At 35.8% G+C, this 72,089-nt stretch overlaps 2 long non-coding RNA genes across 3 annotated transcripts in view; one reads left to right on the forward strand and one right to left on the reverse strand.

The window, feature by feature from the left end:
• Positions 1–843, reverse strand: part of LOC137851696 (uncharacterized) — a 1,147-nt gene extending 304 nt beyond the window's left edge. The window contains exons 1-2 of the long non-coding RNA XR_011093368.1: positions 650–843; positions 382–476 (exon numbers count right to left, since the gene is read on the reverse strand). This is a non-coding gene — a long non-coding RNA (uncharacterized lncRNA). The remainder of the gene's footprint in view (positions 1–381; positions 477–649) is intronic.
• A 27,495-nt stretch (positions 844–28,338) lies between these two features.
• Positions 28,339–44,317, forward strand: LOC137852539 (uncharacterized). 2 transcript variants are annotated; one of them, XR_011093918.1, is made up of 5 exons: positions 28,339–28,562; positions 28,976–29,052; positions 29,517–29,597; positions 42,377–42,478; positions 43,144–44,317. It is a non-coding gene; the product is annotated as an uncharacterized lncRNA (long non-coding RNA). The 2 variants fall into 2 exon arrangements; XR_011093917.1 differs by having other exon boundaries at positions 28,343–28,548.
• Positions 44,318–72,089: the final 27,772 nt, after the last annotated feature.

A 72,089-nucleotide genomic window follows, 5' to 3' on the forward strand; every position in this document is an offset into this window, starting at 1 on the left:
AGGCATAGAGATTCTGGGCTTCATACTCAGTAAGGGATGCATGTAATTTTTGTTGGCAACCAAAGATCTCTTATGTAGTGTTTCTCTCATAGAGTCACTCTGTATAGATGTGTTCAGTTCAAGATGAAAGCCTCTGGGTGGAGTTAAGTTGTCCTAAACCCTTCTTCAGCATTTAAACCCTTTTCTCCACCTCACATAGACTAATATATAGCCATTTATGTGTTTAACTAAAATATCTACTGTAAACTGCAGCTGTCCTAAATATGCTCTGAGCAGAATTTGGAGCACACATAAACAGAAATCTCTGTCACAGCTAGTGAAGTCCTCCAAAGTCCTTAGGGAAAGGGGGCACACAGGTGTGAAATGATGAACCAGGTTTACCTTTCATGACCACTTCAGACCACGGTCTTTTTGACAGTCTCGGGGACTTCCATAGTGGGTTTGACTCATGGCTAAAAATATTTTCTCATCTGAAACTAAAGTTGAAAAAATTATCAGCTGACACTTGAGATCTCTTTTTTTTTTTTTTTTTCCCGTTGCCTAAGGTACTTCAGAAATTACATAAGCCATAAGAAAAATCATGTTGATAGCACTGCTGATGTGAAATTAAAATTTCTGAATATTTGAAAAAAAATAATGTGTGACTTACTGGTCTTTGGTTGGATCATTGTCATGTTGAGACAGATATGTGCAGAAATGTGCCCACAATGCCTCTAATTGCAACAGCTGTTATTGCCCCATTCTGTTTAACATCTGCTTCAAAGCAATAATCCCATTGATGGCTCTGATATATCTGCCAGCTGTTCCTAATAAAACAGGAGAGTTACAACCCTTTTAAGTGACAATCATTCAAGATGCTCCATAATTGCATAACTGCATAGAAGAATGAGTTTTTTTTCTGAAAATGATCAACTGAATATTTCAATTATTTCTGTAGAATGCTTTCTTTTCTGGATGACTGCTCTGATATGGAAAAAATAACCAATAAAACCCCCAAACCAACCAAACAACAACAACAACAAAACAATAACCACAAACAAAAAACAAGCAAACAAAAAAAGAACAAAACAAAACAAACAAACAAACAAAAAACCACATTGTTCACCAAAGTTTACTTAGTTACTTTCTAAAGTAAATCATGAGGGGGACTTAAAGATATCTGTACTATAAAACCAGAAATTTCAAAGACTCATAAACATTGTAGCTCAACTGGGCATTCATCTGGCAATTTATTCTAAACTCCTGAAGGAATTTTTGCTGTTCTTCAGCAGAAATGATGAGTTAAATATATTGTACATAAAAATAAAATTAAAAATAAAATAAAATAAAAATAGAAGAATAAGAAAACAGAGGAGATAATCTCATTGCTTCTTTTAAGAAAAATGTGTCCCTAGAAAATCTGTGCACCCAGGTATTTTTACTCTGAACTGGTAACTGGACATTTCTGGAACACTGAAGGAAGGCCCCTCCATCATACAATAGTTCTCTCTTTATGGTAGTAGTGTTTACAAGAATGTTATGGTTGCCTTCCCATGAGACCAGAAGATCTGGATAATTGTCTCACAAGTGAAAAATTTTTGCCTCTTTGGCTATCAAACTGTAGTCTGTGGACTAAAGGCAGCATGGGAAAGATGATAGAAAGAAGTCTATTGGTAGCAGCTGTCTATATTTTTAGATGGTAACCTGTATCTCAGATTTAAATGTGTGCAAAGTAAAAAAGTGTTTGAAGATATTGCTGTATTATCTTCTTACAATTGCCTATGTGCAGTCAAAGGACAGCTGACTTTTGGAAGAGGTCTCCAACTTGGCACAAATACTTTATTGAAATGTCAAATATATCAAACTTTTCCATAAGAGCCACTTGTCTTGTGTGTCTGAAAGAATTCTGCTTCAGTGTTTTCATGTTTGGTATTGTTCTTGTTTCCCAACAACCCAAAAGTACAATGTAGACAACATAAAATGTTGTGTGTATCCACAGTCTATGTGAAATAAGATGGTTGCAAGCAAGGTGTTTTTTCTCTGAGATAAAAATACATGAATTACATGAAAATGAGGCCAATGAAAAGCAGCCAGGAAAGAGAATTTTTTTTCTTATGTACGGAGGTCTGCAACCCAATCTCATTTTTTCTCAACAATACTGCTGAGAACTGATAGTGGGAGAAACACTTCCACAGTTAAAGAGTCTTAGGGATTGATTAAAAAAAAAAAAAAGACTCAAAATAGCGATCTACACATGGTGTGAAAGGAGGTTATGGAATATTTGCAGTGAGAATTGCAACTGAAAATGAGTTGTCTTAACAATGTTTAGGAAATAATATAATGCTAAAAAATATTTTATTTGAATGCTATCCATTCTGCTTTCATCTATATGTAGACAGAAAATGAGCATTTTACAGATCTAAGGCAAAAATAAATAAATAAATGCATCCAGCATTTCTTATAATAATGAGGAAAAAAAAAAAAAAACAACACAGAGACAAACTGTATTTAATTTTGGTGATACATGAATAATAATAATAATAATAATTAATAATTATAATTAATAATAATAATAATAATAATAATAATAATAATAATAATAATAATAATAATAATAAAAAAAAGCTGCTGAGTGATATTGACTTGAAGGAAAACAAAAGACATTTGCTTTCCAAGCAGATAGTCTTTTTTCCATAAAATACAAGTTCATAGAAGGCAAAAAAAGCATGACAACAGCTTAGCCAAAAAGACTGTCCATACCTGTTCTGTGACAGTGCACTCTCACCTAAGGTCTGCCAGTTTTGAGGATAGTGTCAGAGATGCAGAAAATTAAAATAGTATCATTCCATGTACAAAGTGAACAAATCTACCCACCAAAACAAAAAAGTCATAAACTCCTTATTGAATCAACACATGAGTGATTTGGGCAGTATTGAAAGATAACAGAAATTACCCACCACACTTCTCAGTCTTCACTGTCTGTATTCTATCAAGAAGTTCAAACTTGAAGCTGGCATAAAAGCGAATATATTATCACATATTTCAGTTCTGAAACAAAAATTTAAATTCCATCCAGCTAATGTTCAGATGTTGTACTTATAGGATATGGAGCTCCAGAATAAATCTGAAAATATCACCTGATGGAGTTAGCTTACATATCTATTTGCTTCCATAAAACCATTTGTAATTTTATTGTCAGACAGAAGAATTATGTATAGAAATATTCCAACATGTGGAAGAGCCACTTTACATGACTAAATGCATTGTACTGAAACAGCGTTAGTGGCAAAAGATTTGGAACCACCTACAGAGCCAGAGAATTTCCAGGTAAAATACTGTCTCAACCATCTATCATCTTAGGTACAGTGACTGCTAGAACTGGAACTAGCCTTGAACTTCCTTGAAGTTGTGTACTACTTAGACAAATCATTTGGTCAAATCTGAAAAGATAAGTGACAGATTTAGACTCATCTAGATTAGCAGAAGTATTTAGAAGACTAACAAATACTGAAATGTGACTAGCTAACAAAAACATGTTGACTGTTTTAGATGAGAAGAAAATCACTGGAGATAAGGAGGGGAGGACATAGTGAGAGAGTGGATAATTCCCTGAAGGTGGGAAAAAAAAAAAAAGCCAATAAAATTTCCCACTTTTTAATTATGCCAACTAGTAAAGTACTTCAACTAAAGAACACTAAAATTTGGAAAAGATTGTCCAGATAGCAGCTTGTAATACAATAAAAAAGCATTAGTTTGGAAAGGATTAGATGGCAAGAACTTAAGCAAAATTATCAAGTTCAAGCACAGAAAAATTATATTTGTTGTTAGAAGTAATAAAATACACAGAATCCATATTTCTATTAAAATTTTGGTAAATGACAGAATGACACCAAATGACAAGTCACAGGCAAAAGACCACAAGAGGTGTTTTAGTCCATAAAATGATTTTAGTCCATAAGAGGATTCTTGGAAATGCTTGGGTGCAAAAGGTGTGCTATTGTCTGCTTCTGCAGGAAAAATTATATGCCTTACTGAGTTATGCCCAAGGAAAAGGTCTTCATGTTTGGCACAAGGCTCTTGCAATGGGAACATATATCCTGAAAGAGGGCAAAGGAGCATGAATAAGAACAGCAACAAATAAATACATTCCAGTACTAGGATCCTACTTGTTCATAGGTCAGTCATCTCTCAAGGCAGTGGTGCCAGACTCTGTAGGGGTTTGTCTGGTGCAAGGCCATATCTAATTAGTGCTGTGAGATCTGACAAAAGATGGCATCTGGAAGAGAAAATTGCTTCAAGCTTTCTGTACCAAGCCACACTGCAGGTTTCTGATGTACTGAAGCTGAAGAACAAGAGGGGAAAAAAAGGTCTATCCCTAGGATGAGCCTAGGATGAGACCTAATGGAAGAACCAGATGTTTAAATAAGATAGAAATGTTGACCTAGCTAACTTTGATTTATTTCATAATGATCTGCTGAAGTATATAAGCATAATGTAATTACATGGGGAGTTTCTGAAGTTCCAGGGGCATTTCATTTTCCCCCAGAGGCTGGCAACATCACACCTCCTTCTCAGAAAATAGCCATGTCTACTCATCACTTGGTGGAAAACATCAGCCATAACATAAAGTCACAAGGAAGAAAGGAAGAAAAACATTGAACGGTGAATACTTTGTTTTGAAGTTTTCTTCTATTAACCGTGTCTTAGCATACCATTATTTTTAGTACTTCTTGAGCTTCTTATCCCAAAATATGGCACAAATTTCCAAAAAGTATATTTGGTGTGGATTCTAAGCTTAAATATGTCTCATTTTCTGTGTCACTTGACAGTGTAGTCACTAGACTACATCAAAAAAAGAAAATGGTACATCAATTCCTTTAGCAAACAGCCTTCCAGGGTCAGCCTCACCATTCACATCCCTAGGGCATTTTCTCTCTTTCTTTCCTGTTCCCAGAGAATCCTCATCTCATCTTTCAACCTGGCTAGTAGTTTTAAACTAAGAGCAATACAAAGTAGCAGATGTGGATCTATATTTCCTGATGATTTTAAGAGTATAATATCCTTTTTCCATGCCCAAAATTAACATTATTGAATAAGAACCTCAATTTCAAGATTGATAATACAGGCTGCGATCTAGGAAAATTAAACATTACAGGCAATTGGCCTTTCTTTCCTTTTATATCATCCTTAAATAATAAAAATAATAATATTCATTTCATAAGGATGAATAAAAGACAAATGTATTATACCCGTATTCCAGGATTATATCCAAAATAATATATCTGGCTCCATTTCTAAGTTCTAAAACACACTTCCAGAGCACCCATGGTCTCTGGACCATGAGTCTCACTGTAAAATTAGTATGAATGTATACACTGTCATCAGTCCTTCCTTAACTACATACAGTAAGAGAAACCTTAAGGTTCAGAAGAAAAATATCTGCTGAGCAATTTAAATGCATTATTCTCAACTATTTAGAAAGTGAAGTTGTGTTGATTTCTTGTCTGGGAATGACAGTCTAACAAACCTACAAGATCTTAAAGCTGGAAGCCTTGGGTGCAGATTCCAATTGCAAATCATCATGCCTCATTCTCAGCACAAGCAGGTTGAAAGCAAAATACAGATCACCTCTGTCAAATTTGTCTCAGCAGCCACTTTATCATATTGGCAGCCTTCTTCCTTACTATTGACTGTCTACAGTAACACATTAGTCCAATGTACTGGTTTTTGCTTGTGAAACAAAAAGTGAAATGATTGATATAAAGCAACTTTTATGTTGTGGTGGTGAAAACAAAATAATAAGATTTTAGAAGATGGAAAATTATTAGTGATGAGAGACTCTGTGTGTTTCTGAAAAGGTACAAGTAAATTGCCTATTTATTTTATTTAAAAACAATGAATCTAGTTAAATGTACCCAATTGTAACAAAAATAGACTAACCTGGAAGCTACAGAACATTAAAAATTCAACTAACATGATTGTTGAAAAGTACAAGTATAAATCAACATGTGAATAGTATTCCTAGTCCCCAAGCAAGGAGATACAAATTCAAAATTAATTTTATATTTTTGCATTGTAATTTCTCCCTTGTGAGTTCAGTTTGCATCCACACTTGAGCTGCAAGTGTGAATCCAGAATCTAAATACTTGATTGCATTAAAGAAGCTGGTTTTTAGAGATTTGAGTGATCAGCTGTTCACCTAAATCATACTTCAAACACAGAGGATTTCAAGACCCAGCCTCCTCAAACATTTAACCTTACATGTGATTTTTCATAAAAGCAGATGCCAACTAAGAGTTATTCTTCTTCATATATGGTTAGTCTGAACTCCCACTAGCATCAGATCTCTTGATCTCCCAGGAGTTTTATGGATGTACTCCAGCTGAAATTTTTCCCAGTGATAAGTTATGCAAAGCTTCACATTATATGTAATAAGAGAGCTCTTTCTTCAGCATTGTATATCATCCCTGTACCATTCCACATGTACATTAAAGACTGCTTTATGACTGCAGTGTTCAGTAGATATGGCCAAAATACTAGCTAAAATAGAAAAAGAATGTAGGATATCATTTTGGTGCAATCAGTGTTGTAGCAAATCCTTGTCTCAACAGTTTTCAGTACAGAGAGAAGATGAACAGTGGATGCACCTGCAATGACTGCACATCAAATGCTTTTACTGTACTTTTAAGGTTTGCTCAGCCTGCAAATTTCCCTTAGAAGTGCAGTCAGTGTTTGGTGCTGAAAATGATTACCTGGCTTGAGACAAGTCTTGCTCATCAGCATTCTGCACCATTGCTACAGTTAAAGGAGTTGAAGGAGAAATAGATAAGTGAGGTGGGGAGGAACAACCAAAAAAACAAACAAGAAAAAAAACAAACAAACAAACAAACAAAAAAACCACCCAGAACAAACAAACAAACAAACAGACAAAAAAACACCAACTCAAAAACTAGATACACAAATAGAAGTGCTTAAAGAAGATCACTGAAGTGGGAAATAAGGTCAATGCCAAGTTGTTTAGAAACAAAATTTCACATACTCAAAAAGTAGTGCATTCTAGTAGAGACTTGTCTTGTTAGTGCTTTGTACATGTATGTTTCCCTTAGAAAGGATCTTTGTAGCAATAAATAATTTGGTGAGGCTGAAAACAGTGGAGTAGAAGATGCAGCAGAAATTGAAGGAGGGACAATGTATAAACTTGGTCCTGATGAAAAAGAAGATAATTGTATGTCCACACAGCTAAGTGAAGGAATAGGATGAACAGGTACAGTGTAAAAAAAGAAAGTGGCTTTATACCTCTTGTTCTATACAGAATTATAAGATTCTTGACAATTCGCTGTTCTCATTTACTTTCTTCAAAATCTACTATTTCTCAATGTCCATTTTGAATTTTGGTCTTTGGCCTTTTGGTGGCATTGTTAGCAGTTGCAAGCCTCTCTGTGTGTGGAAAAGAGAGTTAAAAAATCATTTTCTATATTCATGTTATTATCACAACTTAGGAGTGATCATGACGGGTTTAGATATTGGTGTTCATCAAAACAAACCAACCAACATACAAAGATTTCTCATTAGGCATCCATTTGAAATAATCTTAGTTACTCCTAGATGCTCCTACAAATTTACTTTGATGAAATGGGAGACAAGGGTCCTAAAGGTTAATCTCAATTGCAGTTGTCAAATTCCCAGAGCAGTTAAAAGAACTCAGGATGAAGAATTGAAAAAGCCAAGCTTTTTATTTATTTTTCTAAGGAAACTTTCAATCAGATCAGTTGAACAATGGTCAATTGTATTTGAATGGAGCAACTACAGAAACAGTGAAAATAGATCACAGGTCTTTTCCCTCACCTCCAGATGTCCTGTCCAGCATATCAGACAAGTCAATAATATGATCTTGGGCTGTGAAAACAGTAGTTATGGTTTCTGTAAGATATATCACCCCTCTGATACTGAATATCATCAGTTCCATGCCCTAAGTCTGAAGATTAATGAAGACTAACTCAGATCAGAAATTATTTTTTGAAGCAGTTCTCCCATTTGCCCCCAATTGCCACATTCAGTTTGCATCTCAGAGCACACAAGTTGTTTTCTTTTAAATGAAAATAAACCAAAGATACACTTGAAGAGCCCACCTAACACTGAGCATTCAATCCATATAGCCAGAAAAGTCTGGGAAACACTTCCTCACACTCTGCCTTCCATAAAGGAATGGTATCCAGTTGTTTATTTAATTAGTTATCCCCCCCGTACCGTCCTGATCTGCCGCTATTGCATTACTCTTATAAATGTAGACATGGCCTGAAAACCTCCACTTTAATCTAGGTAGATGAATACCTTGAAAGGACAGTGGCTACCTAATCCTGGGGCCTCATATGATGAGGGGGGAGAACACACTACTGATCTCAGCATTACCCAGAATCAGTCCTATGGTTGGATAAAAAGTCACAAGTTAAAACAAACTACTCAGAACTTCTCAAATATGGAGCAAAAACAGAATGCAAAATTTATCACACAAAATTACAAATGGAAAAAAAAAATGTCTTGCCTACATTGGTGCAGATTTTTAGTCTCTAAATTCCCTATCTTGCAAGTGCTTTTTTTCTAAACCCCTCCAGAAAGGTGCACTGATTGTAGGCTGCAGAGGTGTCTCCAATGTTTCAGAGACATCACATTTATGTTCTGTAATAACCCAAATCAAAGTGTGCCACCAGTGGCAACAGGCCAAATCCCAGATAATCCCATTCTCCCCAGCAGTTGTTTTCTCAGAACAGATGCTCTGAGTTTACATTAGATTCCCTTGAGTGAAACCACCTGTATAGCCTGTTGTAGGATTTACCTCCTGAGTTTATGTGTGTCTTCTCAAGGCAGTATTTTTCACATCAATACCAGGAGATATCCTGGTGAGTATGTCAGCAAAAATAATGATCCCTCTCCTAATGTAGAGGAAGCGTGAGTGAGTTTTGATACCTCATTTTCTAGTGCATGCATAGACAACTTCGGTGGAATCATTTTTTTTTTTTTTTTGTCACTTTCTATGTTAAGCTTGTCAGACACAGTATCTCATTTACTTTTGTAGCATGAAAAAACAAATACTACTGATATGACCAGATGACCTTTCCACTTGCTGCTTCACAGTCTACAATACACAAAATACAAGCATAAAAGAGCAACAAACAGCTTTATGGGAAGCCCCTCAGGATCACATTTCAGTGCCAATTTCAGGCACTATCAGCTTTGTCACATCTTCATTTTGTTCAGAGAGAATAAGAGCAGGTTTTTATTTGTGTTGTCATAAAAGTGAAGAGAAGAAGACCTAGCAAAACCAGATTCAAAACATGTTGATTATTTCTAGTTGGTTCTATTATTGTTTGTTTCAACATTTAATTCATGTTAGAGAGGATGATATGTGTTTCTGTCCCCAACTAACAACCCTGACAAACACGAGCTTTGGTATTTGACACCATTTGGTTTGATGTCATTCTCTTATATGACTATTCCTATTTCTACTTGTCTGTAAAATACAAATACACAGATGAAGTATGTATAATTCCACTGTTTTTTAATTTATTTAATTTGATGTTTTTATTTTGTTTTATGTGTGTTTTTTTCTTTTCCCTTTGAAGTTAGCAAACTGATACAGCTAGTGGTATACTAGTACAAAATTTCGCTCTTTGATGTTTTATGTCTCTGGCTCTTATTTTTGGATGATGTTGGACAGATAATTCTATCATATTCCTTCAAATGATAGAAAGCTCTTTAGGGTCCCATGTAAGTCCCACACAGCAAAGAGGTAACTATTCAGCCAACTTCAAGCATGAAAGCATAGCAGAACAGTTTATATGTTTAAAATTAAAAACATTTACGAGCATGTGAAGGACCTAGATTCTAGCTGATATAACAGCTGTATGTGAAGATCCTTTGCCCATCTTTGGTAATCCTTTCCAAAGTGAAACATGGCTACAATTAGTATAGAGACGAATTAAGTCCTTTCCAAGGAATAATTTTAAAGACATTATAAAATAAAAATAATAAAAGTATATTATCTAACAGTGTGCTCAGACTATCTGTATTCAATTTACTGTGAAAAAATACTTAATTAAGAAACGCAGGAAAGCTTTAGTTTCATCCATCATTCATTAAATGGAAGAAATCACACTGTCCCAAATGCTAGTATCTCTTCTGATTTGAGAATGATGCTTCCTAAATAATCTTCAGAGCTGCATTTTGCAGTACATACCAGATTTTGGGAAAAGACAACCCAGATTTTAAACCAGGTCTATATATTCTAGTTCATCAGAGGTGGTTGACATCCATCTGAAGATGGCTTGACAAGAGATTGCACCTGAAAAAATAACTCTTAATTTCAAGAGTAAAAACAATTTATTATATAAACAAATATCTTTATAAGTATCTTGCTATTTATAAAGGCTTGTATAATTCTCCAGTAAAAAAAGTACGGGCTTTAAATATTGCAATTTATATAGGAAATATATATCACACTCTCCAACACCCACCCAGAAACTTTTATGACAGAGCTTTGGTAGTGACTTAATTTCTACTTACTTTCTTTTTAGTTCAGTCTGACAAGGATGTAAATAAATATATATATATAATATTAAAATGTACATGAGAGGTTAAAAAAATGTCATAAATGATGAGCCATAATGTGGAATGTGGATCACCAAAAAAAAAAAAAAAGAAAAAAAGACAAAAAAAAAACAACTATGGTCTGAGTCTTCAAAATACCTTGCCTAAGTGCTTTGTTCTCCTGCCTTCTTTCTGGCTTAGTACAAGTCCTCTGACCTTGGAAAGGAGACTTTAACATTGGTTTAAAAAGTTTCCTGTTTTAATGGACTATGATGTCATGTGCAACAAAAAGCTTATGTTGAGAGAAAAATCAACAATAAAAAACTAAAAACTTATGTAACTGAATATAGATTTCACTTGTACTCAGCAATACATATTAATATGGCAGTGAATCACTGCAGCCTACTACTGTAAGCAATACCATTTTAATGGGAGGTAGTTGGAATGAATCTTGACAGCATATGAGAAGTGTTTCCATTTTGCTTTGCTTTAAATTGCTAATCAACTTCTTTCTCTTGATTGCTGTTTCCCAGTTATTTCAAGAAATAACTACATGTTCAAATATACAGGCATCGTTCAAATCAAAATAAACAGAATCAATGTGCTTTTAAAGCTGTTTATGATTGTATATGAATGACACATTAGCTATGCTTCACAATGGATGCATTGTAGGGGGCTTTCTTTATAACTGAAATGTACTCTTCACAGAACAGATTACATGCTGGGAACTGAGCAGGCTGCATATATCCTAACCTATGTGCAGGTGGCTTCCAATTTAAGTCATTTAATCTTATTAAAGGCAGAGTTGTGCCCTGGCTGACATAACATTTTCTGTGTGTTAAAATGCAACAATTCTTGTCCTGTACATGCTGTCATTGCTCCCCTAGCTGAGACAAGAATGTGTATATCTCAGCAGAGATGCTGCCTCCAGCCATTATCATTCCGTTTGTTTTATCATTATGCCTATTGTTCTTAGACCATGACATCCTCCCATACAATAGGTTTTAATCTACCCAAAGAAACTAATTTTTCTAGTTTGCCCCTTGCATTTCTATAGGTCAAAAAATGAATTATTCACAACTGTTGCTGAGATAACTGAATTCTTTATTCTTCCAGTGATTCCCAAACAACAGCCAATAGTATAACACTGAAAAGCAACAAGCCATGGTACAGTTGTGTGTTTTTAATGCATATTAGAAAAAAAAAAGTTATTAACCTTAAGCTTAAGAACTTCCTGGCATATTTTCTAATATAGGCAGCTGGGACTTTACTAAGAAATTGCATAAAAAGAGCTCTGTATTTTACAGATAAAGCATCACTCTACCTTGAATTTCTGGAGAAATAGGACAAGGAGATTTTGTTCAGTATTCTGGCCAACACAGAAAGAACATAGGAGGGACATCAGTATAGTATCAAGGATAGCTCTGTTAAAATTTATCAAGGATAGCTCTGAGAAGAGGTTGGCTACATCCTTCTATCCCCCACCCCTCAGATATTTATATACATTGAGGAGATCCACTCTCAGTCTTCTCTTCTCCAGGCTGAACAGACCCAGGTCTCTCAGCCTTTCTTCATAGGGAAGATGCTCCAGGCCCCGTATCATCTTTGTGGCCCTCTGCTGGACTCTTTCCAGGAGATCCCTGTCTTTCTTGTACCGGGGAGCCCAGAACTGGACACAGTACTCCAGGTGAGGCCTGACCAGGGCAGAGTAGAGGGGGAGGATCACCTCCCTTGACCTGCTGGCCACTTTCCTTTTAACGCACGCCAGGATCCCATTAGCCCTCTTGGCCACAAGGGCACAGTGCTGGCTCATGGTCAACCTGTCGTCCACCAGGACGCCCAGGTCCTTCTCCTCAGAGCTTCTCTCCAGCAGGTCATCCCCAAGCCCGTACTGATACTTCGTGTTGTTCCTTCCCAGGTGCAGGACTTGACACTTGCTCTTATTAAATCTCATTTGGTTTCTTCCTGCCCATCTCTCCAGCCAGTCCAGGTCTCGCTGAATGGCAGCACAGCCTTCTGGCATGTCAGCCACTCCTCCCAGCTTTGTGTCATCAGAGTACTTGCTGAGGGCAGACACTATTCCCTCATCAAGTTGTCGATGAAGATGTTGAACAAGATTGGACCTTTACTCACAGAAAGGGAGGATCTCCAGAGATCTTTTCCTCCCAGAAACTCACCAAGGAGAAACTTAGGTAGGACTGTATATAGTGTTGTGTGGGAATAGTCTGCGTCATGTTTGGGAAGTTGTGGCATTTTGATGAAGTTCCCACTGACTGGGAGAGGGAATACATAACCCCAATTTTTATAAAAGGAAAAAAAGGAAGACCCGTGGAACTACAGACCAGTCAGTCTCATCTCTGTGCCCAGCAAGATTATGGAGCAGATTTTCCTTGTAACAATGTTAAGGCACATAGAAAATAAGGAAGTGATAGGTGACAGCCAACATGGCTTCACTAAGGGCAGATCATGTCTGACAAATCTGGTGGCTTTCTACGATGGGGTTCCAGCATTGGTGGATAGGGGAAGAGCAATTGACATCATCTACCTGGACTTGTGCAAAGCATTTGGCACTGTCCCACATGATACCCTTGTTTCTCAATTGGAAAGACAATGATTTGATGGATGGACCATTTGGTGGGTAAGGAATTGGCTGGATGGTTGCACTCAAAGAGTTGCTGTCAACAACTCAATATCCAAGTGGCGATTTGTAACAAATGGTGCTCCTCAGGATTCAGTATAGAAAACAGCACTGTTTAACATCTTTATCAGTGACATGGACAGTGAGATTGAGGGCACTGTCAGCAAGTTTACCATTGACACCAAGCCGTGTGGTGCAGTCAACATGCTGGAGGGAAGGGATGCCATCCAGAGGGACCTTGACAGGCATGAGAGGTGGGCCTGTGCAAACCTCACAAGTCAAGTTCAACAAAGTCAAATGCAAGGTCCTGCACCTGGGCTGGGGCAATCTTAAGCACAAATACAGGCTGGGAATAGAATGGTTAGAGAGTTGCCCTGTTGCGAAGGAGCTGGGGGTGAGAAGCTGATGAGAAGCTCAACATGAGCTGGCAAAAGAAGTCTCTGTGGAGAACTTATAGGGGTTTTCCAGTACTTAAAGAGGGCCTACAGAAAAGCTGGGGAAGGACTCTTTGTCAGGGAGTGTAGTGATAGGACAAGGAGTAATAGCTTTAAACTAAAAGAGGGTAGATTTAGATGTGCCATAAGGAAGGGTATGAGGATTCTTTACTTTGAGAGCCGTGAAGCACTTAAACAAGTTATCCAGAGAACTTGTGGATGCCCCATCCCTGAAAGTGAAAGTCCAGGTTGGATGGAACAACTGGTCTAGTGGAAGGTGTCCCTGCCCATGGTGGGGTGGGGGGGAGATGGAATTAGATGATCCTTAAGGTTCCTTCCAACTCAAAACATTCTATGATTCTATGGTTCCACATGTGCCTTCCAACAACCACAAAAGGCCCTAATTTGTTCAGTATGCCATTTCAAACAACTGTGGCAAAGGCAGCATGCTTGAAAAATTACACATCATTCTGCTTTTCCACATTATGGAATAAAATGAATTGAGACAAGTTCTAAAAAAAAATAAAAAAATAAAAAAAAAATAAATTAAAAAGCAAAGGACATTTTCTTTTATTTTATAAGGAACTACTCCTAAACTTGTTAGAGTGTTTAAGTGCTAAAGTAGATAGGAATGAAAAAAAAAAAACAACTTGCAAAAGATGTAGAAAGTGTTTTAAAGTTCTTAAAAAAACTTAATATTACATTTTCATCATGCAAATGTACTTTGCAAATGAAGACTAAATTACTTGCAAGATGACCCTTCAATTTAAACCCTGAAAATGAGAGGACACAATTAGAGAAAATGCCATCCAATAATTTGGGATCTTATAAGAACAGCAATTTTATACTCTTTGCAGGCATTTTAGGTGAAGATACTAGCAAAAAAATGATATGAAGTTAAAATTGCTACCTGATGTCTTTTTATTTAACCCATTTTAAATCTCAATAAAGATTCAATTCTTACATACCAGGTAGACATCTTTGATAGAAAGCCTGTAACATTTATTGTTTGTACACAGCAGTAGATTTTTTACTCAGAGGCAGTTGTAGATTGACTAATTCCTCTAGTGGTATTCAGATGATTTAGTTGCTTATAAAATTAATTTTTTTTTTTTTTTTAATTCCAAAGAAAACATCCTAAAATAGTGTATTTTGAAATTAATGAGTGGGATGAATTCAGATATATCCAGGATTCTTTCTGAAGAACATGTCATTTATAATGTTTAGCCTGCTTTTATTTCTTGCTGTTTATTCAGGGTGTAATTCAAAGAAGTTAATGAGAATAATCTGTAAGACTATTAGTTCAGTAGCCTCAGAGAAATTACCAAAAAAACAAAATCAGATGAGAAAAAAAAAGGATACCGACCTTGCCTAGAAAATATTATTCTTCTTTTGAGTCTTGCAATATTTTTGCAAGGTATTTTACTAAGTGTTTCCTTATTCAAGTTAAACCTTCTCTGAATTGTTATCATTAAAATAAAAGCATCAAATACATCATATATCTGAATCAATGGGTCTTGTTGTTTTGGCACCCATTTTTGGAACATCCAGAGCTGTTTTGTGTCCATAACAGATGCAAAATCATCTTGCCCTAGCCATGGAAATGCCATGGTCTGAATCTTGCAGAACAGCCCATAAGAATTTTCTCAGTCCTGGTTATGCAAAGCCTGATCAATCCTCTCCCACCATTTGGAATAAATCCAAAAAAGCACCAAACATTGTTATATTATAGATATTACTGTTGACTTTTAAGTTGTTGCTGTAGCTAGAAGTCCTGAAACATCTCTGAAATCCGTTTAAGGCTAAATTATCTTCTGACCTCTCCCTGGAAAAGGAAAATATATGCCTCATATAACAGGGACCATGATAAGATAGGAAAGGAAGGAGAGAATACAAACATCAGCCACACAGATTCAGCACCAAGGTCAACCCAGATTTCTTCAGCTTTCAGGTCTACAACTACCAGTAAAATTGCTGGAGGAACTGATTCTCTTTAAATAAAAAAACTCAGCTGAATAGCAACCAGAGATTTCTTTCATTATTCTTAAATAAAAGATGTCACAAAAGAAGTAAGCAAAGGCAATATCACAAACTCTTTGACATTGTAACTGAAGAAAACAAAATGTTGTTTATTTTCCTTTTTCCAATAATCTGTTAATCTGCTCCTTTTAGGAAGCAATAGAAATTGGATATTATCCATTGAAATAAGGTCTCTCTCTCATTAGAATTAATTGCCTAAAAGTCAGCTAATTATGTGTCAGACGTTGACAGATGTACAGGGCTTGACTGTGAGTGATGCATTTACCTCTCACCTACAAAAGAGCTTCTTATCTTTTAAGAGATTTTTCACAGATTTTAAACACCTATTAACTGTGGAATTGTTCTTATTGCTTACAGCATTTATTTTATTTTTTTTACAAGCATTTTTTAAAATTCCCATATTAACCTGAATTATTATATGCAAATTTCTGACTTGCTCAGGCCCTTGGAATTTTTTTAGCTGTGGAGCAGTGGTGCAGAAAAGTTTTGAAACCCAGGTGTGGTCTGTCCTATTTCACTGGTGATAAGCAGTCTTGCCCCAAGCAAAGACTGCGATTAATTTCATTAGTATACCTCTCTTTTCATTTTACTTCCTACAGTAAGTTTGCAATTGTGTCTGAGCACTAGTTTTAGTATTCAACATACTAAAGGACAGAAGAGGGGTGTAATTTATATGAACTTTTAAGCATGTTTTGCAAACATGGGCTTAGAGCTTTCATGTGGCTGTTAATTGTGCTTGCACAGGTAGAAGAAAATGATTTCATTCACATTTAACTGTTTGGTTTCACTTTTTCTTAATTTTCTTTTACAGTATGTGTACCTAAGAGTTGATCTGTAAAGCACAAAAACTTTGAATCTGAAGAAGTGCTCCTGAGCCATTAATTTAAATGGATATGCATTTATCATAACTGTAATAGTTAGCACAACTGACACCATTTAGCCAAAAAAAAAGCCCACCCTGTCTTATCTGGAAATGGTCTGCTCACATTGTAGCGGTCCCAATGATCTTACCTGGTAATAGTAAGTTCTATTCAAATCAAGAGCTTTTTTGATGATTTTTTTCCTTCCATCATGTTTATTTGTACTGTTTTTGTGATACAGCAAACATCTGAAAATTTTGAGTATTTTTGATTATTTCAATTCATTTTTCTTATTTTCTGTGTAAAACAGACACTTATCCACTAAAAATCTAAATTGCTTTATATTAACGGATGTAAATTTATTAAAATACTCAAAACACATCAAATAAACTAGAATATAATTCTCCATTGTTTTAAGACTGCATAATTTCACTGTAATCACTTAGCGTATCAAAAAGATATTTTCTGTGCATAGTTTGTTAGAAAAGAGACTTTACAAACAGGGTTCTGTGTTAGAATAAAAGAATGATGAGTTCATCTTACTCTGAAACTTCATTTTACAAGTCCGTACAAAGTATCAGTGGAAGGAGGAAGTCAAATAGAATAAAAATATTTAAATATTAAGAAATACATAGAAAGAGGCCAAGAAAGAGCTGCTACATAGTCAGAATAATAGAAATGATTTTTGCTGTAGTAAACCGGAAAAAGAAAAGGAAATTTAATTTTATTTAAACTCATATATATCAAATCCTGTATTAAGAGAAATCATGCTGTTAGAGGATTGAATATAGATTTTCCCCTTTACCACCGTATTGATCTGCATCCAACCTAGATAATGAGAAGACATTGTCATCTGAAGGATTTCTGAGATAAATGGATGGCCTTCTCATGTGAATAAATAGTTTTTCATGATTCTCAGTGATTGAAGGGGTTAAGCTGGCACCAAGAATTTACTATCTCTGTTACAAGCAAAGCCACAAGGCACGTTGGAAAAACAGATTATGAGAGTTTGTACTGCAGTTTTGTTTTGCAGCTATTATTGAGGGAAAAAAAAAAAAAAAAAAAAAAAGACTAAATGTTTCAGCTATTGTTAACAGTGTATGAATATCTGAAACATGGGTCGCCGGGCTCCAATGCATAGCCACATTATGATACTTTAGCTGAACTTTAGTCTTTTGTTCATGAATCCAGTGGCTTTTTAGGTAATGCAACAGCTTAACTTTGTCATAGTGCAGTACATTAAGCCACGTGGTCTTAAGTATTTAGGATTCTGGAAGGCATTCATGCACAGCTACTGTGTCTCAGCATGGAGGGGATAAAATGTTAAATGATGCTAATTGTGGTTATGTGTCTGAGGCCCCAGCTTTTTCTTTGGATAGTTCATTTTTTCATTTTCAAATTTGCCAAAAGCATGCTACCCTTCCCCTCATAGTATTAACAACAGACATATCAAAAACAGTTATCAATTAACTTCTTCAGTAACTGGTGAATATTTAACTGTGACTTGAGCTGAGTTTCCCTCCTTTTAAAAGTAAAAATAGTACTTTTTTTTTTTTTTTAAATTTGTCTCCATTTTTCCCGTTCTTTGACTCATATAATTAAAGCCAATATTGAGGTCCTCACCTCAATCCTCACCTGCATATCAAGTGCATCATAACCATTTTATCTCAGTGAAAATAAAATTACTTAGCACTTTGATTCCCAGCCTAACGACTGAAGTCTAGAGGCAATAGATTAGTGACATTTTCATCCACTACAACATTTTGCTAAAATCTGCTAAGGCAAAGGGATAGAGAACTTCGTGATGCTTGTTGCATATAAATTTAATATTCTCCCTCATTCTGCACAGTCTATGACACCCAAACACACACTCCTATAGTAAGCTGGTTTGATATTAAGAGTCAAAGATATTAAGATATTTAATATTAAGCACTCTTAGCTCTGACGCTTCAAGCAGCTTTTCATTGATGATAGGAAGGGAAGCCATTAAGGAAATGTTTGCATTCTTTTCCTTTCTGAAAAAAATATACATACAAATGTTCTAGGCTAAAATGTCATGCATCATACCTCATTATATCGTTGACATGCTCCTGAACTAAAACATGAAAAGATAATTTCTGAAGGAATTTTCCTTTTAAAGATTACACTATATTTAAAATTACTGAGGTGGTAAAGCTATTAAACTCCAACTTATGCCTCAGGTCAGGAGCCATGTTCACACAGTGGCAACCAAATCTCTGTTGAATTGGCTCTCTTGTTTTTCTGAGAAAAAGCAATATAAACAGAAGATCAAATGTTTGTTGCTTGCTTCTTTAATATGTCATCACCTTCTGTCTAGAGGGAATGTTGTGCCAGACAGAATGCTGCATAAATAGTGTAGCAGACAAATTATATTACATCTCGTGTAGTATAGACTGACACAGAAGTGCCTTGAAATAAATAAGTTATATCTTTTGTCTAAATCTCAGACACAACATTGAAAACCAGGAGAAAGAGATAGTATTTGTCTGTTTGCTTGTGTAACAAAAAAAAAGCTCCAGCCCTGTGTATTATAAAGCAACTGCTTTCTATTAATTAACTTTACCTAAATATTTATGTCAATATACTCACAAGTTCAAAAAGGATATAAATAAGATGATATGACTTCCAATGTTACTGTCCTTTTCATGGGTTCTTTGAAAGGGCTGAATATGTAAGTGCACAGATAACCAGAATACAATGACATAGGCTTTTTTTTTTTTTCAGATATACACTAAGATTTTATTATTAGTGTATATTATATATTTGCATATTGTAATGGAAATATATATATATATATATATGCATATTATAATGCAAATTTTGGGGAAAAGCCAAAAATTTCTTTCCAATAATATGCACATTAATAATGAATCAAATAGTATGGAAAATTCATTCAATGTACAATGGTTGTCATCAGAGATAGCTGAGACAGAGAATTTTACATATTTTATATATAAATCACTATATCTTAAGCAGGTCAGTAAAATCTAACCTGTTTCTTCCTACCATAATAGGTCCTCTTGTCTTATATATATCCATGTGATTTTTGCAAGTTATGGAAAGTCTTGACATTGAATTTGTCATATCTATCTTCTAAGGTTGGATTTAATATTTTTGATTAAATAATAAAAAGAAGCTGGTAGTTGATATTAACTGGTATAAGGATCACATTCTGTTTGTTCTATTCATATTTTCAGTGTCAGCATGGAGTGATTGGGGAAGTGTTAAGGTGGCTGCTTCATCAACTTTTTTTCTTCTACTAGTGTTTTATGATAAATTTATCCACTGAATAAGAACACTGTAAGGGAAAAATATTGTGGTCAGCATAACTTATTCCTCTGACAATGTTTCTGATCATTACCATGTTTTTAACACAATTTACGAAGAAAATAAAACAAAGACTTATAGAATACATTGTGACTTCAAGGATTAAATTCATCTTCTTAATTGCACAATTCTTAATCTTTTTGAATAGACAATGAAGCTCACAGTTCCATGACTAAGTGCAAGATTTGACAACTTTTTCAATTTAGCACACTAAATTAGAATTTCATTGAAGCACTGATTCTAGGTTAATTAAAATGCAAGTTGCCAGTAAATGAATTATGTAAATAAGATATTGTACAAGTCATGCAGTAATTACCAATCCTACATATATAACCTTATTGATTTTCAATATCTTGCACTAAACCTTAAATGTATAATGTGTAATTATAGAAAAGATTAAGCACAGAGTGATATGCAAGAGGTTTTGAAAATAAATTGATACGAAATCATTACTTTTCATTCTACTTCCAATAAATGATTTGGGAGATTTAAATTTTGTTATGGGATATTTTGACCGTAGCTTGGCCAATCCCAGCTTTAGAAAATTTAGTCTGTTTGCTGTAGACAAGGTAAAATCATTCATTTTTTACTTTATGCAGCTTCAGAAGATGTTAGAATGTAAGTTTTCCATATTAATCACATTATTGTCAGGCTCTGGAAGGAATAAAAGATTAAGTTCATCTTATTTTTCTTGGGGGGGGAGAGGGGGTTGGGAGGGGTAATATGTACGTTTGAAGTTGTCCTAGGGATTTTCATATGAGAGGCATTCCCTCTAAATACATAAATAAAAGATTTTTTCATTTCCATCTGCTGTTAGTTCAATGGACATTTCCTTGTAAACTTCACAATAGTTTCTCTGTGATGTACATTTTCAATTCTAGAAACGGGGCATCTCTGCTGCAGCCCAGACTAAGTTCTGAAAGTTCTGCACCAGTGTCAGGTGTAGGAGCAAGCCACACAGCTCTCTCTAACCCTCTCACCAGCCAAAGACTTGGCTACATTATTGTTAGAAAGCCTGGGCAAAATCTAATGTGCAACACTGATGATGTTCAATCATCATTAATCAAATTATTTATTTTTTTTCTTATATATATATAAAATTAGCTCTGAAGTACCAGATTGTTACTAACTCTTCAATGCTCAGAAGTTGTTTCAAAGATTAATTGCTATTTTCCCACAAAAATCCTCCAATTTTTTCTCAATAATGTGATTTCCTTAAGATATATAATGATGTCATGCTGGAAGTGGCATTACTGAAACTCTTAGAACTAGGAGCAACAGCACAACATATACTTCTGCATATGGAACTGAGAAATAGCCATCCCTTTTGTTAATTAGAATTTAATTACTGTGTCACTTCATTAAAGACTTTTTAAATAGTTTAATTTTCTTTTTATTGTAACTTCAAGGCATTTAGAAGGTATTACAGTTAAGTGGTTCGTATTCCTCAGCTTCCCCAAAGAAACTACAGCAGAACATACACAATGGCATGAGAGGCCAAAAGGATGCTGGACTTCTCACACTTTACATCACACAGCAATAGGTAATTGAAAGCTGTAAGTAAGATTTCAGCTGCTGCTGGCTAGTAGCTAAGGTTCAAGCAACCAGCTGTGCCTGAGAAGTATAATCCAGCCCTCAAAATACTCGGAGATAAGCAGGGAAGGTGCTGGCTGATCCTGCTCCCACCATGCAATAGCACTTCCTCCCCAGCAAATTCCCAGGGGCACTGTTGGTAACAGGAGCCGGGGGTTGCCTCTAATGCCCTCATTTTAGCATGGGCAAAGCTGCCAGAAGAGGCATTCATTGGTAGTCTATATGCTCCCTGGAGAAATAAGGCAGCGCTACACTTTGCTGCTATGTGGTGGTGTAGTAAGAGGGAGAGGAAGAGGATGACTCTACTTTGCCCTTATATACAGACATAACATTCAAAGGCAATATACAGGTGGGATTAGAATATTGGTTACTTCATTTCTTGTTGGTAATAGCTTTTAGTCTGAAATGCGTACTTGTAGATCTGCTTTAAAATAAATATCTATTACATCCACTTATAGAAGTCCTTTGATGCATATAAAATCAACTATGTTCAGTCACATTTAATGCATTCTCTCAAAGTGTTCACAGAGAATGTTCACTGAAATACCAGTAAATGCATACCTAGTTTGCAACACATAAACTGAACAATTTAGGTTGTTTGTCTGCAATAGTAAGTTCAAAAGGGAAGATCCTGGCTGAGAATTGTTATTGTTTCTCCTCATGGTGACAAAGATTTGTCAAGAAAATGACCCAAACAAAACTTCAGAAATCCAGAGAATCTAAAATCTTGCCTGTTAATTTGGCCACTTCAGTGTGGGGAGACAAATTTACAAAGTGTTGGAGGAAATCCTTCTTTGCTCAGATCTCCCAGGACTTTGGAGTTCTCTTTTTCAAATAGTCTGTAGATGCTTCAGTCTTGTGTGATAACTTCTTTACCATGGTATCTCAGACAGAAAACATCAAGGTCAGCGCAAGTTTCAGTCATATACAGGAAGTCTTTTCAGGGCCAAGATATGAAAATATTTCTGTTTTAGAATTGCTTGAAGGGTAGCAGCAAACAAAATGTGAGACAAGGTGGAAAAGGAAATTTGAATTGAAGACCTTAATAGCACAACAGGAACTGAAGGTCTGTGAAGACTCTTCACATTACTGTGCTATGTGGAGGCTTCAGAAGAAGGTCAGGCATATGCACTACCTTGACAGATCTTGGTGGCAAAACTGGTTTGTGTGCACGAAGTGAATATTTAGAATAACCTGAACAATTACTTTGAAGAAGTTTCAGACCTAATGAAAATATTCAACAGATTCTTCTGGATGTTCCACTTACAGAAGACATGCAAGCAAGTAGTCCAGTTTTACCATAAGGGAAAGAACAATTGCAGGAAAAATCTAGACCCAGTGTTTCAGAGAATCAAACATTTAAGTGACTTTCTAGAAAACAAAACTAAAGCCTAATATTTGTAAAGCTTTAACTAAAGATTATAACAGTTACTTCTTCATAACTGTGTTTTTATCTCTCATTCAAGTGACTATTACAAGGTGATTGTCGATTATAAGTTTAGAAATAAATCTTTCTTTCATTGTCTTAAAACAAATAAACAAAACCAAACAAAAACAAACAAACAGAAGATATTAAAAAATCCCATGAAGGGTCTAGATTTCATTGGTTTTAAAAAGTACCTTAGTGCCACAAGTGAACTCTGATGATCCAGTGTAAGGATATTTGACAAACATTCGGCAAAATTTTTCTAACAATAAAATCTAAGAGTCTGTGGAATAGTCATCCAAGGAAAAGAGCAATGATTGATGGTAAAACTAGATAAAGCAACAGGAAACAGCAGGAACATGCTGTTGTGCACAACACAGTAATACAGTACAGCAAAGAAGTAACTCACTTGTTATTTCTTTCCTCCCCTAAAATCTATAATTCTGTGATATTGTTGTGATTTACAGGTAGCATAATAGCTCTGCTGATGATATCAATAGCGTAACACCAGTGACTGTGTGGAAAATGGATACAGAAGTTTTGTCCCATTTAAGGTCAGAATGGAAGGCTTATGTCAGACTGGAGTGGGGTGAGGATTTTCATCCAAATTCATTTTGGGAGCTAAGGAAATTCTGAATAAACAGGCCATCACTAGGTGCTAAAAACCTGAGTTGGAAAAGAAAAGGGTCTCCAATGCATGTCAAATGCTCAGAAGAGCACTAGGCTATGCACTAGGGCACTAGAGTCATGCCCAAGTGTTAGAGGTATCAGAAGTTATTGTTCCTGTTTTGGTTCAATTGCAGAAAAGTTCTCTGCTGCTTCTCATGTATCTTTGTGCTTGCATATTCCTGCTAATCTTCTCTTCTGCTGAAAATAGAATATTTCTATCTCCTTTTGCTATTCTATAGAACTGAAACAATAACATCAGCAAAAATATATATAATAAAGATAAAAAGAAATTTATTGCTTTGGAAATAGGGAGAAAAGAGACCATGGAAAGAAATAAACTTACAATGCAGAATGGCTAGAAGTGTCAATTTACTTTTAACTGAACAGTAAAAGGTGTTTCGTTGCAGGAACAAGAAAATTGCATTGGGACTAAAATAGTACCAGTTGGTTTAAGTCTGTTGTTAATGGCTAGAAGGGTAGCTACAAAGAAACTGTGGTGACAAAGGCACACTTGTTCTGTTGAATGTTGCAGCTGTCTGTATGACAATGTACTTTCCATATTAGTCCAAATGAATAGAAATCTATTTTCTAAGCAAATGGAAATTGAAAGTGAGAAAAAAAGAGAAACAGTATCTGATCTTGATGCCATTGAGCTTTACAAAAATTAATTTATCCTTTGTTGTAAATTCTTTTATCGTGGGAATCTTTATCAACTGTAACACTATGTTTGCAGCAATGTCCTGAGGCAATAGCATAAGAAATTCACTCAGTGCCACAGCAAATGCTCAGCTCAGATTGTAGAAGGGCAATCAATTCAAAGCACAAACAATAACATTTAAACAAAGAATAAAAAATGAACGAAAACAAAGTAACTATTTAATTAAAAGGCAACCTCCTGAGAGATGAAGCACGTAAGGAGGGAGGGAGAGCCCCACAGCAAATCTTCAGCAGGAAGACTTGTGTAAGGAAAAACAGATAAAGAGAAAATTTGCTTTTGGAGGAAAATGGATTTTTTTTTTAACATGATGTGTTGAATCAAGTTTTAAAAGCTACTGATCAAATAAAAGAGATGGTAAAAACTGATTTGATAGATTATCTGCAAAGGATCATTCAGCTCAGATTACTGTTCTTGAAACCAATGCAGAATTGGTTACCAGTGCAATCAAATCTACCTTCTCCCTACAGTAAATGTCCTTTTAGGAAAAGCGTATTAATTTTAATGAATAGATATTTTTGTCTTTGAATGGTTGCAAAATAAAGCCCTAAATTTGTGTTCTTGGCAGGGAGAATGGGAGAAGGGCTGCATAATGAATGAAATTCTTATCTCTAGGGATGATTCCAGCAGCTCAGCCTCGATTTGTCAAAAGAAAAATGTCTCTGATCTTTTACCATCCTCAGTCAGAAAGATATTGTTGCAGCTTACTCAGTATTTTTTACTGCTCTTTTGTTGGGTAGCAATTTTTGGGCGCCAAGGCTAGTTGATCTAATATTTTCTCCATGCTCCAAACCCATTCCTACAATGTACAAGTAAATAATGAAGATCATAAGTCATGGACTTCTCTGGAGAGGCCACTCAGCCAGGCTGATCTGACCGCTCTGGGCTGAAAGTCCCATTAAGAGTGAATTAGATACCACTCCTACATGCATTTAATTTTAATTAGGTCCAGGGGAAAGGTGCTTATCACTTCAGATCAGATAACCCTAAGGACAGTGCCCAACCTTGTGGGGGATTTCAACTACCTGCTGTGAAAGCTATGCAGCAGGCTGTAAGCAATGCAGGAAACTCCTGGAGAGTGTAAAGGATAACTTCCTGGTCTAGGTACCAGACAAGCCAACTGAAGGAAAAGCATTACTGGACCTGGTGCTCACCAGTCTGGATGAACTCATAAAGAGACGAAGATTGCAGACTGTCTGGGCTGCAGTTACCACACGCTGGCTCAGTTCATGTTCTTGAGCCTGGCAAAGAACAAAGTCAGGACCCTGAAATTTAAAGCAGGTGTTTAAAGACCTAGTGGATTAGATCCCCTGGGATGCTGTAGGGAAAGAGGAACTGATCAGAGCTGTCAACTCTTTAAGGACACTTTTCTTAAAGCATGAGAGCTTTTTGTCCCTATGTGTAAGAAATCAAGCATGCAATGTAGGAAACCAATATGGCTGAGCAAGGACTTGCTGGTCAAACTGAGGAGTAAAAATCTCCATTTTTAGGATGGTTTAAGATACACATTATTATAGTGTTTGATAGCCTAGGGCATAGTGTATTTTGCAGAAGGTATTTTTTTTCTTTTTTTTTTTTCCTTTTTTTTTAAATTTATTTTTTTCTGACAGAACAAAAGTACAGAACTTGAATTTACAGCAGTTTTTACCCGCAGGCAAAGAGTATGGTTTTCTTCAGCCCATTGTTTGGAGCTACAATGACTCAATTATTTTTCCTGTGCTGCTACTGGGCTTAGATCTCTCCACAGCACTGTTAACTAATTCTTGAGCTATACTTCAGCAGTTTTACTTCTTGTGAAATAGATGAATAATAACTGTAATTATGTGGTATGAAGTAACTTGAGAGTAAGCTTCTTCCTGGCCCATGGCACATGAATCTTAACTTGGATCGTAGATTTTTTTTTTTTATGGTTTCCTATCCCAGAAACAAGTGCACTGTTGTCAAGTTTTTAGAAGGAAACAGTCCTGTTTAGAAGTACCCAGAATCATGAGCGGTGGTCTTACTATATCAATGTTAGTTACAGTACAATAAAGCACCTGTGTGGTTTTTGTTTGTTTGTTTGTTTGTTTGTTTTTTAATTGTATGTTTTGTTGATCTGTATGTCTTTGGCAAATATTTTCAGATAAGGACACTTAATGAGCTGTAAACCATGATACACTGGGTAAAAAAACAAAGCCAGAGAAGGAAGCGTGAGACTTTCCACATCTCATTGTCCATTTGTCTTCTTCTAAAATATTTTTTTACCCTAACATTAATAAGGTTTTTGGTAAATTCTAATTACAAACTAAGAGATTAAGTTCAAGCACTATACTTAAAAAATAAAAACAGGAAGACCATAAATCCCATTCTGTTGTATCCTATGGTATCTGAATTAGTACTGCAAGTTTTCATTACTGACTAAAAGAGAAGAGAGGAGAAGAATCTTACTGAAACTGTCATTGACCAACATTTTAGGGAGAAAAAAAAAAAGATTACTTGAATGTCACAAATCTAGTATAACAAAAGCCTTTAAACAATGGGCTTTATTGCTCTAGCTATTTTTGATCTTGCTTGAGAATACAACACATCTGTCACTAGTCAACATGAAAATACTGTGCTGAGATAGAGTCCAACAAGGGAACACACCATTTTGTTACATTTTACCTTACTCTGACTACTCTCCAGATTTATGTCCCAATTACCAGAGCTGCAAATGAGAACATAGAAGCATTTTATGACCGATTCAGGGAGTGATTGACAAAAGCATTGGAATGGTGCAGGCATAGTTACAAGTGACCTTAATATAAACTTTGGTACTTGATGTATTATTAAAAGCTGTTCCACCAATATATCTTGATTTTATATAAGGTCAGGGATTTTGGGTGCTTTCTAATTACAATGGATTGATCATGATGGGTAATCCATTTAACTTTAAGACTTCTCATTCAAAACACAATCTGAACCTAATAACCTCCATTTAATCCAGAAGTTCTGTCCTAACTTTCCTGTCTTTAATGTTTTCAGCTCTTTTCATCCATCGTAGAGTCATCTGTGTGTACTAAGGGAAATGTAATTAATGCATTGATGCAGCCTTCTGATTTTGGGACTACACCATAGCTAAGCTCTTGCTGTACAGGATATTCAGCATGATTATAAGCTAAGGATGAAATGGAATATGAGTAATTTGAATACAGAGCAATGTGTTCCTACAGCAAATGTGTCCCTTCAGATTAGTACACGCAGCTTCTAACAACCTATGCAAATATCTCAGAATCTTCATATGCCTGGCCTCTGGCAACCTATGCTTTTCTGTTTCATTTTGCATTGTGCTGATCTGGTAACACTGCCCAGCAGCATATCAGAATAGATACACCTTTTGAATCCGAAAACAAAGTCAGGATCATGTATGTTCCTAAAACATCTTTGGATCTAAGAAATACATTTCTAATTTAATATCACCACTAGGTTTATAATTTAATCAGTACATAATTCATAATTTTATATTTCAAATTTATGATTTAAAGATCATTTTCCCTTCAAACCATAGACTGTAATCTTTATCCATAGTTTATTTTCTGGACTTTTTACTACATTCTCTGTCTACACAAGGTTTCATTTCATGTTCGTGTCACTAAAGTATCAAAAACCCATTAAGATTTGTTGTAATTCTCCCCACCCCCGTTCATAAAATTCTTGGAATCATTTGGTAACCTATCCTAGAATAAACAGAGCATTTCAGCCTTCTTATCATCACCTGTAAGCTTTCAGGTCTCATGTGTATATGTAGAATGGAAAATTACGGTCAATTACATACACAAAAATGAGACTGAAAATCCCTAACACTTAAAAAGGCTGAGAGATATACAGTCCTGTATTCCATTGAATTATTTACACCAACATAATTAGCTGATGTAATTACATCAACTATGAATGGAATCAAAGTCCAGAGGATTCTTATTTTCAGTCCATCTGAGGATTTTCAGTGACAAAGAGCAATCACCTAGCTTTGGTGACTTTAGGACTGCAGTGTTCCACTATCAGCTTGACCCATCAACACTGTCTGTTTACATGAACCCTGGCCGAGGACAATATATTACCTGAATCACCAGTATTCCTGACAGTGAAAAAGAGAAAGTCCTTGAGTACTTTGTCTTACCATCTGGGCTGTTTTCTTCAGATGCAGTCAAAACTGGAAGAACATTGATTACAAGCTGAATTAACTCCCTAAAACTGCTCTTCAAAAAGTACTCTCTGGTCTATTTCTGAGCTGATATAAAGATGAGGTAATCCTTTTTATGTAAGTAGTGCTAAATCTGTATACAGACCTGAATCTAAGAGTTCTGGCTTAGTCTATAACCTTTCTATATTTACCACTTCTAAAAAATAATTCTACAATCATTATACCTGATTAGTGTGTGGTATCTTTCCTATAGTACAGAACTCTAAGAGTTAGCATTAATTCTTATGGAAAGTAATTTTTATCAAGAAGACAAAACATATTTGAATGTTTATATTTCTTGTATTTTTAAGAAGTTACATTGTAATTGCAAAATTTTCATTGATGACTAGAAGAGTCAGGCATGCACTGACATGTCATCTTGCTGCCTTTCTGAAGTCTCACTTTCTTCAGATTCTAATTATCGGAACCATTATTCACTTCTCTTATTTTAAGATTGCTTTTATCTTTTTTTTTTTTTTTTTTTTTTAAAGTTTATATAGGTATGCAAGATAAAAAGAAGGAGAACTTAACTTAACAATATTCATGACTGGATGACCCTTGGAGCAAGGTTTTTTCATTTTCATTAAGCATATTCTGTCAACTAACATGTCTGAAGATTTCTAATTTCTAATGTTGAATTAACAGTCAAATGGCATTGTTTGTTCATTGAAATTAAAGGGTCCACTTTTATTTAAATGATTAATGATGCATATTAATCAAGAACTGAGTTTTTGCAGCAAACTACCGGCTTGGGAAATAAAGACATAAATTGAATTACTTCTTTGGAGATGTGACTGATTTAAATTTTTATTTTATTTTATTTGCTTCCTAATTTTTCACTTTCCAGTTGCAGATAAATGAAAAAATGAAAATATAATTTCTTTGGTTTCAGTTTACAATGTGAAAATCTAAGGCTTCAAAATAAATTCAGACTTGAAATGGTTCTATTGGTTATATAATAAAAGATATTACCAAATACATGCATTAAGCATATGAGAACATAACTAAATATGTGGTTGTTTGCCTTTGCAGGAAAGGGTGAAGCCATGGGTCTGTACCATCTGTAAGACTGGCAGTGTACCTCTCTAGGAGAAAGAAACTCTTCCCACCCAGGTGGGTGAATGATTCATCTCCTTTAAAGGCAATGTGAATCCCAGTTTTTTGCTTTCTCCCTTTTGCAGTTTTATGATCAATGTGAGATTCCTCACTGCAGCAAAGAACAGGGGCTCACTCATGTGGTTTGTAGGCATCAATAAGCACTAACAACATCCAGTTTTCCAGGTTGTGTGCTGTAAGCATTTAAATGATCCCCCACACCCACACTTACTTTGTTTTCACAGTTACTTAACTGTCCCTGTTTGTAGCTGGTATTGGCTGTAAAAGAGTTGCTCAGGGCAGCAGACTATCCAGAACAGCCAAATAACCTTGTTTTCATTGACTTTTGGCTGTGCCAAAACTTTGGTTAATCTCACTGGCTGCTGCTCCACCTCTAGCATTGACAGGGACACTGTGTAGACCATAATTACCAGAGGGGTATAGGAACAGGCTCCATCAAAGCTAGCTACCACAAAACATTCCCATTCCTCTGGCAGTGGCCACCTGAGCAGTAAATTTGAGTTTCTGGTGTTTTCTATGAGATCTCTTTTCACTTGTATTCTTCAAGAGTCTTTGTTCAAGCCTGTGCTCATATAACAAAACTCAATTTTTGTCTACACCTAGTTAGCTCTGAAACCTGGACATTGGTAGAGGCAAAAATCAGTTAGCTGATTTAGCTTTGAGAAGAGTGGGGCTGACTAAGCAATCTCCAGAGGTCCCAGCAAACCTTAACTGTTCTGCGGTTCTATAAAAGAGTAAATTTCAATCTTCAGCACTTGGAGAAGAGCTTAAAAGCATGAAATTAGAAACCTATGAATGTCTCATAGATCAAAGTGCATCAGTATTTATTGATTTGTTTTACCACATCTTTGCTCCTGTGGAAAAGCTGTGGATGCCCCATGCCTGGAAGGGGCCAGGTTGGATAAGGGCTTTGAGCAACCTGGTCTACTGGAAGTTGTCCCTGCCTATGGCAGGGGGGTTGGAATTATATGGTCTTTAAGGCTTCTTCCAACCTGAACCATTCTATGATTCTGTGATCTCATGCCCACCATGTCTTGCACTATTCTAGCCTAGTTCTTTCCACCTTTCTGGTAGTTATCACAAAATGTGAAGACAATTGCCTTACTAGGGCTTGAAGGATTTTAGGAACAGTACAGTTAGCCTTGACCTATATCAAAAATCAGTTGCTAGCAACATGTTCTTACCTTTGCAGTATAATAACTTAAAGAATGGCACAACATAACCCTTTTATAAATAGGAGTAGTGCAGTAGAGTAGAACAATTTCAAATTCTCTGTTTATTTCCACACCGTACCTAAGTTTTCAAAAGATGAAAAGGTCCATTCTCAGAAGATTATAGGTATTTCCCTTCAAAATTAAAGTTAAGAATTCAGACATTTGATCCATAGCTTCCTTGCTTAGAAGAGGCACCTAAGTAACCCCATATGCAGCCAAAAAATAAAAGATTCAGAAATGAAATACAAGATAGGAATGTGTCCCCTTGTGAAAGGAGACCTTTCTACTTGTTTCCAAAGGTAACTGGGTTGAGGCAGGTTCAGCCTAGTGACGGAGCTCTCTTTCAGGATTTACATGTGCTGATTCAGTGTACAGCACTTTACTCTCTAGTAGAATAAGAAAAAGATTCCCTGTCAAGCTCTTGGGACCCTCTAAAGATGGAAGCCCTTAAATGAGAAGTGCATTTTAGCTGTTTACTGTAATTAAATAATTCATACCATTTACATCCTCATGTCCTAGTCAAATTCCAACTTAGCTCATTAATTTTTGGCTCTAACAGTCTCCAGTTTCTATTCATAAATTTATTTTCCACTTTACTGTCTTAATTATGGTGTAACAACATTACTATGTAATCTTATCACAGTTCGGTTTTAACACAGGACGATTCAGCTTCAGAGTTGGAAATTAAAAGTCATTCTGTGCAGTAAATATGTTAGTAAATATGTTGAACTGCTTTTGAGACCAAAATTTACTCAACACTAGTGAGTCTTAATTGGTTTTCCGCTAGGGCTCACGTAGGTCTCCATGTGCAAATGGCAGAAGTATCTTTTCAAGATGGTTTGTCTATCCTTAAACATTTAAACTTCCTCTTTTGCCTTTAGAAGAACACACACACACTCACAAACACGTTATTTCTCCCCTCTAATGCTGCCCAACACACCAATCTGTATCTTCTTGCACTGTGAAAAAATATACATGAAAGAAATATTTTTTCTTTCCTCCAAATTTTGTGAATGGAAATCAAGAATTACTTTCTTAGGAAAGGTCAAGATGTAGGTATATTTTTCATTCAATTAAGATAGCCTTTTTGTATTCATAAAGCAAAATGGGAAAACATAAGAGATGAATGCAATAACATTCTTCTCAGTTTTATTAAACCTGAGTTGTCAGCATGACTCAGTGTATCTATGTACTAGTAAAAATCTTGGGTTAACTTTGCTTCCTGCACTGGGCATCTATCTGGGCATGTAAGTATGGATATTGCCAAAGAGGTGGCTTCCTATTGTAGAGCTGGGTTCTCAGATGGCTTAACAAAGCTCAGTGAAATTTATGAATATTCTTCAGTAGTGCATTTAAACAAAGTACAGGAATAATTCTCATGATTCCTCTATATTCCCATGATCATAATTCTCATGATTCCTCCATAGCAACCCTTTTTTGAAAAAAAGAGTTCTCCTTTCTGTCTCATTTCTAAGAGAAAGGAGTGCCTCCATTGGAGTGCCTCCATATGGAGTGTCTCTGTTGCAATCAGTGTCTCTGCTTCTCAGTTCAGCTGGTTTACTATTTTCTATCATTGGAAAAATGTCCAAGCTGAATCTCAGTTCTTTGATAATTTTAAAAGACCTTCACTCTGGACAACTCTTAGCGTTACATTCTCACTATCTTTAACCATAGATTCTATATTTAGAAGTCACTTTCATTCCTCATCTTGCCACATCACCATCTTTCTATTGATAAAACAATCTCAACATAATACTAGGCAGGTCTTGCTGTCATTATTTTCCCCTTTTAATTACTGAAATGTTTGAAATCTTTTTTTTTTCTCTTCGAAGTATAGCCTAATTAAAATGGTTTCTTTTTTTTTTTCATGTGAACCTTGCTAATAAATGTACAATTGAATTTTTGCTAAAGAACTTAAGACTAATACTATCTTATTTTTTTGAAATTGTATTTGTTAAATTAAATTTCATTTTGAGTTAGTTTGAATTTGACATTTATCTTCTTAAACTGCTATGTTGTATCAAACCCTTTTTCTACAGCCAGCTTCTCCTAGACTACATTGTCTGTGTCACAATGTGTTTTCCCTTCTGGTTTAGGAGTTTGTGGTGGCTAGAGGATATGGTCATATCTGTGACACAAAATTACATTTCCTAGGAAACATGAAGACAGAAAGACATCTCAGACTTTAGCTGACTTCTTGAAATTAAGCAATGTGGAAAATAAATGTTACATCAATCATTATTTTTCTTGGTGAAAATTATAAATTGCAACTGACTTTTGGATATGTTTTTATATAAAGCACACAATGAGGAATGCTATACCACATGAAGGAATGTACATTCCTCCTTTGTCCACAAGCTAATCATTGTTTCACTGTTGTTTTTTCAACATACTCAATTAACATACCAGTCTCTTTCTAGTATATTTGACTTCTGGAAATTTTGGACAACCTAGTTTTATAACAAAACAGAGGAGTTAAGTTTAGTGTGTGCTACGTCTAAATTCTTCAATGACTGGAAGGTCAGTAAGCAAACCTTCATGAATTTATATGACCAGAAAAGGAAATTTAGAAAAATTCAAGTCAATGGAAAATTGAGCTGGACAGACATGGATGTACTGATGATAAAGACAGATGCACCAGCCTCCTAAAATCTGATTGGCTTTGTGTATTAAAAATGAAGAAAAAAAAGAAAAAAAAAAAAAAGAGAAGGACTTAAAACCTGTGATAAATAATAATTTTATTTTTAAAATATGATTTCTCTTTTGAAGAAGCCATAGAACTATTGTCCTTAGAAATTGTTATGACAGATTTCAGACTCAGTTTGCCTATGAATTTTAATTTGATTAATTCACATGAGGCACAGAGATCTGTGATTTCCCACCACATTTCCTAGTATAGAAGAAAGACCTACCACATTTGTCTCATAAACATTCATGAATGTTGAATAGGGTTATTTTACTATTAATAAATAATATACAAGTGAGATTTTGGATTGAAAACATTTCGTCACCTCACATGTGCTCATAAATGTACTTCTCCTGCAGACAATTTTAGTGCTAAATAAATATTGGGGGTGGGGAGGTACTTACACTGTCAAATATAGCTATCTAAATTAATAAATGATGTTATATATGTTTGCTTTATAATCACTGGAGAAAAAGATGATTTAATGACTCTGAATTGTGCTTTGGACAAACTTGAGTGTACGTATGTACATTTTGGTATATATATGATGCATACACACAACACAGTAAGAGAGAGAGAGATCATATGTTATTGTGTATACATAGGCTATATAGACATGGACAATACCCATTGGGTGCAAGGGTAGGGTGAAAGGAGATTAAATTCCCTAAACAACCAAAGTTCAAAGCCCTAGGTGGTTTCATTATCCTCCTTGAGGAAAACTTTGCTTAAGATAGACATTTTAGAGAAACATTGGGAAACATAAGTCTTTGGCTTATACCTATCACTGCTTTGAGTCCAGACCTGAGGCTTTAGAAGCTCCAGTTTTCCTCATATCTTGTTCCAACAGAGTCAATGTAAAATATGGAATATTCATAATGATTTGCCTACAGGGAAATTGCAGAGGAAAGTGAAGGAAGCTCAAGAGAGCAACCAGTCCATATGCTGGTAGATAGGTCATTCCTTACAGGAATTTGTCTACCCAGTTCTCAAAGAACTTCAGCAATGGAACACCCCAGGCCCTTCAGCAATCTATTTCAACTCTCTCACTACCCTCACTGTAGTGATGTTTCCTACTATTTGGCTTTGTCTTTTATGTTGCCATTTAAGTCCATTATTTCTTGTTCTATTCACAAGGGTTGTTGAAAACAGATGTTGCTTTCTTCTTTTTAGTAGCTCTTTATACACTTGAAATTATAGTATCATTTGTGTCATTACTTCTTCCTATCTTTCAAATACATTACTCAAGTATTTTCCCAACAGATCATATTTTTTGATATCTGAACATTTCTACTGCTCTCTGGTTTCCTTGTCCTTAATGGTGAACATCTTTTGGAAATGGAATGCCCTAAATTGCATATCCCTATAGCTGAAGCTTCCCTAAACCAAAATAAAAGGATAGGCTTTGTCCAGGTTTCTTGCAGATAAATTCTTTAATATATATATATATATATATATATATATATATATATATATATATACACATAGATTTGTTTATTTTATAGCAGCAATAGCTTCTTGATTCAGCTTGTGCTCTTCTCTAAATCTAGACCATTTTCAGAAATGATCCTTAACTGGTTGTTCCCATGTCTTTTATTATTCAATTGATTTTCATTGCACACTTCATTATTGATTTTCAGCCTGTATTTTAAGCTTATTTCTTGAATTTATCATGAATTGCCCTTTCGTATTCTAATCTTGTCTTCCAATACACTTACTGTCCCGGTCTGATGTCATCTTGGAACTTAACAAACCTATTTTCTGTTACATCATGCACTTCATTAGTGAAAGTATTGGATAGAAGTAGATGCAGTAGATTCTACAGAGCCCCGTCTGATACCTTCTTTTCATTTTCACAGAGAATTGGTAGATAACTACTCCTTGCATATCGCTATCCAACTTGTTTTGCACAAATTCCAAAAGCTTTTTTAAATCTTTTTTTTAAAGCTTTTTTCTATCTTGTTGAGATAGCATCAAAGCCTTGCTGCTGGCAACAAACCCCAAGAAATCTCCTGCTCCTTTACTATCAGCAGGATCTATTAATCTGACAAAGCAAATTACATTATTTGACATGATTTTTCATAACAAATCAATCCTGGTTGTTATTTGTCTGTTATTTTCCAGGCTTACAAATAGCTCAGTTCTTTGCTTCAAATTTGCTCTGGGAAATGGATTTAAATCTGACTAATCTGTAATTGCCTTGCTCCTCTGCTTTCTGCTCCAAAGGAAACTGTCTCTCCCCTCCCCTCCATTTTTTCATTTTTTTTTTTTTTTTTTTTAATACAATGGTGAACAGACTGGGCTGGGGACAGCCCCAAGTCCTTTTTCCTGTGGGGAAGGGGTTGTTCTCAGAGATCTGACAACCCCCTGACTATTCCAATACTCTTTACGTTTTGTCTTCCCTGTTCTACTTGAAGATCTTGCTTGTTTTTCCCTCCTATCAGCTACAGTAATCATCTAGTGAGAAATTGACCTTTCCAGTGAAGATTGTCTCAGAAAAGACTGTGACATTTTGTTCTTCTCAATATCACCTGCAATTACCTTCCTTTTTTTCACAGAGAAAGTAGGCCAACACTTTCCTTGGTCTTCTTGCTTCTTATTATTAATGCATTTCTACAGTGGTCCTTGTTACTCCTATCTTGCTAAATGCGTCTATTTTGGAATTTGGCCTTTTTGATTTTGTCTCTACTAGTTTGAACTATTCTTTTATTATCCTCTTAACAATGTGACCTAATTACTACTGTTTGGTTCCACCTTGTTCTGTGGCCAGTGAAGAACTCACAGATGAAACAATCTGAACTCCCATTGCATTTCTGTCTTCCTCTGCACTGTAATATTTTGTGTTTATGTGATCTGTATGCTTTTTTATGTATCAGCATTTTTTTTTCCTTTTAGACTTGAATCTTTTCTCAGATTGAGCTCTCTTCACAGTGATTATTTAATAAATAATTATAAAGATGATTTTTTACCTTAAAGGACCTATACATATTATTCATGGCATTTTAACTCATTATCTTTGACAGTTATAATTGCTAGGGTAGAAATTTTAGAATGTTCAAAAATTAAACCTTGGAGATGAGTTCCAAAGAAACAGGCAGGCTAGTTGCTTTTCAGATTGTCATGTATGTTATCATGTACCCAATAGTTAGTTTCATCATCAGACTAGTTAAATTAATTGGGCTTCTTACAGAAGTGGGAAGCATGGGAAGGATAGATTCTAGCTGAGATTGAAAATATGTGTGAGCTCATGATATCTTTAGGATAAGACACTTATCCCTTCATTCATACCAAATAGTATGTCTACTACATACATTATGATTAGGTAGAGAAACATGTAAAGAGTAAATTTCTTGAAAAGGTAGAGGAGTATTTAATCTCTAAAGAACAATTTACTCTGGAGTATTTAATCTCTAAAGAACTATTTACTCCCGTTTATTTTCTCTAAGGTTATGTGGACCAGAGATAGGGCAGCCCTTTTTGTTTTGTTTTAACACATTTTATTTTGAAAACACATTTTATGACCAGCACATGTTTTGGATGAAAAAGTGAACATATGAAGATTATTCACAAAAGCAGCTGCTTTTTTCCTTCCTTAATCTGGGGGTATTGGTTGATACTTGCCTGAACATGAGCCAGTAGTGTGCCCGTGTGGCTAAGAAGGCCAACGGCATCCTGGCTTGTATCAGGAATAGTGTAGCCAGTAGGACCAGGGAGGTGATTTTCTTCCTGTACGCAGCTCTGGTGAAGCTACACCTCCTGTACTGTGTTTAGTTTGGGACCCCTCACTGCATGATCAATGGCACATCAAGGCCATCAAGCATGTTTAGAGAAGGGATACGAAGCTGATGAAGGGTCTGGAACAGTCTTATGAGTAGTGGCTGAGGGAGCTGGTGTTTAGTCTGGAGAAAAGGTTCAGAGGAGACCTTATTGCTTTCTACAACTCCCTCAAAGGAAGTTGTGGGGAGCTGGGTGTTGACCTCTTCTCACAGATAACTAGTGATAAGACAAGAGGGAATGGCCTCAAGTTGTGCCAGGGGAGGTTCAGGATAAAAATGAGGATAAATTTATTTTCAATAAGAGCAGTTAGGCAATGGAATGGGTTGCCCAGGAAGGTGGTGGAGTCACTGTATTTAAGGAAACAAGTGTTTCCTTAAACTGGTGTTTAAGGAAAGGTTGGACGTAGTACTTAGGGACATGAAAGTAGTGGGTAGTATTGGTGGTAGGGGGATGGTTGGACTAGATAATCTTGGAAGTCTTTTCTAACCTTAATGATTTTATGTTTCTATGATTAATCAGATGGGATTTCGATTGGTGGAAAGCTCACACCTTATTATTATTATTATTTTATTCTTTTTCCTTTCTAAAACTAATCCTGAAAATCTGTTTTATGATAAAAGTAAGTACTTGCTGCATCCTGAAGTACTTTGATTACATGATTACTTCGAGACATTCAAAACCTGCCTGGATGCCTTCCTGTGTGACCTGATCTAGGTGTTCCTTCTCTAGCAGGGGAATTGGACTAGATGATCTTTCAAGGTCCTTTTCAATCCCTAACATTCTGTGATTCTGTGATAATCTCCAGAAAATAACAAAACAAGTTTATTTTAGTTTGTGGACTCGAAAAAAAAAAAAAGAGTAAAGAATGAAAAACTTGACATGTCCCATAAGACAGATGTAAATGGTGAAAGGCTGACTAAAAACAGATGGGCAAAGTTAAATTTCATATCATTTATAACTATTTGGTTCTCTAATTTAAGTGACATACAATGAAGTGTTTTTTATGTTATCACTGAAATAGTCTTTCATCCCAGCAAATTCATGCTCACAGGGTGTAGTCTCTAATTATTCAATATGAAGTACATGTCCATTCTTTCAGCATAACAAGGGCCAAATTTCTTTGGCCTTAAAATTCCTACATTAGTTCATTATTTTTGGTTCTGAAACATATCTGTTCCTCTGCAGTACTAATTTATTTAATTGACATATCTTTCAGGAGTTATAATGAAACACACTAATAGAGCTCAGAGCACACATTAAGATTGTAACACATTGAGTTAATTGTGTTCACCTGCAGTACAAAGTCAGAGATCAACTGGCTACACACCACTAAATGAAATGAAGCCAGAGGAAATTACATGTTGCTGATCTGAACAGAAACCTAAGCTTCCTTTTGGCTCATTGAGGACTGGTAGTGTCTTCAGTGCCCAAGCTTGATTCCCTACTGCAACTTCTTGCATATTCTGAGCTGTCTCTGAGCTCTCTTGCATATTCTGAGCTGTCTCCACTTCATGCCTTCTTCTGCTTGGTATGTCTGGCCTTTACAGATGCAAAAAGTATTGAAATAAAGAAATCTCTGTAAATATAACACATCAATATTGTCCATGTGAAGTAACCCACACTTTTGGGATGGAATGAAGATTGTTTTGGTCCAAGATTTATCATATTGTTGGCTACCTCTATCTCCACTTTTTATTTACTTAGTTATTTTCTGCATGACATTTGTTTACCACTGTGGAAGGAACACATTGATACTCATGCTCAATGTATATGAATCAGGAGTTATGGTCTGTGATCTACTTACTGAGGGATATGTCCTTTCAGCTCCCATTGTTATTAAATGCAGAGAATAAACCCTTAGAGCTCACCATCTTTGTCTTTACGGGATAAAAGATCCATCCATCATACAGCCACATGACCTGTCTGCACAAAATTATGGCAATGGCACAGTCAACCAATACCCATTTCTTTCTTCATGGAAATCAGTGCTACAGAGGAATTTAGGTAATGCATTCTCATGTAATCCCATAGAATTTTAGGCATCATACTTTTCCTTCTCTAGGATATTTTAATCAAGTTTTCTAGATGAACTGCACAAGAATTATGTATAGCATTTTTATTATGCAGTAATATCAAAAAAATATTGTTTATGAGCTTATATTTATCTTGTTCCTCACAAGTCACAGTTACTTATATGCAAGAACTGAAAGTAAAATTTAAGAATAACATTATTCTTTATGTGTTTGTCTGGTTTTCTTAAAAGATACAGAAATGTTTGAGATTGATTCTGAAAATAGAAAATAATCATCCTCAGGAATTTCAGAAAGTAGATAATTTCTAATGGAAAATTCCTTCAGCTTTAAATGGTTATTTTTATTAAACAGTTGCTTGAGGATCATCCTTCATAAAGCTGTAAAAGGTTTCTTGGTACAGAACTAAAAATGACATTTAAAATTAAATTTATGGGATAGTTTTCCTGTTTTTTCACTTATTTCTTGTTCATGCACAGAGTCACATTTGCTAACATTTGATGGAGTTACATTTTTAAGCAAGTATCTCTACATGTACATTTTGTGTGTGTAATTGAGGACAAAACCATCATCCAAAGTAAAAAATTTGAAAAATTATTAGTTAATTATCCATGAAGCACATTGGCAGAGCTGTACTGAGATGAAAGAAACCATGTAAGCCAGGTTCACCTGTTACAAAATAATAGATGGTTATACATGTAGTACTCACTAAAAAGATCCTCTCATCTCTTGAGGAAAACTTAGCACAGCTCCATTAACTAAAAAAGATAAGTTTTTGTATGTTTCTTTTGTTCTTGTTCACTGAAAGTGGTTAGGGGCTATGGAATAAATGTTCTAGACTATATCTTTATCTGTAGTAATGTTCAGGATGTCCCTGAAAAAATTAATTGCAGAAACGTGAGAAGTACCTTCTACTATTTGAATTCCAAGGAAAGATTAAATTATGATTTATGAGGTTTAACATTTCTAGTCTTGGAGCTACGTGAAACCTGTTAAGTTTCAGTGAGACTGCAGAGGATCCCTTGTAATCAGTCTCAAAGGGAGGAGGAAGAGAATATAATCACCTTAGTACAATGCTCGCTCATTTAATTTAACTCTTTAAAATGATGATAACATTTTAAAAATGTGAAGGTCACTCATATGCTTCTTCACTATTTCATATTCACATATCTCAAATGGAGACCCCAGGTGTTCACACCAGAATTTATTTAATGTCTTAAAAAATATTTCATCTGCCCAGTAAACATAATACAATTATGCTCAGTGATTCTTACAGGGAAAAAAAAAATCTGGGAGTAAGACTCATAATGATTGTTTGTGCTTTCTTGGCATTAAAGAAACTAATACTTCCAGACTTTCCTTCATAATGAGAGATTCACTTCACCTGTAGGTTCAGATTCAGCTGTCACAAAATGTGACAGTAAATTTCTTACTTAATTTTTACTCCAAGAAAGGAAAGGTAACCAAATGTCCCCTCTTCCTCAACCAACTCATTTCTTCCTTTTTTTGAAACACATCTAGAAGATATTTAAAAGTCTTTATACACTGTGACAGTAAAATATGAAATGAACATTAAGTCTAAAAGTACTTAATAATGAATTTGGAATTAATAAATCTGATTATGTCAGTGATCAAATGATTTGCTAAAGCAGAGCTTATTGAATTGATGTTTAATGCTCATCTAAGGATAAACTAAGTTTTGGAATATAATTAAATGAGCAGAAATGCATAACCACAATCTTATTAATATGTTAACCTTGTAAAAAATATTTTAGTATTGCAGCCATTTAACAAGATAGCCAAGGCAAGTTAATTAGATTTCAAGTGAGTTGCTAACCATGCTAATTTATATTTTATAAGATTATTAATTAAAAATCAACATACTATAACTTCAATGCAGTATCTTACTATATTTTATTACCAGTTTTCACTTACAAGTAAATTAAACAATGCAAGTATAAAGGATTAGAAGAGTGCAACTAACCATTTATTGTTAATATACTAAAAAATTATGGTTTATCTTTTATATACTTATTACATCTTATGACGTGCTCTTTTTAGCAATCACTTAATCCAATATGTGAATTTTCTGTGCAAATGAAAATATAGGTTTAATAAAACAAGCATGTATATTATGGCACTTCCTATGTTCTCATTTCATTCATGGGAGAAAATTAAATTATGAAAGGCAAGAGATACAGAATATCAAATGTTAAGAAATAGTGCACTGACAGGTATTCTTCCATTAGGCCCATGACACAAGACACCAAATAAATGAATCTTTTTAACCTATCATTTAACATTTGTTATTGAATTTAATTCAATACATTTAATTGAAGAGACCAAGAGCATGGGACTGCTGCTGCTGTGCTATGCCCAGCAGCCATAAATGTTCTGCAGATATTTCCATTCATAACTGTAGCAAGGAAAAGCCCTATTTATGACTATATGCTATTTTACCCCATAATTATTATTGTTTTATTGAATTCTGAGTTGATAAAGATCTAAGAAAGTGAGGAAGTTCACTGAAGTAAAGAGCATGATTTGTTTTAGGAAAACTACTGCTTATTTCTTCTGCTTATTATTCTAAACTCCAAACCAATGGGCATATCCAGCAGCTCATTTCTTTCCCAGCTCATTTCTCATTTCTTCCTCCCATTCAGGGTGTGTAAATCCAGGAGGCCAATGCCTCTCTGAGTGCTGTTACTTCATGTAGGGCCACCTTGCTCTGTTAGTGGATGCCAAACTTAATAATTGCTTACATCTGAGGCTTCTCCAACAGAGGCTCCTTGACAAGGCTTGCTGAAGAGCATTGCAAACTGTTACAAGGTGAGACAGTGAATCCTGTTTTCCAAATGCTGATGTTGTTTTGACTTGTGCTGCAAACCACAGCCCACAGTACTCCTTTCTGGTTTAGACTCTGATTGAACATGTCTTGCTATAGCAAATTTCATTTCTTGTAGCATTTTTGTTCCCTACCATGGCCTCAATGTCAGGATGTTGTTTACCTTCTATAAGCTTTTCAGACTGAAATAGTGAGTTATTGAACTGCTTCATTTTTCCCTTCAGGGCACCATTTCATTCCTATTCAGCAATCAGTTTGAGCCACAGAAGCTGATTTGTTTCATTTAATCTTTGAGATCTGGCCCGGGTTTTGCACATTTTAGCACAGTAAGTAGCTCCTTTTATCTCATGCCTCTTCATAGTTTATCTTCCCACCAGTAGGCAGAAGGACAGAAGCAAAACACATCACACTCACCATGCTCAGGCCCTCAGAGGAGCTCAGAGCACTTTATATATCTTAAAGCATTTCTTTTCCAGCTCTTTCAAATCAATGGACTGTTGCCATCAAAATCACACTAGCCATCAGTTTCCTCTTTCTCTCTCACTTTTTTTTTTCTTTACTCTTCCTTTTTTCTTTTTACCTTGTGTATAATCTTTCTCTCCTTTCTATTACGGATCTCACAGCCTTAATTTTTTCATGGCTTCTTCTGTTGCCATCTGTAGGGTTTTGCTGCCTCTCTATTTGTTCTCCTCAGTACAGATGAAAAGCTGCCATTAGATGTACATTCTTCTTTGTGCTTTCTTGATCACTTGGTAAAGAAGGTCAGCTAGGTCTGGCCCCCATGGGGGTCCTCTGGCCCCCACATTCCCCAAATTGCCACCCAGTAGATGCTGCCTGCCCTTCTCCAAATGCCCAGAGCAGCCTTAGGTTGCCTTTAGACTCTGCTTGCTGGGCTACTTTAAGTGTCCTGCCACCTTTCACCCTTATCTACAGCAGTAGTTATGTTAAGAGCCTTGTGATTGCTGCCTAGCACTCCTGCTTTCTTTTGCAGATCTTTGCCAGTCTCAGGCTGAAGAAGATTTTCTCAAGGCCTGGATTGTTTCTCATTCAGCAAAGCTATCAGATATATTTCAATTTTCCTGCTCTTTGCACACGACATAGTAAATTTTCAGTATCAAGTTCCACTCAACCCTAAAGCTCATGGAATATTCTAAACACCTGGATAGTGTTACTGAGTGTTGTACAGATGGCAACATGGGGAACATCCAGTACATGGGAAAGTGAAGGCTTCCTTTTGCTAGTGCAGAAGAATTTAATTTCCATTTTCCCCATTTTTGCTGTACTGCGTGTAGGGCTTTAATTCATTCAAAGCCTTACTTTTTTTTTTTTTTTTTTTTTTTTTTTTTTTTTTTTTTTACTGAGGCTTCCAACAGCTATGACACTATGACATACCGACATACCATAATTACTAAATAAAGCCTAAGTGTCTTGGAGTCCTCTTATCCAAGCTATATATTTTTATGTTCAGTACAGGCAACTGTGAGAACAACATGGGTAATTATACATTCAGTTTGAAATGTCCCAGTATTTACTCTGTCATTCCTGCATGGAATTATTCAGTGGTAAATCCAATATGAGATTGCAAGTAGCATCTGCAATTATTTTATTTATTTGTATTTCTCTATACAGAAAAGCTAACCCAAAATGTCATTCATAAACATGGTGCTAAATCATGCCTTGGCAATTTGTTTCTTACAGACAGACCATCCAGAAACACTAAAAGCTCAGCAAGCCAATGCACATAACAACAACAACAAAATAATAATTCAAAAGAAGGCATTTTACCAACAACTGGAAATATATCTGTTTTCCCCCCTTAAGGAGCCTCAGACCATTTGTGACTCTCAGGAGGTCATTGGGCCTGTAGGCAGAGAAAATTGAAGAGTCCAAAAATTTCTGCCAAGAGCATCCTTCTCATAGATCCTTGGTTTTCGACATGACAAGATTCCAGTTGAAACAGCTCTATTAAATGCTGCAGTGCCAGTAGAAAAGCCACCTTTTATACAGGCTGGTGTCCAAGGGATTCTTGTCTTTCTATCCACAGCAGGCAAAAGTGCAAAAGTGGCCACTGAGCACTACAGTGCCATTTTGCATCATAACCTTCTGTGTTCTCCAAGGTGCTCTGATTGAGAGGTACAGGATAATAAACTGCTTCCTACACCTGCTTTGGGCCTTAAGTGGTTTTTGAAGTCTGGTGGTAGAGTGTGTCACAGTAAGTGGCAAAGTTCACAGCTGAAAGAAACAACTGCAACCTCTTGGACATTCCTGTATGGGGAAAAATCCTCTCCTATTCTACTGTTATCTAATAGCAAGTTATTGTTCACAGTCAAAGCTAGGCTGTGAGCTTTGAAATTAATAACTGATATTTTCAGAAGTAAGAAAGCCTTCGAGAAATCCATCTTCATCTGCCTTTTTCCCTCCAGCCCACCATCTTATTGTTGGGTTTCCCCACACTAAACTTCAGTCATCTTATTGTTACCTGACTCCAACTATAAATGGATCAACAGGCTACTTATTCTACTGTTTTCTCATCTATGAAACCCTGAAAACAGATAATAGTTGGCTTTGTATATTGGTTGTTTTTAAAAAATACTTTTCCTCTTACAGTAATATATAGAAACACAGAATTTGAGATTGATGTCCAACAAGGACAAATAACTGTTGAAAAGGCAGTCAATATCACTCATTTACCTCAGACTTATTTTTGCCAGCAGAAAATAACCAGCTTGAGATCACAAAGTAACACTCAAAAAATTTGGAGTTTCTCCTAGAATTGTGGGCATTTGTTTATTCCTTTAGAACTTACTTTAAAATCATGAAGGTTGTTGGCTTATGTTGTATGAATTAGTGAATACCAATATTTTATGTAATACATTAGTGCAGTAATTTTCCTCACAAGCCAAATAAGCAAGCACATGAAAGGATATTGGTATAATATTGCCATATGCAATAAAATAGTGTTCTGAAAACTGAAGTGCAAGAGGGTTTATGAATATTAAATATATCATATTTTAAAGGTCTTACCACTCTCCTAATACTGTCGTGGCATAGATTTTATTTGAACAGTTCCAAATGCATTCTGAGATGTACATTTGTTTTTGCTTAGTCTGAAACTTGATAGCAGATCATTGTTTTAGGCTCAAAGGCTCAATGATAGCTTACAGACAGCATTTCTGGCCAGCAACTTTGGGAGAAATAGGAGTAAAAGGGGAACATTAGCATGGGGCCCAACATAGCCCCTTTGTATATTGAGCTACCAAAGTATTGAAAAAAAGGTGACTTTTTTTCAAAAAAGGCCTCTTAGCCTCCCCCTCCCACTTTGGAACAGTTGAAATATGACTGGGGAAAAAATCACCTGGAATTTTATATTTGAAAACTTAAAAAAAAAAACAAAACACAGCAACAATAAAACTCAGAATAGCTTGATCTAATTTAAAACTTCTAAATATTGGTTTCACTGAAGTTTCTTTTTCAGTATGCAAGCCGGGTTCTATTATCATTATTACCCTGATGCATCTACTTTCATAAATCATAAATAAATTTGATAAAGAGAAAGTTAGCACAGCCCTAGGAAAATTCAACAGGTTGTCAGCTATTTTGTATTCAATAATTAATGAGAACAAGATGTCTCCATTACATAAATAATTCCTTTGCATTTCATTCAATTATGCTGTTATTTTAGATGTTTATTATTGAGAGAAAGGATGGATTTTGAAGGGCAAAGTGGATATTCTGGGTTGAGATAATTGTTGAGCTCTGGAGATTAGTGATCTGTTATTAATAACAATCCATAACGCAATGTTCACATGCAGAAATGAAAAAAAAAAATCATTTAAAAAGTGGATACTGTATGAGCCCAAAAGCTTTGATCAAACAGAATAGGTTAGAAATTTTTCAAATATCTATCTCTCTTCCTGGAAAAATTAAGATTCACTGAAACCCACACTTGCTGTTTAATAATTTGCTGTAATCAGTGGGGATGTAGTATTACTGTGGCTTTTGCATATGACTAAAACAAGCTAATTAATAAAAAGCAGTCTTTTCTTTATTATACATATATATATATGGAGGACACTGGAAACTCTGAAGCTGCTGAAGACCCTTTTCAAAGCTCTCTACTTTAGTTTTTCATAGCAGAGGTAGATAGAAAATGTAGCTCATACTTGGCAACTGTGGAACTGTGTGTTCACCCCACTAAAATTTTGCAAACCTTGCTGAAATCTTGCTTTGTTATTTTTTGTTGATGACAACATGCAGGCACCAAAAATTGTATACTTTATGTAACTCCAAATCTCATACAAGTTTGCTATAACATGTAAACAACTTCTTATAACATCTAACATACTTCAGTAGATAATTCACCTTGACTAACACCCTGAACACTGTTCGGAGTTTTTGTGTACCTGAACACCATCAGAGGAGCCTGAACTGGGAATTTCACTGGTCAGCCTAAACCTTTTAGAGAAGGGCATACAGTGGCTCAGGCTTACAAAAAGGGGAAGTAGGGAAAGTTACAAAATCTTTTACCATTAAAGGTAATAACACTTTTGTCTATATTTTGACATATAGTCATTAAATTCCTTCATCCTGTACTATTTGAATAATGATTCATTTCTAATATTCTTGTTTCTGCTGTACTGTAAACACAGGAAAACACATGCACACAGTTCACCGCATTTTTTAAACCTATTTATTTTCTTTATTTATTTTGTTGAGATTTTTACAAAAGCTACACATTAAATTTGTCTGGGAGCTATATACATTACTGATAGCAAATCTATTGTATGCACCTCAACAGCAAAAAGTTTTTAGTGTTTAAATCTGATCTGAAATTTGAGTCTATTTTGCTTCTGAGCTCTTCCTGAGGCATGACCAAAACATACTGAAGCTCTGCTAATGCTGTCAACTGCTTGATGAATAAGCATCTTTCAAAAGTACACTGTCAAGATATAACATAAATTGATAGCTTGCAATAGTATGCTGCCAATTAAACTTCTTGATTCATCTTGTTTCCTGTATATACCCTTGATTTGCTTTTTTTGTAATTAGGGTTTTGTGTGTATCTACTTCCCCAGTTAAGCTGCCTTAGTAAATGTCATTTTGTCCCCATATGCTCCTAAAGTGTATTCCTCATAACATAGGACATCACACCTCATGGATTTCTCTTGAATTTGCTAAATCCACCATATTCCCAGATAACAACCAGTGTATCTGCATGACAGAGATGAGATTCCTTGTATTAATGGGCATAGCTGATGAGTTGTCACATAATTTTCTTTCACATCATGCATGACAGGAGAAATGTACAAAATCTGTGTATGATGATCAGACAGACATTGGAAAGGTATAATTTAGGTCCTTTTACTGGTCAAGGGTTGCCAAGTAAAAGTAGACAACGAGGTCAAAAGGTTATTCATCATATCTTTAAGCTGATGTCTATAGCAGGTTAAGTATACGGCACTCTATCCTCCCGTTGACTGGTTCTGCGCAGCATGGATCTAAATTTGGTCACATCAATGCCTTTTATGATGGGATTAGACTAAGGATTGGATTGAGATTACAGGAAAGGTAGTAAATAGCAGACTCCAGTTCTACTGACATTTATTGCTTTCACTCATGTATGTGTGTTAGAAGTCCAGTGCAGTTCATTCTGTAACTGCTAACTACAAAGCGTACATCAACTGTACCTTATTTGTGCCTCAGATCATACAACTACATAGATAGTTTACATCTGATGGAGATGTGCAGCCAGAGATAAAATCTTATGTTTGCTTAGGCTGCCAGACACCATGCACACTGATGTGCAAGGTAGCTGCCAAATCTGAATTGTTGCCTTTACTGATGTAGATAGTAATGAACTATAATTACCATTCAGTTTTCCATATGCCACTAAAGAATTTGTATAATTAACTCCATATTTAAATATGATTCATGTCTCCAAATTTAAATGTTTCTGCTGGGTCCAGGAGCTTTAACATTCTTCATGATTTCAATTGCTTCACTAATTTCTTCAAGGTAGGGGGCTATGTTAATTTTACAGTACTTCAGATGATCTGTTTCTTTGTTGCTTTTTTATTTATAACTTTTTTTTTCTTATCATCTGAAAGAGTACTGATGAGATAAAACCAAATTCAATTTGAAAAAAAAAGAAAAAAGCTAATGTTTAAAAGCCATCAAATTAAAGCCAGTTTTGGTATTTCTGGATTTAAAAGTCCTGTAATTTGATACCAACGATTTTGGGTAGTTATTTCAAAATAGATATTATTTGAAAATGTAAAAATGAAGACCTACAACTAAATAATACATTTCACAATGCTTCATTGTAACAGAACATTTAAATTGACCTAGCTTGAATTTTATTTATTTATTTATTTATTTATTGACATTGCAAATAATGTTTAGATCTCAGAAAATCACCCAGGATAGAAAAACTGCTTCCCATAATTTGACTACCAATGCCTCCATTCAGTCATTAAAACAATTGTCTACAAAGTGGTTAGAAAAAGAGAACAAACTCTTCCAAAAAACTGCCTAGCAAGCCTTGATAAAAGACATCAGCTCACGTTCTTTAACCATGTGGTTACAATATGTGCTGACATTCCCAGATCATAATACTTCCATTTTTTCCTGAGTCAGTTCTGAGTTGACAGAGGCACAGTTGTTGAGTTTTACCTTGATTTGGTTCCCCTCCCACCCATAAATGTACATCATATATTGATATGATTCAAGTATAAGATTAATGCAACTGCTCCAGAATTGTATGTACAATATGTGTTGTGTTAAAAGTGGCATTTTTTCTTTCTGTCTGTGATATGTGCCTCCAGAGAAAGCACAGCTAGCTGTATGTTTTCTATGTTATGTCAAATCTATTGACATAATAAAAAAGTACCAAAAGAACATCACAGTCACAGCTTTAAAGAACATTTTTCTTTAGTAAGGTTAGTACACCCTCTGAACTTCATAATTACATGCAAAATTGCAGAAAACAGATTGCATTAATATACTGTATTACCGTATAACCATAGAAATATTGCAACAGAATGCTTTGTTGGCTGTAAATATGCTTACAGGGCTGACAAGGTGGCAGAACAGGTAAAGCAAATCCACTTCCAAGATCTATGCGTGCTGCCTTAGTGACAAGCTAAGACACATCTAATCCCTGAGAAGTGAGTATAAAAATTAGGCTAATGGTTTAGTGATGCCTCTATGTCCTATTTTATTTTTTAACAGAAATTATGGACAATGCTCTGATTTATGAGCATCAAGAAACAACTCAATATTTACCAATAGAATAACAGATCAAAGGTAAACGCATGAACAATTCTAGTGATTGCCTGAGTGATTCTTTACAGTTTTCATTAGAGTAAAGGTATCTCCATAACAAAGACGTGTGATCCTAAAACAAACCCTTGCTTTCCAAATACCTTAGGAATTAAAAATAAATAAATAAATAATCAGGGGAGAACAGTCTTCACAAATCCAGTTTGAATTAAAGAGAAGAATGTGAAGAGTTTAGAAGATTTTTCAAGTATTTCCATAGGTACAGTCAATCAAGTCATATTTAAAAGGTATCATCAGTAAATCTGTGAGGCATTATGCGAGTAAATTAGCAGGACTTCTGACAAACGTAGAAATGCTGTCAATGGTACACTGACAAGCACTGTAACTGAAAGGGGATCAGATTGAATTACTGTAGTGTGGAGTAAATTAAATTGTGGAGCTTGAAGGAGACCTACCCATGTGTATATACAGTACATTTAACATAAGAATCTCTTACCAAGCTGTTATCTAGACAGTATGGTCTCACTATAAACAAGATGGCAGCAGATGACTGGTTTTTATTTAAATTAAAAATCATAGAGAGTGAAATCCAAATGCCTGAAGTCAAGGCCATCAAGGTACCTGTGTGAGAACAGCAGCTGCTGGTAAAAAGTTTTCATGGAAAATTCTTTTTTTTTTTTCTTACTGCATACCATTCTGTGAACACCCTGTGCCATTTATAAGGGATAATACTGTTAATTCAATACAATATTCCAAATATTTAAGATTATGTGTTAGCTAAAATTGTTCAGTTAAACTCTGAAGGGAGCAGGGCTTCCCAAGTATGTCTCCACTGAAATACAGGCACCGTGGCATCTGAAAGTGGTGAATGTGTTATACTAGTTGTACCATGATGGGTGACCATCTGTCTTTGCCAAAACTCTTGACCATCTCCTACGTTTCTGGGCAAAAGATACACATGATGCCCTTTATATTCTTTTCATCTAAGACTTGAAAATGACTCTGTAATCTGTATCTGCTGGAATAGTCGACCCTAGATATGCACGAGACACATTTTTCAACACCTCTGCTGTTGTAAACCACATTTACTATCATAGATAGTATCATTGCATCATTTTGTGTAAGTGATGGTAGCACCTGAGACATCAAACACTGATATTCTTTCCTTTTTTAAAAATTATTTATTATTATTTTCTGTCAGAGATTCCTGATGATAACAACATCAGTGTCCATGAGTTCAGGAGTTCCTGTTTTAATTTTTAGCTGAAATTAAATGTCATAGATACAGGCTGCAGTACAACTATTTTGTACTTTAAATGCATGTTGCATTAGACTCTGGATTGAAAGCCTTTGCCACTAGACATTTTATAAGGTTGAAATAATTTAGATATATATTTCACTGCAAACTGCTTGTACCTGCTGAATAATTTTCAATACTGTGTAAAGTTTATCACCCTGGGAAAAGTTAATATGATACACATAAGCAGTGTTAAGATACATTATCTTTTAGTAAGATCATGTAACAAAAATAAGTATCAATGTACAGGACAATTTTTCCCAAGCAAAATAAATTAGTCTATTCCCAATTTACTATGGAAATGTGCCTTTTTTCTTGATTTGACTTTAGTTTGGCATATGAAAGAATTGAGAAGTTTCCCTAATGTTCCTCTGAGGACACTAGAAAATATCTCTGCACCTTCTCTTACATTTTTTTTTTAACCTCCATCTAAGTTTTATGTAATATTTTGTTCAAATATTTTCCTTTAAATCCTCAGATATTCCTACACAAAATCTCACCTAGTTCTGAGAACAATCTCTTAAAGCGATAATAAGCTTTCGCGATGCACTGTCCCTGACATGTTGGGCTAGCCACTTCAGGTGTTTTCTGTAGTGTCTGTCATTCAACTTTGCCTCTAGAAATTATTATCCAGATTTCACCTAAGATCAAACAAGATTATTTTTCTGGACTGATATTGATACTCTGTCTTTCAGCCCATACACTAGAGTTCATATCTGCAAATCTCTTCCAGAAGTCTATTTTCAAATGTTACTTCTTTAGATAAAATATATACATCTATTTTCAAATATGTTCTATGCCTGAATAAATATTTTTTTAGAGCAGATTAGTTTCATTTTCCAATGTTCCCCATTGTTTCCCTTCCAGTGTTAGGGCCCCATTTTGTGAATCATCCTAGTTTACTTGATCTACAGTTGCAGATACATGAGTTTTTCCAGGTTGAAAGCTCAGTCATCAATTGTTGCAACAATATTTACTTTCTCTGTGGGCAGCTCCTCTGAGGTATCAATGCCAATCCCAATGTCTTTGTCTCAATTAGGCTGCTCTCTTGTTCCAGCAAAGTGGTGTCATTTTGTTTACTTTCCGAAATTCAGATCATAGAATCATAGAATCATAGAATATCCTGAGTTGGAAGGGACCCTTAAGGATCATCAAGTCTTGTTTTGTGCATGCTGCTGTTTGGATGTGATTTTTGGGATTGCATCTTTGAAATTAGATTTTTCTGCCTCTGTTCTGTTGTGTTATTTTGATTTTGTCATACTGTGCAGTGTGTCACAGAGCTATCCACCCTCTTTAAAGTCAGTATGTACTGACATGCATATTAAAAAATGTTAATTACTTCATCAAAATCTAGCTTTTACTCTGCTAAGTCTTTACGCGAGTTTTGGTTTCAGATCCTGCTTAGATCAGAGATTCAATTTCTTAAATAGTAAAGTGTTTTCCTTTGTTCCAGTTCTTCTACATATTCACATCTTCCTGAATTCTCTGTTTAAAACATAGGGCTTCTGTCTCTCTTCTGTGTGTACTTCAATTTTCTTCCAGGGTCTGCAACAGCTGCTTTATGTCTCTTGCTTAAGTTTAACTGAAAACAATGAAAGAACCTGCTATCATGAGAAATACATTTGTTTCATTTTCTTCTTTGCTGGAAAAATTTCTTCATCATTACAACTAATGTTGTCTTTTCCTTAGTTTTAATTTTTGCTTCTGGAGAATTTAAGTCACAGTGCGGCTTTTAACTGTCAGCTTTGCACCAAAAATATTGTTTGCTCAATGTTTATTTAGTTCAGTAATCACTCAAAGCCCAGTCTTCTAATGAAGCTTCACTCCAGCTTTGCTTGACATGAGCTCTGTGCAAAGTGGTTTGACCCGACTCATACTAAAGCCTTCTGAAAGGAGAAGCTCCCTCCTGGCTGGAAACTTTGGCTGCATTGCTTGGGATGAGAGAAGTATAGAGTAGTGTAGAGAGAAGTGTAGAGTATCACCTCTGTACATATCATACATGTCTTTACCCATATGTGTCCTCCTGTTCACAGCATTCAATGGTTAAACTTAAATCATTTCAGCCACTCACATCAAGAGGTGCTGAGTCAAGGGATGCCTTGTCAACTGCCTTGGAAGGCAATGCAATGGGAGGTTTGCACACACACTTGATCTGCACTGAACAACACAGGCTATATTAACACGCATGGGGAGAGCATAATCAAGAAATATAATTTATTAGACATTTATTAGATGTTCACTGGGAAAAAAAAAATGTTTAGCAATACTTGTCATTCCTTGATTGTTTCTATTCAGCTATTCTGAAAGAAAGTAAAAAAAAAAACCTGCATGGTTTCTTGGATACTGCACATAGCAGCTTTTTGGCAAATGATGGCGTTCTACAGTGTAGCATTCTGTATATCCTGAAGACTGGTCTGATTTTCATGATCACAAAGTACATCAGGGTCTTATTTTTGAAAATCATCTCACTTACTTAGAAATAAAATAAAGATGTAAAGAGCTTCTGTCTTTAAGTGTACAATGTTACAGATCCAGGCTCCAGCTTATTACCTACAAGTCACTTTATTACCCATAGTTCCCTATGACATCAGTGTCATTTTAAAAAGCAAAAGCTATGAATTTCAATACCTGGAAATCACCTGCTCAGGGTAGTCAAATTATATGTTTCTTTCTCCTCCTGAGATGAAAACAAAAAATAACTATGTTCCTGGTAAAGGATCATTTAAATACATATGTTCATTGCTTCACATTCAACCTAAAGCCATGTTTGGCTTTATGTTTGTCAAGGAGTTGCCAGCAAGGCACTTCCTAGAATTTTTTTTAATGTTTGCAAATCCTTAGTTATAACAGTGTATTGAATGTCAAGATATGCTGTGAGAGCTTTTTTATTTCTATAGCCATGAGGGAGCAGTGGAATATTTTAGGTATGTTTTTTCCTGCTGGGTTTCTCAGCATATATGCTGATTAGTATCAAGTAGGAGAGGCAGCTTAGACGAATGATCTGTTTTATGGGTCTGTATAGTCAAGGAACACCAAGACAGAGAGACAGAAACGCCAATACAAAAGATAAATCTAAACATATTTATTCGACAGCTTCCTACCTCTTTTGTCATAAAGCAAGACTGAAAGTCTGTTTCTGCATATGTTTCTCATTGAATTCAAGACCTGGTAATGCATAAAATACAGAGTATTTTTTTTTAAGTTGCTATTGCTTATCAAAAATTAATGAGAACAACTGTGTGTATTTGCCACATTTTATTTGATGTATAAACAGAGCAATGGGGTTAATTGTGAAAACTGTTTACTTCTGAGGCAGTATGAAACCCACTCAGATGCTGCCTTTTTTCAGGCTAAGTTTTTTTTTCTCCATAGCACATATGCCTTGCTAAAAATAAACAATAATCATAATATCATGAGCCATGATATTTTTTTTTTCAATAGCTTGCAGTAGAAACTAAGAATTCATGTCTATTACATACAGCTTCCTCTCTCTATAAAAGTATCAAAACAACACATTAAATATTGGCCCCCATGACTGTTCTGGCATATGAACCTAAAGCTAATCATGAGAAAGGAAAGGAAGCATGCTCAGTTTGAACAGTTTTCTGAACAAACTTTACAGTCCAATAAAACAGAAATCCAGTTTAATAATATATCACTTATGTTTGAAGTAGTGTGCAGGGCCAATAGCCTAAAACATACATTTCTCAACTGAAAGTATTGTTATTAAATATAACACCTGCCAAGAACTGTCCCAGTTGTATGCACAGTGTTTCTCGCCACTGTTTTCTTTGCAATAATGGCCTCTCATTTTGATTTACACACTTTTACCTAGCTCCCCAAGGGTCTTCATACTTTTGAACATAAAATAAGCTTGTGTTTTGGCAAACTCCAAGTGTTCAAGTGAGTCAACTTTTTTTTTTTTTTTTTTTTTTTGAAAAATTATTGGCTTAAGTGGTAAATAGACCAAATATTAAAATACATATTTTACAGAACACTACTTAGATAATTTTTTTTTTCCTGCAAATATTTCCTCACTAGTGTTTAACTGGACTATTCTGGACTGAAAAGGCAGTATAGGGCATAAAGTAGAGTTGGACCGCTCCTGAGAATGATACTGTGTGCTAGGACTTTTCGTTTACAGTTTTGAGAATAAGGAGACAACAAAGCTCTTCTCATAAGTCAACTGTGGAAAATGCAATGAAAGACTAGAATTAGGCAGAGCCAAAGCTCCATCCTGCCCTAGTGAGGTGTTTTGCCAATGTGACTGAGGTAGCGCAGCAACAATCTGGCCAGCTGGTATACCTCCAGCCTCCCACCACTCATTACAAATGAATCAACTGTTCTCCTGGGACAGCAGATGTACATGATAGTCCACACAGACATGTGCATGTGGAGTCACAACAACTACATTCATACATCCTTTGCAAAAGCAACTAATGTAGCCAAAGTTATTGGGTTCAGTGGAAATATCATGTAAGTTTTTTTTTATCTTTTTTTTTTTTTTTAACCAAAATACAGACTTGAGTGAGCATTCTCAGTAGGACCGACAGAATAATGTTGAGGACAGAAAATGACAAATGTAGAAATACTTGGAGCAAAGTATTGACTGTGATCCTGAAAGGTGATGAATATGTGCTGTGATTTCAAAAAACTTTCCTCCTACTCTCCTTCTGCATCTAGGGGCTCCCTACCCAGGAGGAAGGGCAATGACAATACTTATGTGACCCATGGTGATATTTCTACGGTGCTTACTGTAATTTAATTTCAGGGCTCCAGAGCTACATCAGCATACAGAGAAAGGCAGTCTGTCTTGCTTTTTCTGTCTTCTACATCCTTTTCTAAAAAAAAACGATGTCCTGCTCTGTATCTGAGGTTCCTAGCAAAAACCTTCAACCCACATGGAGCTCAGCATCTGAACCCTTCCTTCACTAGCAGAATTTCCTGAGGACTCACACCTTTTTGCAGTGGCCTCAAATTGTTCATGTGCTAACAGCTTCTTGCTCTTCCTCTTAGTCACATTTCTCAGTCAGTGGCTGTACATTTTCAGATTTAGATACACCATGTTACCCAGCAGGGAAAAGTCACACGCCTGACTTCATCAGGAATATTTAATGAAACTGCAACTGAAGCTTCTTCAGTTGTTGCTTTTACAGCAGTTACATTATCTGCTTAGTGGTCCAGTGGATAAGGTAATGAATGGGGAGTCACAATGAAAACCTACATGTCTCAATCCTATTATTTCAAATTACCTTGTGTTTATTGTGGAGCTGTGGACACATGGTGTGGAATCATCAGCTGTAATTAAGTCATCCAGAATTAGGTATCTAAGTTTGAATCAGACTGTAGGTTTCTTTTGCAAGTAATGGAAACACATAAGCACCTATAGAGCAATTCAATTCCTAGTAAAATATCTACAATGGTTGGTATAAATTGTTCTTTCCGCTAACCAAAGGAGATCACTGTGACTAGCCCAGATGTAGACATCTAATTTTTAGATATTTCAGTATACTCAGGGAGACTATAATATTTAGTAATTTAAAATGAAAGGAATTTGTAAAAGTGACAGAGCTTCGTGTTTCTATTTCTTCACTGTCTTCTTTTGAAAATATATGTATATTGTCCAGATTCTACATTATCACTCTTACTACTTCTCCATCTACAGTAACACAAAAATTTTCATTGTATTGGTTGATATACAATGCTTTATATTTTTAAAAGAAACATTTCTAATCTTCAAAATTATTTGCATAGACATGAAATCAGAAGCTGGTGGTGACATAAACTAAACTGAGAAAACTCAGGAAGAACTGCTTCATAGAAAGGGCTCTGAACATATGGAATAAATAACTGAAGGGAGGGTTGAGCCTGAGATGTGTAAATGAGTTCAAGAGAGCCTCAGATTTCCTTCTGGAGCACGAAAGGGGTCAAGTCATAGAATGAAAAGACAGAGAAGTGGAATTAAGGTAAACCAAAAAAAGCAGACATGCTGGGCTAGATGACTTTTCCTGTTTGTACGTTTCATGTTTTCAACAACAACAACAAAAAAGTGACTACACAGATGGTTTGTGTTATTCCCACATCCTTTGAAATTCAGTTTCCAAAAATGTCACCTTGTTCTATATTCTCTTGTGAAGCATAAAGTGCATACACTGTTTTCCAACATGTTCACATGCATTCTTGCTGTCAAGACCAGTCTACTTCATTAGCCATCACCATACAGAAATATGTGTAAGAATGGGGTTATAAACATTAATAGCATCAGATTCTCCTTATGAGATCTGCATGAGAGAAAGCTGCTGGTGGCTTACTCACACTGTGTCCACATTAGCAAACAATTTGGCCCCCAAAAAGATGAATCAGTTGGTGCTGTAGTCTCTGTATTTGTGGTCATTGTAATTCTGGGTTTTTATTTTGGAGTAGAACAAAAAACCATCCCACCGCTTGTGTCATTGAAGCTGGCTGAAGGTCCTTTAATTTGGACATTAATTAACACGTTAAAAGTTTGTAAGCGTTTGACACAGAACAAAGCATTTAGTTTGGGTTAATTTAGAAAAACCCACCTAGTATGTACAAAAGCTGGACTGCAAAGGGAGCTAACATGGAGGATTTGCATGCTGCTGCTCCAGATCAAAACATGAATGAAAATGTCTTTGTTACCTAAGTTCACACTTGACTAGCCCTCTTGCATTTTGTGTTTCATTCCATCTTACCAGACACTGTTTCACTATGGAAACTGCCTTTTGGATACTGTCTGATTTTTATAACATCATTAAATGAAAGGAATAGAAAGCATTTGGAGAGTTCAAGTAATCCTATAAAGCAGTCCCACATTTGGGTTGGGTTGTGCTGCTGATATTCTCTGACTGATTACTGGCAATGGGACCAGTCTCACTGCTGCCAGAGCTTAGAGAGAGCTGTGGTTAATTCATCCAGGATTTCTTCTGTGAGATCTGAGCAAGCAGCCACCATGAATCCCTTTGTGAGTCCATTCTCATGAGAGGTGAGAAGGAAGAATGTTCCTTTCTGGTAGCACAGAACAAAGGATATATGGAAAATTAATAACTGGCAGGAAATAAACAAAAACCAAAAACAACAGAAACAAACACCTAAATATTGGGATCTCAGATCAAACCATATATAACGTGATTTTTCCTTTTGATAAGACTTCTTGAAACTGCTTCTTTTTCTCACAGTCCCATCTTTTCCTTTAGCTTTTATTTCTAAATCATGGACAGAGGAACACCTTGTTTTCCACTGTTCCACAAGACATACACACGTACCACTATTAGATGTTTATATGCAGTTTATAAAAGAACTTTTACAAATGATGCACCTGGGCAAATCCAGTCCTGTGTTGAGTCTCCATTTGGACCCATTGCCTCCCAGCAACTGTGCAAAATACCCACTCTCGCAACCTGCAACCATCCCCTTTCCAATAGCTCACTCCTTCCTTAAGTGGGGAAGTCTTGACAATAGGAAAGATTTCCCACTATCATTATGACCCAAAGAGCTTTGGTGAAGTACAGATCCCAATTCCAGCTAGCTATGAGCAAGGGATCAAAGTTCCAGCAATGTGCTGTGGAGAATGAGGGCATGGCTTTACCCATGTTCCTTTCAGACCTAATGTGGGTGGCACATGTTCAGAGATAAAAAGAGCCTGGAGAAGCCGATCAACAAATTTCCTCCAAAACATTCCTTCTTCTGTTGCCCTTTTGTGAAGAAGAGATACCAAAACATATGTTTGCTGTGTTGGAACATGATCATGTTCAAAGGCAGTGTATGAACTGAACACCAGGGAAGCTCAGAACCTTTTGAAGAGTCTCATTTCCTTAACAGAATGACTTTGGAGTCAGGGGGGTTGTTTCCCAGCAGAGCTTGTATAATGTGAAAGGAGAGTCAACTCCTGGTCATATTACTCGTTTTCACAAAAATTCTAAAAAATAATAAAGTATTTGAGAGTAAAGGCAGTTACATCAGTCTATAAACACTAGCCTAGTAAAGTTTTTAAAAGAGGCCAAATATTGCTTAAAAAATAATAAAAGAAAAAGAAAAAAAAAAAAAAAAGAAAAGAAAGGAAGAAAGGAAAAACAGATTTAAGCCCATAAAATAAGTTTTACCTTAATTGTAAACTCTTTTTGTATAACCACCAGACATATACGAATACTTGTTTTTTTTTTCTATTTTTTATTTTTTAAGTTTAGAGCAGTTCATATTCCTTATGTTGACACTATACTCATACTGTGTTTGTATGTTTATTTTGGAAAGGAAAATTGCTAACAAACAAAAACTCTGTACAATAAAGAAAATTAAATATGACCGACTAAAAAGTATATAAATCAGTGTAAAGAGGTATGATACCTTCTCTTCCCCTGCAAAAGTGAATGTCTGTCTGACCAGAACATTTAGCTAAAGCAGATTGCTCTAAGGTGACTAAATAGTTAATTTTGTTCTTTCTTTTCCTAATACATTGTCTCCACCAGGGTGACTGTTCAGTGTTTGCTGGTGCACCACATGGTGCTCCAGCAGATGCTGGTCTGTCAGACAGAGAAGGTCACGGTGGCATTACAAATATTTTTGTATCTAATGTTATATTTTTCTTGTATCCAGACTCCAGTACTGGCAAGAGCTGTTCCTATGGCTTTCTGCTCCCTGCATTTGAGTGCAGCTGGGAATGTAAGGGGTTAAGTGACACTGCTCCACCACGTCTGTCTCAGTGGTGGGGCAGGAGGTTATGCAGCAGGGATCTCATAGGAAGGTGAATGCTTCTCCTAATGAGGTGAAGCTGATGGTTCTAATGCAGTGGAACAGCTGCAGTGGGCTCTTTCCCAGCCTCAAGTCACACTGAGATCAGATTCAGCGTATAGCAGCTCTGTTTTCTTCACACACTATAATTATGATTGATTTGCAAAAGATGTAAAACTCTACCTTTTTTTTTAACGAGAGCTTTTAGTTGGTGAGGCAAAGGAGTATTTTGGTACTTTTCCAGTGAGGACTAGCTGCCTTCCGCCTCCTCAATCTTCTCCGTGGCTGACAAGGTTAGATTCCCCTTTTGCTGCAGTCTTTTTAAAGTACTGGGATATCTGGGTGCTGGGAGGGACCAGGAACTCTAGCTTCAGGAATTTGCTATAGTTCAAATACATCAGCCTGCTTTCTTCCAAATGCAGATGATATACAAAACACAGATATGAGAGACTCATGACTTTTCTGCTTCACCATTAACAATTCCACTATTTCCATAAGTGGGGCTAGACCATAATTACACTTTATGCCAGAGAAACATGCATGATTTGGCTGCCAGTGAAATTCTCAAATTGCTTCCCTCAAAGCTAAAACTTGAACACAAAATGCCTAATTCCCCAAATTCATCATCTGGCTCTGTTGTGGCGGTGTACCTCACTGCCCAGACACACAGGTAACCTCCTTCACAAAGGTCAGAAACTACCCAGGAGGCACAATGTTGCACCGGTGTGTCCTGGAGGCTTTTGAACTGGTCTGGACAGCCAAGCAAAAGGGGGCTTAGCAGTACTCCCACACAACTGTAGCGTTGCTGGAGGAAAGCAAGCTGGCTTTTGGTCAGCCTGCAGACTCAACGGAAGTACTCAGGACTCTGTACCAGTCCACAGAGACTCACACACTGAAAGTAGTCAACCCCTACTATTATTAACTAGTCTTTCCATTCAGTGGGTTACTACATCTGTTGTGGGTCTAAGAATTTTAGCACAGGAAGCTCTTTTACCTAAAAAGAAAATGACTCAGTTTTGGCAAGTAACACAAAAGTTTGGAAATGCTAGATTAAAAACTGTTATTATGAGCAATATTATTTCCCTGAATTTTGAATTATTATTCAGTCTTTAACAATGTGACCATAAATAGTAGCCAGGGTGCAGAGGAAGCAGAGCAGAAAGCTACAAGAAAAGAAATGATCATTTTCTTTCAGGTGTGTAAGCATCAGACTAGATCTGGAGACAGGAACCTTCTGTGCCAAAACATTGCTTCATTTGGAGAGCTTAATTCTGGCAGTTCCTAACATTTGCCAACTTGACACTGAAAATTGGACACTTTAATAATATAATTTCTATATTTATTATTGCACAAAATGTATTCTCTGCACAACTATATATGCTTTGTTACTTAGCAAAGAGGCCAATTTTCCCTTAAAGTTGTAAGACAAAATAATGATATTGCTGTTATGTTAAAACCACAGGCAACATACATCCACCTTATTATGACACAGTTTTGTCAATTGCTGGGCTCAATAATGTTTCTAAATGTAATGGCAGAGTTCAAAAAATATTGTTAGGAATTTTTGAGGTAGGTAATAAATAAATTATAACTAATAATAATATTTTCAGCAAATTGCTGACACTTAAAGAAATAAAAGCTGTAGAGCCAAATTGAACCATATGCTTTTTGAGAAAGCAATTTCACAAGTGGAAACTCTATTAGTATCTCTGTATGTTATTAGGACAGCAGGATTTGTTCTATAACTAGACTTATTGCTGTATTAGATTAGATTCAGTTGGCCATTATGTACGGAAGTATGCACAGCTGTCCAATACACACTGTCAAGTCCATGGAAGCTAAAACAGAATTTTCATCTATTTTTGTTTAGATATGGTGTTTCTTGGTACATGTTTTTCCTATACAGTATTCCTGTTGCTAAAACTGTTTCTGTAAGAGGGTTGAAATGTGCATTGGAATAATCTCCTTTGCAACTTCACAAAGAATCAGAAATGCACAGTAATAGCAGAGGGAATTAAAACTCCATATGCAATTGGAGGCCTAATTCTGTGAGATTGTCACCATCTTTTAACTTTCCTTACATGTTGGCAACTAAGGTGTAAATTGTCACATACATAAAGCTTTCTTCAATTTGAAATGACACTTAAAGGTGATGCTAGCTGTCAAGAGTTCTCCAGAGAGCAGGAGCAGCTGAAGTTATTGTACCCCACCTGCCAAAGCCTGGGACTAGAGGAGGGCTGAGAAAATGTGTATGACATGCTCCTGCTTAATGCATCTGAAGGTTATAATTGAGGATATCCTTGGCAACTAGATCTTCTGCTATTTCTTCTGTTGTTTTGTGCCAACAGACAAGGGCATAACAGACAAGATAGGAGCTGCGACACAGTCCTTCAGCTGAAAATATCAATTTTGTTTTTCTCCGACTGTATATTTTATCTCTCCCTCCTATGAACATGTTGATATCTAATGAAAGAAAAGTTTCTCAACATTTTATTCATATTTCAAATTGGAAGCCATAAGAGATGCATGAGTCAGTTTCAGCTCTCAAAAAACCTGACCGACAGACTGGACCCAGGCAGACCAAGAGTAAACCTGAAGTGCAAAATCCCAAACAATAGATAGTTTCATCTTGAGTATGTGCTTTAGAGAACATCAAGGAATGATGTTTATTTTGATGTGTCTATTAAAAAAAAAAAAAAAAAAGATAGAAAAGGAAAATCTGTTTTTTGTTATAGGTATCTGAACAAAAGTACTACACGTTTTCAAAGGAGAAAAAGTCAATTCTGTAGCTTCTGGCATGAATACAGAGAATGTAAAGCTATTTCTGATTGCTTTACTGAAATCCTGCTCTAGCAGAGCTTTTTGAAGACCAACATACAGATGCCACTCTCTGTTATCTGTGAAAACTTTTGTACAGTAACTGGATGAAATTTGTGTTTTTGGAAGCTGAGAGATGACCAGCCAAGGCTGAACCTATATTAGCAGTATCTAAGTACAAAACAGTAAAAAGTCTTTTTTCTTTTCTTTTATTCTTTTTTTTTCTATTTTTTTTTTTCTATTTTCCTATACAACCCAGGCTATGTTGAGAATATCTGGGGTAAATACACAGAAATTTCTCTCCTGCTGCAGGTGATTTAATTCAGCCAAGCCCAATGCCTCACTGATCTCTGGAGCCTAAAGAGAAAACCTGCCAAGGGCCAAAGTCCAGCCAAGCTCTGCCACGCACTACTGAGGGGTGGGATGGGGTCAGAAGGACAACTCCCTGCTGCTCAGACAACATCTGAAATGCTAAACTCTTTTGGTGATGTTATCACAGCAGTGAGACCAGCAGCCTTGGTGACCATTGCTGTACTAGGATAATATAGTACAATTAAGCAATAAATGGCTTTCCAGATAATCCTCACAGTAGGATGTGGAGTGGGAGTAGACAAGACTTCATTATTCTTAAGATTCAGGGTTGTTCTAATACATCATAGTTACTTCTTTATCTTCTTCTTTTCTGTGCTTTAATTTAGTAACATTGTAAAAGAACATTACAATTCCGCTGATACAGAGGTCCTCCCTATCCCTTGCTTTGTTCTGGCTAAACTACTGCAGAGATTCATTTCTCACTAATAACTCTGTATGCACAATTAACAGCTGATGCAAAATTCCCCTGCCTGATCTCTGCTGGCATTGAATAGCTACAGCTCATAACTCCAGACCTGGCTCTGTTACACTGCTGGTTGTTAATCTGAACTCATATTAGCTTCAAGGTGTTCTTGTTACATTAGGAAGACCTTTCATTTAATTCACAGATATGACAATTCTTGGACCCTCCTTTTCCATAAATCTCTCCTTTCCCTGAGTTGCAGAATCCTGGCATCAGCTTCTGACATAAATGATAACTGACAACTGGTAGCTTGTTCTTTAGGCAACATTTTCTGCAAATGTTAATACCTGGGTGTTCACAAAACCTTAGTCTCTTCACTGAAGATCCCTGCAGGAAATTTTGCTTTGTGACACAAATGCAGGACAGCTGCAAATATCTTTGATGCATATTTTTAATTTAACACATTGACAAGAAAATATTGACAAAAGTTGAGGCCACTTCAATTCATCAAGCCAGAAGTCTTCTTTCCATCTTTATCATTGCAGATTATAACCTTAGAGAGCACTTAGTGATGTGATCCCTAACAACTAGGATGGTCAATATGATTTAGTGGCTGTTAAAAAGGCCTCATTTCTACTTCCTTTTCAAACTACGTAGTTATTCCTCCTGTTACTGAATATTGGCAGAAAACAATGAAAATCTCATGAGAATTCATGATTTTTCATAGAGTTATTGTCAGTTTATCAGATGAAATTGTACAGGTACAGATGCAAGCATAGTGGAGAAAAGAGAAAGGTAAAGTAGGGGGAGGAGGCAGAGAGTAAACAGCTAATATAAAACTTTTTGGAGATTGCACGATTGTACTCATCATTAACAGTCCTACTTTCTCCCCCCCCCCAAAAAAAAAAAAAAAAAAAAGACAGGAAAGACAGGAATGGGTCAACACATTAAGATTTTTTCATTTTCTAATCTAATTTAGGGGCTCATGGCAACACACAAATCTCTTTAATTGTCTCTAATAAGTAAAATAGCATGAGACCCAAACTGTTGAAGATATTTCAGGAATTTTCATTTTTTTCATGCTTGCCTGCTTTTTGATGGTATTTCTTTTTATCTTCATTTGTACTGGTTGTTTCCTTTACAGATTAGAGTTGTACTTTTACTGGCGACATGTCAATTTCTTTATTTTAGGGCTCAGAAAAAGTTTCCAGCTCAAATCCTCCTAGGGTTTGGTTTGAGATTTTGTTGGTTGATTTGCAATTGTGGAGGCAGTGACAGGAGACTTGCTCTTGAAGGTACTGGGCCTCCTGCAAAGCCCTTCTTCTCTCCTTAGCAAGCCTGGTAGTAAATGCTTTGTGTGTGTGTGTGTGTGTGTGTGTGTGTGTGTGTGTACATATATGTGTTCATCCATAAATGGAAATATTTCTGTGTTTCACACCTACTAAAACCATATGTTACCACTCCACAATCTCCTTCAGCTTCCTAGGAAACCTCTGAAAGTTGGTCTCCTTATTCCTATCTGTGTTACTGACATTTTTTACCTTTTTGCCCACAGAGTTATAACATTTCTGGATCTAGTTTTAAAGAATGGTGAACCCCAGCGCATATTTGTTACAACACCACTGTTATTTTCAAACAGAAATTCAAATGGGACTGAAATCCTTTAGGCCTTGAATGAGCTTTCAGCATTATCTGGACCTTTAATAATTCTCTAGGGCTAAAGAATTTAAATAATTACTGACCTTTTTTTTTTTTTTTTTTTTTTTCTTTTTTCTATTCAGATATAAGTATTTCCTCAGCTGTCTGCACACAGCTATTCCTGTGGAGATCTAGATTTCCTGACCTTGATCCAGACATTATTTCTTACTATAAATAAATTTCCTCTGAAAGCTGCTCTCTATCACTCCAATTAGTCCTGTCTGGCATATGTCCATAGAAAACTTCCAGAAATTTAGCCTGAAATTAATGTGAAGTTACAGATATTTCTGGGATTACATCAGAGCCAATGGAACCAAAGCAATAGGGTACAAATGATTGTATACATATTTTGGAGACATTTCAGTAGAAAATATATAAAGGCAGTATATGCAAAGCATACAGAAATATCACATCTATTGTTTGGACCAACTCTTCTCTGCTAATATTTCAGTATACTGCTCTGGAGGAAAACGTGTCAGGACTAGTAAGTAATGGAAACTTAACAAATGTATTAAGTTTGTGAAATGGTAAGGACAAACATTTGATTTAGAAGATTTTGTGGCTTTGAGCTTCTGGTTAGATCACTTTCAAAATTCTATTATTGTTTGTAAAAATATTGAGTTGATGATGTAAAGGATGCAAAAAGAGGAAAGAATCTGGCACCTGAAAATTTTTACAATTCATTACTCTTAGTAGCATCACAGCCTCTCCTATTTATCTATTAGTCAGTACTCTGACTTGAGAAAAGACACTGAAAATAAGAACCTTTGTTTCTATCTTGGTCTATTTAAAACTAGTTTATTTTAATCATACTAGCTAGCTTAAACTTTGTATTGGTTTATCTACATTTTATGGTATTCTTAGTACTCATATCAGTCTAGTTCTTTTCTGAATTATCTCCCATTTCTTATTATTCTGCTGATCAAGATGACTCCAGCAAGGGTCATACCAATATATAAATAAAGAAAAAAAAAAAAAAAAAACACAAAACAAAACAACAACAACAACAACAAAAACTTGCTACTTCACTCTGTCTCCATATGACTTAAGTGATCATAAATCCAAAATTTATGTAGATTTATAGAAGAATCCTTATGTTACCTTTCTTACGGCCCCAAAACATTCATCTCTCCAGCGTATTTTGGAGTTAAGCTAATTTGATTATTCACCATTTCTGACAATTTTCTGAATTACTTATTATTTTTATTATATTTTTATTACAAAATTTAATCTTCATATGTAATCAAGAGTCTTTACCCTACATATCATCATTCCATATTCAAAACCAGAAGATTTTCCACTTTCATAGAGAAATATTCCCTGTTTAGATGCAATAACATTTGTTTTATGATAAACCCACATTATGGTCATTTTTTTCTATATGTAATCTAATCCACAGACATTAAAAAATTAAGATGAGGTTTAATTCTTCCTCTTAAATATATAATTGTGTACCTATTCAAGCTTCTTAGTATCAGGCTTGTGATTTGGTTTTAGGTGTACCAGAAAATAACCACTTAGACATGTGTGTTAAAAATGATTAAAAAAATCCTTTTTACGTGAAAATATTTTGAGTTTAACTTGAGTTGCATCTGATTTAAAAAGGGTTATTATACTCCAGCACAATACCTGTTGGACACAGGAGACTGTGATCCATAAACCTACAGGCATTTTTTTCATTACAATCTGAACATATACAACCAAAAGGAGTGTAAATTTTTCCAGCAGAATATTCTGACTGGAAGAAAATTCTTGTGCTTTATTTACTGATTTCAGTTCTCCAGCAACAGGAACTATAAGACTTCATGACTTCACTTATTTGAGGCATAAATGTATGTGGGTGTGTTTGTATCTGCATATTTATACACGTGTTTGTGTGTTGTAGCCTCATGATCCAAGTAACATGTTATTGTCATCACCACTGACAGGCCACAAGCTGTGTATTTATGCTGCAAATTCTCAGAAGTAGGATTTGTCAATCCTGATTTGTCTTGCTGGATCTTTGTTCTAGTTTGTTTAGCTAAGAGCAATTTTCTAGTTACTAGGTAACTACTACCAATTTCTTTAGATTTTGTTTAGTTTTGTATGATTGTGTGCTGTAATGTCTATTGCTATGATAATTCTGATATATTTTTGTAAGTAATATTCAGTAAAAAACAGTAGTTATTCAGTGCACAAAGGACTATCTGTGACCCCATAATAATAATGTCGTGTAGAGCATAGGCACAAGATGGTAACAGAGTCCTTGCAACTGTGGGTACGGGACAAATTAAGAGGCCCCAGCCCTGTAAATAATTCATCATTACAGCATACAAACTAAAAGGAGAGGTATGTTTTATTGAAAGATATTCAGTGAATTTTCAGTCTTAGCCTTATTTATAAAAAATATGGTAGGGTAGGAATTTACACAACACCTTAAATGGTTAACAGATACATCTACCCTTAAGATAAATAAAACCTGATATTTTCCACAGATTCCATCACTATCCCCACACCCCATTATTTTGAATTTTTCTATATGAAACCTTCTGATGCTCCATCACAGAACTCTGTTGCCAAGGCTGAGACTTTTGTGCCACATCTAAGGGTTGTCACAGTCACTTCCACAACCAGTGTTTTGAAACTCTATATATCATGAACTGTAACTCTGCTCCCCTCCTAGCACTAGGACTGTTTAAAGGAGAGCAGTACAAGGAGTAGTTTAGCAGCTGTACCAACAAACCAGATTTTTTAACCTGTGCAACAGAATGAAGACCTCCGCTGTTTCCATTAAAGTGTTTGCTTTTGACACTTTGTATGACCTTGGGCTGATCATTCAAACAGGAATACTCTGACCCAGCACAGCAGTGATGAAACAGCCTGAAGGATAACTGTTAGGAATGATTCAAAGAGGCTTTCATTTCCCCTGCTCCAAACATGACCAAGTATCACTCTGTCTCAGCACAGAGCAGCCTTCGTGGCACTTAGCTTTATGTCTGTTGCCAACAATTTGTGCTCCATACTGCAGCAACCAGTTATGAATGATACTTTGATATCCCTTTCTTTTCTTTGGCCTGATCCTGCTTTCTGCTGCAAGCTAAGAAAACCTCAGGTTTCTTGGTGTCTTTCATCAGACACCAAGGTGACATTTCTAGTCTTCTTTGCATTAAGAAAGCAAACTGAAACTAGCATGAATTAAAGACATGTAAGCCCAAAAGAATCACCTATTGAGTTCACTTCTTAATACATATCTCTATAAACATTATATCCCCTAGATGAATTTCTGTTTGTCGGTGATCCTGTCATATTTGCAACAGCAGAGAGACTGCTCACTTAGATATTAGGAAAGGCTGTAAGAGCTGGGGATATTTGACCTGGGGAAGAGAAGGCTCTGGAGAGACCTCATTGTGACCTTTTAGTACTTAAATGATTCTTATAAAAAAAGATGGAGAAGGACTCTTTACTTGGGTAGATAATGATAGGACAAGGCAGAATGGTCTTAAACTAAAAGAGGATAGATATAGACTAGATATTAGGAAGAAATTCTGCATTGTAAGTGTAGTGAGGCATTGGAACAGGCTACCCAGAGAAGTTGTGGATGCCCCATCCCTGGAGGTGTTCAAGGCCAGGCTGGATGGGACCTTGGCCAACCTGATATAGTGGGTGGCATCCCTGTGCATGGCAGGGGGGTTGAAGTTAGATGATCTTTAAGGTCCCTTCCAAACCAAGCCATTCTATGATGCTACGACCTGTAAGAATTACTGTGAGGACTCACTCATCACCTAGATTTGCTAGCAATGCAGGCAGCTTTTTTTACACCTTCCTCTCCCTCATTCTGCTTCTGACCTTGTGTTGTTTGTGTTGTATCTACAAATTCCCTCCGGGTCCCAGAAGTCTTAATGTGGGCACTTGTGCATCCTGCTATATCACTACAGCTGCCCTAAGGAGACAATGATTACCTACTGCTCTTTCAGCCCTAATGGAAGGATGACCTGGGGGAGAGGCACAAACACATAGGCTGTTAGCTGAGGTAGTAGATGACTTAAAAAAACAAATACATTATTAACAACAACAACAACAAAAATATATCAGAGCAGCACAACAGTCATGTCTGCAAAGTCATGTGGCTGGTATCTCAGGTTGTGCTGGGAAAAAAAGAGCAGAGGGCTGGGCACAGGACAGCCTGGGAATCCAGGCAGCATGCCCACTGCAAATTAACAGTCATGCATTAATTTTCTACCTTCTATTCAAAATGGCATCAAAAGCCTAAGTGTGATTTGATCAAAATAAACATACCTCCTGATCATCGAGCAACACACAAATCAGAACTAATGACTGTGAAAACTCATCATATGGGAAAGAAGAGGAATAGGACAATGAGGGGAACCACAGAAACCAGAAATAAAACCTCCTGGTTTTACAAAAATTTAGTCCTACTTATGTGTTATTTCTTCCTCTCAGATTCAACACTGAAACAATTTCTTCAAAGTTTACCTGCATCTATCAGTTGTAGAATAGAGACGCTACCGCATTGTAACACCACTTAATGTCTGTTCCAGGGCATTTGATAGATAATTGTATTTTAACACTACAGGTACAAGACTTATCATGAGAGTATGAGCAATAAATGCATTAAAAGAAATAAAAGTTGCTTATGGATGGTCTGAGAACAGAAAGGAAAGACTGCACATGCTGAGGAAATGGGAGTTACACAGGAAACTCAATTAATTTATTTTTTTAACGAGCTTTGAAGTTCTATACTGATGTTAAGCAACAATCCAACTGCTACCCGTCCTCTGACTTGCTTAATTATTTCACAGCCATAATCACAAACTCTTTAATAATTCAAAATAATTTCATAATCTGACTTTCCTGCTCTAATATCTTGTAATCCCACAACTCCTTATACTATGCTCAAAAAAAAAAACAAACCAAAACTTTAAAATTTCATTTTATTACCCTACTATATATATATATATATATATATATATATATATATATACTATACTATACTATACTATACTACCCTACTATATATATATATATATATATATATTTCTGTTTGGCGGTCAATGCAATATATAACAGGCACAAAGTTAAAAACATGAGAAATCTTTATTGTAACATTTATATCAATATGCTGTAGCAGAAGGAGGGGGCAGTTCTGAGGTAAGAAGTGTTGTTTAAAACTGACAAAAAAAAATGAAGATGGCAAGATGGCATGTGCTGGTTTAGCTACAAATAAAAAGACTAATAATATTTAGATTAATAAAAAAATCTACATGAAAAAGAAAGAAAGAGAGAGAGAGAGGGAGAAAGTAAGTATGTTTTCCAATCCCTGGACTGTATAGGTATCATGCGACATGACTGAATGTATTATAAAGTATTATAAAATATTCACAGCAGAAAAGAAACTGTATTAAAAGATCATAATTAATTTTAATTTGGACTTGAAAACCTGCCATGACCATAATTTGTTCAGTTAGCCCTATAGTACTCTGCAGGGGAGCTCTATCAGGTCTATGCAACAAGTTTCAAGATAGCTCATGCACAAGATTACAGGAAACAGAAAAAAAAATCAAACTGCCATATATTAATTAAATTTGTTAATTAAAGTTGGAACATCTTATGAGTCTTGAAATATCCAGAGGAAGATTCTGTTAGTTCCTGATCAGGCAGTAAATGTTGCTAACAAGGTCATGCAACAGTGAAAGTTATTTCCCAATTCAATCTAAAATGAGCCTAAGGATGGTCATAATGAAAAGCCTAATAGTCTCAGTGAGTTAGGAGGGATGCAGTGCTTAAAATATAGATGTACTTACTGAGAATCTTATTCATTTTTTCCTACTGAAAAAATTAAGCCTTCATTTTGAGTTTGTAAAAGAAGTAAAAGTTATAATACTGTAATTTTTAGTTGCCACTATATGTAACTGAAATTTTATCATAAGAAAATAAGGTTTATTAAAAGAAAGAGAGAAAGAGAGAAAGAGTGAGAGAAAGAGAGAGAGAGAGAAAGACAGAGAGAGAGAGAGAGAGAAAGAGAGAAAGAGAGAGAGAAAGAACAAGAAAGAAAGAACGAAAGAACGAGAAAATATGTTTTCCTTGAGAAACATCCACTTTGGTAATGGCTTTTTATTTTTTTTTAATTTTGAAATTCTTACATGATCCTATCTATTTATTTATGAACTGTGATTTTGTTTTGGTTCTTAGAAATTAGACTGAGAAAAAAAGAAAAATAAACTGAAAGAAGGGAAAAGATTAACAACATTTTCTATATGACTGTCACAAACCTCCTAAGAGTTATTGAGATACAAGGTCATGAGATAAAATTCTTGTCATACCTGGGGAAAACAGTTGTAAATGTTTACTTTACATTCACAGGTTATCTTCTGCCTAGCCTTTCTACTTTTTGTTAAACGAAGAAATGAGTGTATCCCATACCCACCCCAAGAAATTGATATGTGTAGGAATCTCCAGACCCTTAATATTAGTTTAAAATGTTACAGACCAAGCCATTCCCATGAAGTTTGAATAACTGAAAGGCTTTGAAAATCTAGTCTCCTATAATTGTATCATATTTTTCTTAATCAAAACAAAACAAGACAAAACAAACAAAACGAAACACAAAGACTATTCAAAACACAGCAATTGTAGTGCGGCATAGAGGATAAAAGATTGTATTGAAAGTACACAGACTCACACACAGAATTTCTAGGTTGGAAGAGACCTCAAGATCATCGAGTCCAACCTCTGACCTAACGCTAACAGTCCCCACTAAACCATATCCCTAAGCTCTACATCTAAATGTCTTTTAAAGACTTCCAGGGATGGTGACTCCACCACTTCCCTGGGCAGCCTGTTCCAGTGTCTAACAACCCTTTCGGTAAAGAAGTTCTTCCTAACATCTAACCTAAAACTCCCCTGGTGCAACTTAAGCCCATTCCCCCTCATCCTGTCACCAGGTACGTGGGAGAACAGACCAACCCCTACCTCGCTACAGCCTCCTTTAAGGTATCTGTAGAGAGCAATAAGGTCGCCCCTGAGCCTCCTTTTCTCCAGGCTGAACAAGCCCAGCTCCCTCAGCCGCTCCTCATAGGACTTGTTCTCCAGGCCCCTCACCAGATTCGTCGCCCTTCTCTGGACCCGCTCAAGCACCTCGATGTCCTTCTTGTAGCGAGGGGCCCAAAACTGAACACAGTACTCGAGGTGCGGCCTCACCAGAGCCGAGTACAGGGGGACGATCACCTCCCTAGCCCTGCTGGTCACACTGTTTCTTATCTCACCAGTGACATTATTGTTTCTTGCATGTTGTACATGAAAAAGTACAATCAAATTTGAGAGCTGT

Source organism: Anas acuta, chromosome 2 (genome assembly GCF_963932015.1).
Source record: "Anas acuta chromosome 2, bAnaAcu1.1, whole genome shotgun sequence".
NCBI lineage: Eukaryota > Metazoa > Chordata > Aves > Anseriformes > Anatidae > Anas > Anas acuta.